The sequence below is a fragment of the Pleurodeles waltl genome, chromosome 3_1 (genome assembly GCF_031143425.1).
Source record: "Pleurodeles waltl isolate 20211129_DDA chromosome 3_1, aPleWal1.hap1.20221129, whole genome shotgun sequence".
NCBI classification, from domain to species: domain Eukaryota; kingdom Metazoa; phylum Chordata; class Amphibia; order Caudata; family Salamandridae; genus Pleurodeles; species Pleurodeles waltl.
The window spans coordinates 1,796,231,921-1,796,304,009 of record NC_090440.1 but is presented as its reverse complement, the minus strand read 5'-3'; the positions used below and the strand labels follow the sequence as shown (position 1 = coordinate 1,796,304,009).

General features: G+C 45.2%; 1 protein-coding gene across 1 annotated transcript; it reads left to right on the top strand.

The window, feature by feature from the left end:
- The first annotated feature begins 21,405 nt into the window (after positions 1 to 21,405).
- Positions 21,406 to 59,289, top strand: TOMM20 (translocase of outer mitochondrial membrane 20). Its single transcript, XM_069225868.1, has 5 exons — positions 21,406 to 21,601; positions 29,980 to 30,026; positions 36,671 to 36,752; positions 48,685 to 48,827; positions 58,937 to 59,289. Exons 1-5 carry the CDS (start codon positions 21,475 to 21,477, stop codon positions 58,979 to 58,981), a joined length of 444 nt encoding a protein of 147 aa, XP_069081969.1. The 5' UTR covers positions 21,406 to 21,474; the 3' UTR covers positions 58,982 to 59,289.
- The last annotated feature ends 12,800 nt before the right edge of the window (positions 59,290 to 72,089 follow it).

Genomic DNA, 72,089 nt, shown 5'->3' with positions numbered 1-72,089 from the left:
ATTTCTGTGGCAGAAAGTTCTGGAATCTGAGAGGAGCTACAAATTTCCTTCCACCCAGCGTTCCCCCAAGTCTCCCGATAAAAATGATACCTCACTTGCGTGGGTAGGCCTAGCGCCGGCGACAGGAAACACCCCAAAGCGCAACGTGGACACATCCTAAATTTTGGGAAAAAACAGAGGTGTTTTTTGCGAAGTGCCTACCTGTAGATTTTGGCCTCTAGCTCAGCCGGCACCAAGGGAAACCTACCAAACCTGTGCATTTCTGAAAACTAGAGACCTAGGGGAATCCAAGGAGGGGTGACTTGCGGGGCTCGGACCAGGTTCTGTTACCCAGAATCCTTTGCAAATCTCAAAATTTGGCTAAAAAAACACATGTCCCTCACATTTCTGTGGCAGAAAGTTCTGGAATCTGAGAGGAGCTACAAATTTCCTTCCACCCAGCGTTCCCCCAAGTCTCCCGATAAAAACGATACCTCACTTGCGTGGGTAGGCCTAGCGCCGGCGACAGGAAACACCCCAAAGCGCAACATGGACACATCCTAAATTTTGGAAAAAAACAGAGGTGTTTTTTGCGAAGTGCCTACCTGTAGATTTTGGCCTCTAGCTCAGCCGGCACCTAGGGAAACCTACCAAACCTGTGCATTTCTGAAAACTAGAGACCTAGGGGAATCCAAGGAGGGGTGACTTGCGGTGCTCGGACCAGGTTCTGTTACCCAGAATCCTTTGCAAACCTCAAAATTTGGCTAAAAAAACACATGTCCCTCACATTTCTGTGGCAGAAAGTTCTGGAATCTGAGAGGAGCTACAAATTTCCTTCCACCCAGCGTTCCCCCAAGTCTCCCGATAAAAATGATACCTCACTTGCGTGGGTAGGTCTAGCGCCGGCGACAGGAAACACCCCAAAGCGCAACGTGGACACATCCTAAATTTTGGAAAAAAACAGAGGTGTTTTTTTGCGAAGTGCCTACCTGTAGATTTTGGCCTCTAGCTCAGCCGGCACCTAGGGAAGCCTACCAAACCTGTGCATTTCTGAAAACTAGAGACCTAGGGGAATCCAAGGAGGGGTGACTTGCGGGGCTCGGACCAGGTTCTGTTACCCAGAATCCTTTGCAAACCTCAAAATGTGGCTAAAAATACACATGTTACTCACATTTCTGTGGCAGAAAGTTCTGGAATCTGAGAGGAGCCACAAATTTCCTTCTACCCAGCGTTCCCCCAAGTCTCCCGATAAAAATGATACCTCACTTGTGTGGGTAGGACTAGCGCCCACGAAAGGAAAGGGCCCAAAACACAACGTGGACACATCACATTTTTTTATAAAAAGCAGTGCCTACCTGTGGATTTTGGCCTCTAGCTCAGCCGGCACCTAGGGAAACCTACCAAACCTGTGCATTTCTGAAAACTAGAGATCTAGGGGAATCCAAGGAGGGGTGACTTGCGGGGCTCGGACCAGGTTCTGTTACCCAGAATCCTTTGCAAACCTCAAAATGTGGCTAAAAATACACATGTTACTCACATTTCTGTGGCAGAAAGTTCTGGAATCTGAGAGGAGCCACAAATTTCCTTCCACCCAGCGTTCCCCCAAGTCTCCCGATAAAAATGATACCTCACTTGCTTGGGTAGGTCTAGCGCCGGCGACAGGAAACACCCCAAAGTGCAACGTGGACACATCCTAAATTTGGGAAAAAAACAGAGGTGTTTTTTTGCGAAGTGCCTACCTGTAGATTTTGGCCTCTAGCTCAGCCGGCACCTAGGGAAACCTACCAAACCTGTGCATTTCTGAAAACTAGAGACCTAGGGGAATCCAAGGAGGGGTGACTTGCGGGGCTCGGACCAGGTTCTGTTACCCAGAATCCTTTGCAAACCTCAAAATTTGGCTAAAAAAACACATGTCCCTCACATTTCTGTGGCAGAAAGTTCTGGAATCTGAGAGGAGCTACAAATTTCCTTCCACCCAGCGTTCCCCCAAGTCTCCCGATAAAAATGATACCTCACTTGCGTGGGTAGGCCTAGCGCCGGCGACAGGAAACACCCCAAAGCGCAACGTGGACACATCCTAAATTTTGGAAAAAAACAGAGGTGTTTTTTGCGAAGTGCCTACCTGTAGATTTTGGCCTCTAGCTCAGCCGGCACCTAGGGAAACCTACCAAACCTGTGCATTTCTGAAAACTAGAGACCTAGGGGAATCCAAGGAGGGGTGACTTGCGGGGCTCGGACCAGGTTCTGTTACCCAGAATCCTTTGCAAACCTCAAAATTTGGCTAAAAAAACACATGTCCCTCACATTTCTGTGGCAGAAAGTTCTGGAATCTGAGAGGAGCTACAAATTTCCTTCCAAACAGCGTTCCCCAAAGTCTCCCGATAAAAATGATACCTCACTTGCGTGGGTAGGCCTAGCGCCGGCGACAGGAAACACCCCAAAGCGCAACGTGGACACATTCTAAATTTTGGGAAAAAACAGAGGTGTTTTTTGCGAAGTGCCTACCTGTAGATTTTGGCCTCTAGCTCAGCCGGCACCAAGGGAAACCTACCAAACCTGTGCATTTCTGAAAACTAGAGACCTAGGGGAATCCAAGGAGGGGTGACTTGCGGGGCTCGGACCAGGTTCTGTTACCCAGAATCCTTTGCAAATCTCAAAATTTGGCTAAAAAAACACATGTCCCTCACATTTCTGTGGCAGAAAGTTCTGGAATCTGAGAGGAGCTACAAATTTCCTTCCACCCAGCGTTCCCCCAAGTCTCCCGATAAAAACGATACCTCACTTGCGTGGGTAGGCCTAGCGCCGGCGACAGGAAACACCCCAAAGCGCAACATGGACACATCCTAAATTTTGGAAAAAAACAGAGGTGTTTTTTGCGAAGTGCCTACCTGTAGATTTTGGCCTCTAGCTCAGCCGGCACCTAGGGAAACCTACCAAACCTGTGCATTTCTGAAAACTAGAGACCTAGGGGAATCCAAGGAGGGGTGACTTGCGGTGCTCGGACCAGGTTCTGTTACCCAGAATCCTTTGCAAACCTCAAAATTGGGCTAAAAAAACACATGTCCCTCACATTTCTGTGGCAGAAAGTTCTGGAATCTGAGAGGAGCTACAAATTTCCTTCCACCCAGCGTTCCCCCAAGTCTCCCGATAAAAATGATACCTCACTTGCGTGGGTAGGTCTAGCGCCGGCGACAGGAAACACCCCAAAGCGCAACGTGGACACATCCTAAATTTTGGAAAAAAACAGAGGTGTTTTTTTGCGAAGTGCCTACCTGTAGATTTTGACCTCTAGCTCAGCCGGCACCTAGGGAAGCCTACCAAACCTGTGCATTTCTGAAAACTAGAGACCTAGGGGAATCCAAGGAGGGGTGACTTGCGGGGCTCGGACCAGGTTCTGTTACCCAGAATCCTTTGCAAACCTCAAAATTTGGCTAAAAAAACACATGTCCCTCACATTTCTGTGGCAGAAAGTTCTGGAATCTGAGAGGAGCTACAAATTTCCTTCCACCCAGCGTTCCCCCAAGTCTCCCGATAAAAATGATACCTCACTTGCGTGGGTAGGCCTAGCGCCGGCGACAGGAAACACCCCAAAGCGCAACGTGGACACATCCTAAATTTTGGGAAAAAACAGAGGTGTTTTTTGCGAAGTGCCTACCTGTAGATTTTGGCCTCTAGCTCAGCCGGCACCAAGGGAAACCTACCAAACCTGTGCATTTCTGAAAACTAGAGACCTAGGGGAATCCAAGGAGGGGTGACTTGCGGGGCTCGGACCAGGTTCTGTTACCCAGAATCCTTTGCAAATCTCAAAATTTGGCTAAAAAAACACATGTCCCTCACATTTCTGTGGCAGAAAGTTCTGGAATCTGAGAGGAGCTACAAATTTCCTTCCACCCAGCGTTCCCCCAAGTCTCCCGATAAAAACGATACCTCACTTGCGTGGGTAGGCCTAGCGCCGGCGACAGGAAACACCCCAAAGCGCAACATGGACACATCCTAAATTTTGGAAAAAAACAGAGGTGTTTTTTGCGAAGTGCCTACCTGTAGATTTTGGCCTCTAGCTCAGCCGGCACCTAGGGAAACCTACCAAACCTGTGCATTTCTGAAAACTAGAGACCTAGGGGAATCCAAGGAGGGGTGACTTGCGGTGCTCGGACCAGGTTCTGTTACCCAGAATCCTTTGCAAACCTCAAAATTTGGCTAAAAAAACACATGTCCCTCACATTTCTGTGGCAGAAAGTTCTGGAATCTGAGAGGAGCTACAAATTTCCTTCCACCCAGCGTTCCCCCAAGTCTCCCGATAAAAATGATACCTCACTTGCGTGGGTAGGTCTAGCGCCGGCGACAGGAAACACCCCAAAGCGCAACGTGGACACATCCTAAATTTTGGAAAAAAACAGAGGTGTTTTTTTGCGAAGTGCCTACCTGTAGATTTTGGCCTCTAGCTCAGCCGGCACCTAGGGAAGCCTACCAAACCTGTGCATTTCTGAAAACTAGAGACCTAGGGGAATCCAAGGAGGGGTGACTTGCGGGGCTCGGACCAGGTTCTGTTACCCAGAATCCTTTGCAAACCTCAAAATGTGGCTAAAAATACACATGTTACTCACATTTCTGTGGCAGAAAGTTCTGGAATCTGAGAGGAGCCACAAATTTCCTTCTACCCAGCGTTCCCCCAAGTCTCCCGATAAAAATGATACCTCACTTGTGTGGGTAGGACTAGCGCCCACGAAAGGAAAGGGCCCAAAACACAACGTGGACACATCACATTTTTTTATAAAAAGCAGTGCCTACCTGTGGATTTTGGCCTCTAGCTCAGCCGGCACCTAGGGAAACCTACCAAACCTGTGCATTTCTGAAAACTAGAGATCTAGGGGAATCCAAGGAGGGGTGACTTGCGGGGCTCGGACCAGGTTCTGTTACCCAGAATCCTTTGCAAACCTCAAAATGTGGCTAAAAATACACATGTTACTCACATTTCTGTGGCAGAAAGTTCTGGAATCTGAGAGGAGCCACAAATTTCCTTCCACCCAGCGTTCCCCCAAGTCTCCCGATAAAAATGATACCTCACTTGCTTGGGTAGGTCTAGCGCCGGCGACAGGAAACACCCCAAAGTGCAACGTGGACACATCCTAAATCTGGGAAAAAAACAGAGGTGTTTTTTTGCGAAGTGCCTACCTGTAGATTTTGGCCTCTAGCTCAGCCGGCACCTAGGGAAACCTACCAAACCTGTGCATTTCTGAAAACTAGAGACCTAGGGGAATCCAAGGAGGGGTGACTTGCGGGGCTCGGACCAGGTTCTGTTACCCAGAATCCTTTGCAAACCTCAAAATTTGGCTAAAAAAACACATGTCCCTCACATTTCTGTGGCAGAAAGTTCTGGAATCTGAGAGGAGCTACAAATTTCCTTCCACCCAGCGTTCCCCCAAGTCTCCCGATAAAAATGATACCTCACTTGCGTGGGTAGGCCTAGCGCCGGCGACAGGAAACACCCCAAAGCGCAACGTGGACACATCCTAAATTTTGGAAAAAAACAGAGGTGTTTTTTGCGAAGTGCCTACCTGTAGATTTTGGCCTCTAGCTCAGCCGGCACCTAGGGAAACCTACCAAACCTGTGCATTTCTGAAAACTAGAGACCTAGGGGAATCCAAGGAGGGGTGACTTGCGGGGCTCGGACCAGGTTCTGTTACCCAGAATCCTTTGCAAACCTCAAAATTTGGCTAAAAAAACACATGTCCCTCACATTTCTGTGGCAGAAAGTTCTGGAATCTGAGAGGAGCTACAAATTTCCTTCCAAACAGCGTTCCCCAAAGTCTCCCGATAAAAATGATACCTCACTTGCGTGGGTAGGCCTAGCGCCGGCGACAGGAAACACCCCAAAGCGCAACGTGGACACATCCTAAATTTTGGAAAAAAACAGAGGTGTTTTTTGCGAAGTGCCTACCTGTAGATTTTGGCCTCTAGCTCAGCCGGCACCTAGGGAAACCTACCAAACCTGTGCATTTCTGAAAACTAGAGACCTAGGGGAATCCAAGGAGGGGTGACTTGCGGGGCTCGGACCAGGTTCTGTTACCCAGAATCCTTTGCAAACCTCAAAATGTGGCTAAAAAAACACATGTCCCTCACATTTCTGTGGCAGAAAGTTCTGGAATCTGAGAGGAGCTACAAATTTCCTTCCACCCAGCGTTCCCCCAAGTCTCCCGATAAAAATGATACCTCACTTGCATGGGTAGGCCTAGCGCCGGCGACAGGAAACACCCCAAAGCGCAACGTGGACACATCCTAAATTTTGGAAAAAAACAGAGGTGTTTTTTGCGAAGTGCCTACCTGTAGATTTTGGCCTCTAGCTCAGCCGGCACCTAGGGAAACCTACCAAACCTGTGCATTTCTGAAAACTAGAGACCTAGGGGAATCCAAGGAGGGGTGACTTGCGGGGCTCGGACCAGGTTCTGTTACCCAGAATCCTTTGCAAACCTCAAAATTTGGCTAAAAAAACACATGTCCCTCACATTTCTGTGGCAGAAAGTTCTGGAATCTGAGAGGAGCTACAAATTTCCTTCCACCCAGCGTTCCCCCAAGTCTCCCGATAAAAATGATACCTCACTTGCATGGGTAGGCCTAGCGCCGGCGACAGGAAACACCCCAAAGCGCAACGTTGACACATCCTAAATTTTGGAAAAAAACAGAGGTGTTTTTTGCGAAGTGCCTACCTGTAGATTTTGGCCTCTAGCTCAGCCGGCACCTAGGGAAACCTACCAAACCTGTGCATTTCTGAAAACTAGAGACCTAGGGGAATCCAAGGAGGGGTGACTTGCGGGGCTCGGACCAGGTTCTGTTACCCAGAATCCTTTGCAAACCTCAACATTTGGCTAAAAAAACACATGTCCCTCACATTTCTGTGGCAGAAAGTTCTGGAATCTGAGAGGAGCTACAAATTTCCTTCCACCCAGCGTTCCCCCAAGTCTCCCGATAAAAATGATACCTCACTTGCGTGGGTAGGCCTAGCGCCGGCGACAGGAAACACCCCAAAGCGCAACGTGGACACATCCTAAATTTTGGAAAAAAACAGAGGTGTTTTTTGCGAAGTGCCTACCTGTAGATTTTGGCCTCTAGCTCAGCCGGCACCTAGGGAAACCTACCAAACCTGTGCATTTCTGAAAACTAGAGACCTAGGGGAATCCAAGGAGGGGTGACTTGCGGGGCTCGGACCAGGTTCTGTTACCCAGAATCCTTTGCAAACCTCAAAATTTGGCTAAAAAAACACATGTCCCTCACATTTCTGTGGCAGAAAGTTCTGGAATCGGAGAGGAGCTACAAATTTCCTTCCACCCAGCGTTCCCCCAAGTCTCCCGATAAAAACGATACCTCACTTGCGTGGGTAGGCCTAGCGCCGGCGACAGGAAACACCCCAAAGCGCAACATGGACACATCCTAAATTTTGGAAAAAAACAGAGGTGTTTTTTGCGAAGTGCCTACCTGTAGATTTTGGCCTCTAGCTCAGCCGGCACCTAGGGAAACCTACCAAACCTGTGCATTTCTGAAAACTAGAGACCTAGGGGAATCCAAGGAGGGGTGACTTGCGGTGCTCGGACCAGGTTCTGTTACCCAGAATCCTTTGCAAACCTCAAAATTGGGCTAAAAAAACACATGTCCCTCACATTTCTGTGGCAGAAAGTTCTGGAATCTGAGAGGAGCTACAAATTTCCTTCCACCCAGCGTTCCCCCAAGTCTCCCGATAAAAATGATACCTCACTTGCGTGGGTAGGTCTAGCGCCGGCGACAGGAAACACCCCAAAGCGCAACGTGGACACATCCTAAATTTTGGAAAAAAACAGAGGTGTTTTTTTGCGAAGTGCCTACCTGTAGATTTTGACCTCTAGCTCAGCCGGCACCTAGGGAAGCCTACCAAACCTGTGCATTTCTGAAAACTAGAGACCTAGGGGAATCCAAGGAGGGGTGACTTGCGGGGCTCGGACCAGGTTCTGTTACCCAGAATCCTTTGCAAACCTCAAAATGTGGCTAAAAATACACATGTTACTCACATTTCTGTGGCAGAAAGTTCTGGAATCTGAGAGGAGCCACAAATTTCCTTCTACCCAGCGTTCCCCCAAGTCTCCCGATAAAAATGATACCTCACTTGTGTGGGTAGGACTAGCGCCCACGAAAGGAAAGGGCCCAAAACACAACGTGGACACATCACATTTTTTTATAAAAAGCAGTGCCTACCTGTGGATTTTGGCCTCTAGCTCAGCCGGCACCTAGGGAAACCTACCAAACCTGTGCATTTCTGAAAACTAGAGATCTAGGGGAATCCAAGGAGGGGTGACTTGCGGGGCTCGGACCAGGTTCTGTTACCCAGAATCCTTTGCAAACCTCAAAATGTGGCTAAAAATACACATGTTACTCACATTTCTGTGGCAGAAAGTTCTGGAATCTGAGAGGAGCCACAAATTTCCTTCCACCCAGCGTTCCCCCAAGTCTCCCGATAAAAATGATACCTCACTTGCGTGGGTAGGTCTAGCGCCGGCGACAGGAAACACCCCAAAGCGCAACGTGGACACATCCTAAATTTGGGAAAAAAACAGAGGTGTTTTTTTGCGAAGTGCCTACCTGTAGATTTTGGCCTCTAGCTCAGCCGGCACCTAGGGAAACCTACCAAACCTGTGCATTTCTGAAAACTAGAGACCTAGGGGAATCCAAGGAGGGGTGACTTGCGGGGCTCGGACCAGGTTCTGTTACCCAGAATCCTTTGCAAACCTCAAAATTTGGCTAAAAAAACACATGTCCCTCACATTTCTGTGGCAGAAAGTTCTGGAATCTGAGAGGAGCTACAAATTTCCTTCCACCCAGCGTTCCCCCAAGTCTCCCGATAAAAATGATACCTCACTTGCGTGGGTAGGCCTAGCGCCGGCGACAGGAAACACCCCAAAGCGCAACGTGGACACATCCTAAATTTTGGAAAAAAACAGAGGTGTTTTTTGCGAAGTGCCTACCTGTAGATTTTGGCCTCTAGCTCAGCCGGCACCTAGGGAAACCTACCAAACCTGTGCATTTCTGAAAACTAGAGACCTAGGGGAATCCAAGGAGGGGTGACTTGCGGGGCTCGGACCAGGTTCTGTTACCCAGAATCCTTTGCAAACCTCAAATTTTGGCTAAAAAAACACATGTCCCTCACATTTCTGTGGCAGAAAGTTCTGGAATCTGAGAGGAGCTACAAATTTCCTTCCAAACAGCGTTCCCCAAAGTCTCCCGATAAAAATGATACCTCACTTGCGTGGGTAGGCCTAGCGCCGGCGACAGGAAACACCCCAAAGCGCAACGTGGACACATCCTAAATTTTGGAAAAAAAACAGAGGTGTTTTTTGCGAAGTGCCTACCTGTAGATTTTGGCCTCTAGCTCAGCCGGCACCTAGGGAAACCTACCAAACCTGTGCATTTCTGAAAACTAGAGACCTAGGGGAATCCAAGGAGGGGTGACTTGCGGGGCTCGGACCAGGTTCTGTTACCCAGAATCCTTTGCAAACCTCAAAATGTGGCTAAAAAAACACATGTCCCTCACATTTCTGTGGCAGAAAGTTCTGGAATCTGAGAGGAGCTACAAATTTCCTTCCACCCAGCGTTCCCCCAAGTCTCCCGATAAAAATGATACCTCACTTGCATGGGTAGGCCTAGCGCCGGCGACAGGAAACACCCCAAAGCGCAACGTGGACACATCCTAAATTTTGGAAAAAAACAGAGGTGTTTTTTGCGAAGTGCCTACCTGTAGATTTTGGCCTCTAGCTCAGCCGGCACCTAGGGAAACCTACCAAACCTGTGCATTTCTGAAAACTAGAGACCTAGGGGAATCCAAGGAGGGGTGACTTGCGGGGCTCGGACCAGGTTCTGTTACCCAGAATCCTTTGAAAACCTCAAAATTTGGCTAAAAAAACACATGTCCCTCACATTTCTGTGGCAGAAAGTTCTGGAATCTGAGAGGAGCTACAAATTTCCTTCCACCCAGCGTTCCCCCAAGTCTCCCGATAAAAATGATACCTCACTTGCATGGGTAGGCCTAGCGCCGGCGACAGGAAACACCCCAAAGCGCAACGTTGACACATCCTAAATTTTGGAAAAAAACAGAGGTGTTTTTTGCGAAGTGCCTACCTGTAGATTTTGGCCTCTAGCTCAGCCGGCACCTAGGGAAACCTACCAAACCTGTGCATTTCTGAAAACTAGAGACCTAGGGGAATCCAAGGAGGGGTGACTTGCGGGGCTCGGACCAGGTTCTGTTACCCAGAATCCTTTGCAAACCTCAACATTTGGCTAAAAAAACACATGTCCCTCACATTTCTGTGGCAGAAAGTTCTGGAATCTGAGAGGAGCTACAAATTTCCTTCCACCCAGCGTTCCCCCAAGTCTCCCGATAAAAATGATACCTCACTTGCGTGGGTAGGCCTAGCGCCGGCGACAGGAAACACCCCAAAGCGCAACGTGGACACATCCTAAATTTTGGAAAAAAACAGAGGTGTTTTTTGCGAAGTGCCTACCTGTAGATTTTGGCCTCTAGCTCAGCCGGCACCTAGGGAAACCTACCAAACCTGTGCATTTCTGAAAACTAGAGACCTAGGGGAATCCAAGGAGGGGTGACTTGCGGGGCTCGGACCAGGTTCTGTTACCCAGAATCCTTTGCAAACCTCAAAATTTGGCTAAAAAAACACATGTCCCTCACATTTCTGTGGCAGAAAGTTCTGGAATCTGAGAGGAGCTACAAATTTCCTTCCACCCAGCGTTCCCCCAAGTCTCCCGATAAAAACGATACCTCACTTGCGTGGGTAGGCCTAGCGCCGGCGACAGGAAACACCCCAAAGCGCAACATGGACACATCCTAAATTTTGGAAAAAAACAGAGGTGTTTTTTGCGAAGTGCCTACCTGTAGATTTTGGCCTCTAGTTCAGCCGGCACCTAGGGAAACCTACCACACCTGTGCATTTCTGAAAACTAGAGACCTAGGGGAATCCAAGGAGGGGTGACTTGCGGTGCTCGGACCAGGTTCTGTTACCCAGAATCCTTTGCAAACCTCAAAATTGGGCTAAAAAAACACATGTCCCTCACATTTCTGTGGCAGAAAGTTCTGGAATCTGAGAGGAGCTACAAATTTCCTTCCACCCAGCGTTCCCCCAAGTCTCCCGATAAAAATGATACCTCACTTGCGTGGGTAGGTCTAGCGCCGGCGACAGGAAACACCCCAAAGCGCAACGTGGACACATCCTAAATTTAGGAAAAAAACAGAGGTGTTTTTTTGCAAAGTGCCTACCTGTAGATTTTGGCCTCTAGCTCAGCCGGCACCTAGGGAAACCTACCAAACCTGTGCATTTCTGAAAACTATTGACCTAGGGGAATCCAAGGAGGGGTGACTTGCGGGGCTCGGACCAGGTTCTGTTACCCAGAATCCTTTGCAAACCTCAAAATGTGGCTAAAAATACACATGTTACTCACATTTCTGTGGCAGAAAGTTCTGGAATCTGAGAGGAGCCACAAATTTCCTTCTACCCAGCGTTCCCCCAAGTCTCCCGATAAAAATGATACCTCACTTGTGTGGGTAGGACTAGCGCCCACGAAAGGAAAGGGCCCAAAACACAACGTGGACACATCACATTTTTTTATAAAAAGCAGTGCCTACCTGTGGATTTTGGCCTGTAGCTCAGCCGACACCTGAGGAAACCTAGCAAACCAGTGCATTTTTGAAAACTAGAAACTCAGGGGAATCCAAGATGGGGTGACTTGCGGGGCTCTGACCAGGTTATGTTACCCAGAATCCTTTGCAAACATCAAAATTTGGCCCAAAAAACACTTTTTCCTCTCATTTCGGTGACAGAAAGTTCTGGAATCTGAGAGGAGCCACAAATTTCCTTCCACCCAGCGTTCCCCTAAGTCTCTCGATAAAAATGGTACGTCACTTCTGTGGGTAGGCCTAGCGCCCACAAAAGGAAATGGCCCAAAACACAACGTGGACACAACATATTTTTTCACAGAAAACAGAGGTGTTTTTTGCAAGGTGCCTACCTGTGGTGTTTGGCCTGTAGCTCAGCCGGCCCCAGGGGGGGGGGGGCAGAAATGCCCTAAAATAAATTTGCCCCCCCAACCCCCACCCTCCCCCGCCGGGAGCGACCCTTGCCTACGGGGTCGCTCCCCCTGCGTGACATTGGCACCAAAAAACAAATCCCGGTGCCTAGTGGTTTCTGCCCCCTTGGGGGCAGATTGACCTAAACTCTGCCAATCTGCCCCCAGGGGGGCAGAAATGGTCTAAATACAATTTGCCCTCCTAGGGAGCGACCCTTGCCTGATGGGTCACTCCCCATCTCTAAAAAAACAAACAAACAAAAAAAAAAAAACACAAAACAAAATTTGCCCTGGTGCCTAGAGGTTTCTGACCCCCCCGGGGGCAGATCGCCCTAATAATAGGCCGATCTGCCCCCAGGGGGGGCAGAAATGACCTAAAATTAATTTCTCTCCCCCCAACCTCCACCCCCCCCCGGGAGCGACCCTTGCCTACGGGGTCGCTCCCCCTGCGTGACATTGGCACTAAAAAACAAATCCCCGGTGCCTAGTGGTTTCTGCCCCCTTGGGGGCAGGTTGACCTAAACTCAGCCAATCTGCCCCCAGTGGGGCAGAAATGGTCTAAATACAATTTGCCCCCCCCCAGGGGAGCGACCCTTGCCTGATGAGACGCTCCCCATCTCTAAAAAAAGAAACAACAAAAAAAAAAAAAACACAAAAAAAAATTGCCCTGGCGTCTAGAGGGTTCTGCCCCCCCTGGGGGCAGTTCGGCCTAATAATAGGCCGATCTGTCCCCCGGGGGGGCAGAAATGGCCTAAAATAAATTTGCCCCCCCCAACCCCCACCCCCCCCCCCGGGATCGACCCTTGCCTACGGGGTCGCTCCCCCTGCGTGACATTGGCGCCAAAAAACAAATCTCCGGTGCCTAGTGGTTTCTGCCCCCTTGGGGGCAGATTGAGCTAAAATCGGCCAATCTGCCCCCAGGGGGGCAGAAATGGTCTAAATACAATTTGTCCCCAGGGGAGCGACCCTTGCCTGATGGGTCGCTCCCCATCTCTAAAAAAAAGAAACAACAAAAAAAAAAACACACAAAAAAAATTTGCCCTGGCGCCTAGAGGTTTCTTCCCCCCCTGGGGGCAGATCGGCCTAATAATAGGCCGATCTGCCCCCAGGGGGGGCAGAAATGGCCTAAAATAAATTGCCCTCCCCCCCAGGGAGCGACCCTTGCCTAAGGGGTCGCTCCCTTTGCGTGAAATTCACGCAAAGAAAAAACTCCCTGGTGTCTAGTGGTTTCTACCCCCCTTGGGGGCAGATTGGCCTCATCAAAATAGGCCAATCTGCACCCAAGGGGGGCAGAAATGGGCAAAATATAATTTTCCCCCAAGGGGAGCGACCCTTGCCTAAGGGGTCGCTCCCCACCAAAAAAAAAAAAAATGAAACAAAAAAAAATTAAAAAAAAATTAAATGGTCCCTGGTGCCTAGAGGTTTCTGCCCCCAGGGGGGGCAGAAAAGGCCTTTTCAAAAAAATGCCCCCCCTGGGAGCGACCCTTGCCCAAGGGGTCGCTCCCTTTTGTCAATTTCAATAAAAAAAAAAAAAATCCCTGGTGTCTAGTGGGGTTTCAAAAGCCGGATTGCAAGCAATCCGGCTTTTGAAACCCTCGGAGGGACTTCAAAGGGAAGGAAATACTTTTCCTTCCCTCTGAAGCCCCTCCGGGCCTCCCATCGATTGAAAGAGAATCCAGCGCGACGAGGGAGGCCCCTGTGACACATCAGCGCGCGCGCGCGCGCTGACGTCACAGGGGGGGTGGGGAGGGTCGGGGGTGGAAGGGGAAGGTCTTCCCCTTCCATCCCCGACTTGTGGGGGGAGGGGGGGTACACGGGGGGCGCGCTAGCGCGCCCCCAAGTTCCCCTGTGCCATGGACGAGATGATCTCGTCCAAGGCAGAGGGGAACTGTAGCCTTGGACGAGATCATCTCGTCCAAGGCACAGAAGCGGTTAAATGACTGCATTTACCATGATGCCTTGGGGCTATTTTCCACTTGAATGCAAGGCAGTGTGCTCCCTTTTTCTTTTTGGACACAACACACTTAGTGGCCGATCTGTGAAAAGTGAAAGCAAGAAACTTGGACTAATTGTGTCTTCCCAGTTTAACCAAATTGTGTGATTCTAGCAAAATATTTTATTTTGCTGATCCTCCTTTTGTTGTATTATCGCATGGGTACTCACAAAAATTTTCACAGGGGCCAAAAAGTTTGGTCTGTGATGTGACCGAGGGCAGCACTGATGCCAGCAGTGGCTGTCGGGCAGGGGGTGTTTACTGGTAAGGCTGATGTAGGAGAAGTGAAGCATATACACCTAGTAGCTGAATTGCACAAGGAGGGACCAGAAAACCTGGAATGAATCTCGGCTTCCACACTTTACCAAATTGTGTGATCTTATGCAATTGTTTTATTTAAATTTCCCTCCTATTTCTTCATTATCATATATAAGAATACCTAGAAATACATGATTGCAGGACAGGTGCTGTATAAAACCTTTTCTTGTGTTTCATTTAAACAAGTATAGTGTTGTTCGTGTATTATAAGAACACGGGCCACCCAAAGAGTGCGCGTAAAAACTGACTTGCACTTATCTCACTACTGTCATTGTTCTCAGGGTAGGGGGGAAAAAGAATGTTTCTAAATTTACGTTTGAAAACTAGCATTATTAAAAAATATTTCTCAATGCGCAGATGCAGTCTAATGTATTAAGGTGGAATGTTATGTATGTTGATGAAATACACTTTTTGAATTCTGAAGAGACTTTATCATATTTTTACACTTTTGCTGCACCATGGCTTGAAAGAATAAGGTGTTTCTAAAGTTAAGCAGTGCAGGACTCCCTAGTTAATCCCTTTTTTTGCCATCAATTAGCCCCTAAATAAAAGCTAGCCTGTTTATTTATCATCTTTTTAATGTTTAGTGCGGAGTCGAGTAAATAGCAGGCCAGTGCTGCTACTGAACTGGGGACTCACATGATTGTCATAACGTTTCTTCTTAACAAAATTGGCGACGAGCGTATGAGCGACCCCGACGAAGAACCCACACGTCCAGCAAGCACATTTCTTCACAGCTTGAGGCAGGATTTCAAGGAAGTTGTATGACTCGATATTTTCCTGCCGTTTTCAACAGGACTTTGTGATTGCTGTAGCGGTAGGATTAATACCTTGTTTATCGGTTGTTATTGTGCCAAGCAAACCAGACTGAAAACGTCTACGCAACGCATCTCGCGCTTTGTAATTGTCTGATGTTGTCCAGCAAACAAGTCTCTCGTGCTCGTGCGCAAGGCCTGTGCACGTTTGATTTTTTTTGGTTATTTCGTCATTTTCAAACAGGGTTTGCAGTTGCTTAGCGACCTAGGCTGGATAAATAAATATTTTCTGCTTTCCAAGAAAATATTTGTTGTAAAGTTTGTTTCATCATAATTTTTGGTCATGGCTTCTGGAAATGCATGGAATCTTAGTGCTCCTGAGCCATTCTTGCCAAAAGATGGAGAAGCTACTTTAAGATGGGAGGAATGGCGAGAATATTTTGTAAATTACATTTCTACATTTGAAGATGAAGAAGAACTTACTCCAGAAAAGAAGAAGAAAATTATTTTACACTGTTTAGGTGCAAAGGGTCTGAAAATGTACAACAGTATTAACAAAAAAATCAGAGCACCTGACCAAGGAGATGTTTTTAGTCATGCTCTTGAAGATCTTACGGAGTATTTTAGACCTGCTGTGTGCGTAGCTGTTGACCGATTTAAATTTTATCATAGGAAGCAGCAATTTGAGGAATCTGTTGATGATTACGTTGCTGCACTCAAGAATTTGGCATTGTCGTGCAAGTTTGGTAATCTTCATGACGAACTCATTAGAGACCAAATTATAATGCAAACTGCCAATCCACATATCCAAGAGAAACTTTGGTCTAGAGGGGAAGCACCTTTACGAGAGGTTATTGACATGGTCAAAAGCGCTGAACTCACTGGAAGATGCGCAAAGGCTGTTCTGCGCAGTGAGGAAAAATCATTTTCGAAGTTGGAAGACAATGCTACTATTGCCATGGTCAAGAAAAACAATTAATTATCGTCTAAGAGAGTCCATTCGTATCAAGGGGAGAAAGAGAATTCATTCCTGAAAGACAAAAGATCTTGTTTCAGATGTGGCAGCAAATTTAATCTGGCAAATGATAGGAAATGTCCGGCTCGGAATCAGAAGTGCTCAAACTGTGGTGTTTTGGGACATTTTGCTAAAGTGTGTCGCAGAAGAAAATTTGGTGGGGGTGACGCGAGTGTTAAATGTGTGAGAGAATGTGACAGCGGTTCATCGGAGGAGTCTGATTCTAATTTATGCATTCTTAGGGGGTCATTCCGACCCTGGCGGTCCAAGACCGCCAGGGCCGGGGCCCACGGAAGCACCGCCAACAGGCTGGCGGTGCTTCAATGCCCATTCGCCGCGGTCAGAAAAGGGAATCCGGCGGTTTCCCGCCGGATTTCCCCTGAGTGGGCTGAATCTCCATGGCGGCACTGCAAGCAGCGCCGCCATGGAGATTCCGACCCCCTTCCCGCCATCCTGTTCCTGGCGGTTTTCACCGCCAGGAACAGGATGGCGGGAACGGGTGTCGTGGGGCCCCTGGGGGCCCCGGCACTGCCCATGCCACTGGCATGGGCAGTGCAGGGGCCCCCTGACAGGGCCCCAAACAGATAGAAAATCGCGATGGGTGCAACTGCACCCGTCGCACCCCTGCAACTCCGCCGGCTCCATTCGGAGCCGGCTTCATTGTTGCAGGGCCTTTCCCGCTGGGCAGGCGGGCGCTCCTTTGCCGGGCGCCCGCCGGCCCAGCGGGAAAGCCAGAATGGCCTCCGCGGTCTTTTGACCGCGGAGCGGCCAAATGGCGGTTTCGCCGCCCGCCAATGTCGGAATGAGGGCCTTAATGTTGATGATAAGGTACAGAATGTCAAAAACAACATTAGTAGACACTTATGCCATGTCACGATTGCTGGCATTGATATTTCGGTTGTTGCGGATTCTGGTTCTCCCTACACTATTCTTAATGAGGAAATTTGGCAACAATATTTTGAACCCGTCTTAGATAATTGCTTTGAAAAAACAGATATTTCTCCAAAAACTTTCACGGGTGAACCCATTAGAATTGTGGGTTACAGAAATTTGCTAATTGAATTTAAACGCAAACAAGCGCACTGCAAGGTATATGTAGCGGTTTCTGGTCCGTCTGTACTGGGTTGGAAGGACCAAGGAAAGCTGGGTATTATTTTGAACCCCAGTAGTAGTACACCTGTGTCTATTGTACAACATACTGAAGATTTCTCAGGAATTATTGCAAAAAAATTCCCCAATGTCTTTTCTGGCCAAATTGGAAAACTAAAGGGTTTCCAACATAAAATACAAATGAAAGCTAATACCACACCTTGTATTCACAAAGTCAGAAACATACCTGTTTCTGTGAGGGACCAGGTAGAAGAAGAACTTAAAAAACTTCAGTCAGACGGCATTAGTGAACCCGTGGAATCCGCAGAATGGGTCGCACCTTTAGTCATAGTTAAAAAAAAAAAAGGCACATTGAGACTATGTGTGGATCTCAGAGATCTTAACAAGAGTATTTTAGTTGATCAATTTCCTTTGCCAAAAATAAACTAAATGTTAGCTCGCACTAAAGGTATTAGATGGTTTCCTAGTATTGATCTTAAAGCTGCTTACCATCAGGTGCCTTTACATGCAGATAGTAGAAGTTTAACAACTTTTGTGACACCTTTTGGTTGTTACAGATTTAAAAGAGTACCTTTTGGGTTGGCTTCTGCAGCAGCTATGTTTCAGAGGTTAATGCACAAGGTATTATCGGACATAAAGGATGTACTGATTTTTCAGGACGACATCTTGATAATGGGGAAGGACAGAAATGAACATGATCATAATCTAGATAATGTTTTGCATAGACTGCGCACACACGGTTTGACAGCAGAAATTGATAAATGCAGATTTGCATTTAACAAAATTAATTATTTAGGTCATGAAATTTCAGATGCTGGTATTAAACCCAAATTGGAATTAGTTAATGCTGTCAAAAATGCCCCAAGACCTCAATCTAAAGATGATTTGCGAGCTTTCTTAGGATTGGCCAAATTTTACGCCAAATTTGTACACAATTTCTCAGAAAAAACATATGTTCTGCGTCAACTTCTTAAAACTAATATTAAGTTTGTTTGGAGCGAGGCATGTGATGAAGCATGTGAGGTAATAAAGAATGATGTGGCTAATGCCCCACCACTTCATGGTTTTGACCCCATGTTGCAAACTGTTGTCACAATGGATGCCAGTTCTAAAGGCATAGGTGCAACGTTATCCCAGATCGATGAAAAGGGAGTTGAATGGACCATAGCTTTTGCCTCGCGTTCAATTACACCGACTGAGGAAAGGTATTCTGTGATCGAACGTGAGACACTTGCATGTGTTTGGGGTTTGGAACATTTCAGACAGTTCATTTGGGGTTTTCATGTTTTGTTAAGATGTGACCACAAACCGCTCACTAAAGTGTTGACAACAAAAGGGTTAATTTCAGCATCACCACGTATAGCTCGTTTGTCTGGTAGACTTTTAGATTTCAATTACAGTGTACAATATGTTCCGGGAGTCAAAAATGTGGTGGCAGATTTTTTAAGCAGAATGCCTTTACCTGCTGTGAGTGATGAGGATACTGATATTGAAAATTTTACAGTAGCCACTGTGTTAGCTGATTGTCCAGGTATTACCAAAGAGGACTGGGAACAAGCTCAAGATGACATCTTTGGTGTAGTTAGCAGATATATCAAGAATGGATGGCCTAATAAACATTTGTTAGATCATAGTATGGGTGTGTTTTGGGAACTGAGACATGAACTCTCTCTGGAAGGTGGTCTAATTTTTAGGAATGGCAGGGTAATTCCCCCCACATCTATAAGAAATAGGATTATTGATATATGTCACGAAGGACATCTTGGCATTGGTAAAACCAAATACAAAATTAAGTGTACTTATTGGTGGCCAGGTTTGGACTCAGACATTAAATGGAAAGTTAGAGATTGTTATGCATGTAATTCGTCTGACAAGACTCAGGTAACATTAAGACCACCTCTCCATCCTATTCCGTGTCCAGATGGACCTTGGGAAAGGATAGGCATAGATATTGCACGGCCAATAATGTACGATGATAAACAAAAATATTTTATTGTTTTGGTTGACCATTTTTCAAAATGGCCAGAGGTTGAGATTGCTTATAGGGCTGATGTGGATTCAGTTGTACACTTCCTGGACAAGGTGTTTCTGAAAGAGGGTTTACCTAAGTGTATTGTAAGCGACAATGGACCTCAATTTATGTCTAGCATTTTCAAAGATTTTGTACAGGGAAAAGGTATTGTACATAATACTACGCCTTTATATCATCCGGCAGGGAACAGTGCTGTGGAGAGATTCAATCGGGTGATCAAGGGCGTCATCCAAATGGCAAATTACAACAATTTGGATTGGAGATGTGAATTAATGCGGAATTTATGGTCATACAGAACGACATCTTGTGTTTCTACAGGGTATTCTCCCTTTGTGTTGATGAGAGGGAGAATTCCCACAGGGAAAGATAATGTGGGTTGGAGTTCTGGGGATAAAAAGGCTGATTGGACACTTAAACAAGTTAAACACAACATTAAAAGTTCCCAAGTGCAAAGTAAAATGTACTATGACGCAAAACACAAATGTAAAGAACAAGTCATAAAAGTTAGTGATGTGGTGAGAGTTAAGAAACCAGGTTTCATAAAAAAAAGGTAATAATCGATTTTCAGATCCCCTTAACGTAGATAGGATTTTTTGTAATTCAGCATTATTAAGTGGTGGTAAGGTTTGGCACATGTCATCATTGTCCATGTGTAGGAATGTTAATTCTGGGTTGGTTGGGAAGGAAGGAAAAGTTATCAGCCCAGAACGCAAGGAATGCAAATTTGACTGGTTAGATGATTGGAAGTATACGCCTTCCTATGATACTGATTATAACTCAAATGTATAGCCTAATGTACCTACTGTTAACAATCATTTTGGTGTGCCTGCAAGGAAAACAAGCAGGTGTGGTCGTTTAGTCAGGACACCAAGCAAATTTCAGGATTATGGGGGTTATTCTAACTTTGGAGGAGTGTTAATCCGTCCCAAAAGTGACGGTAAAGTGACGGATATACCACCAGCCGTATTACGAGTTCCATAGGATATAATGGACTCGTAATACGGCTGGTGGTAAATCCGTCACTTTTCCGTCACTTTTGGGACGGATTAACACCTCCTCCAAAGTTAGAATAACCCCCTATGTCTGTTTTGCGTAATGCTACGAATGTGAATTTATTATTCTTTGAGGGTAAAATTGTTTTTGTTTTTGGAATTGATTTTTTATTTTCTCCTTATTGTTGTATTTTCTGTTTGTTAGGGGGAAGATGTGTTGCGATGCTCGCGCACAGTGTGTGTTTACACTAGGCTCGAGCATCGCCAGGCAACGGGAGTTCGAAGGGAGGTTGAAGACGGGGACGGTTAATGTGAAAGACGCGCTTCGGATGTCCTGTTATTGGGGTCGCGTTAACATTACGAATAAAAGCTTGTCAATCACATGATTGTCATAACGTTTCTTCTTAACAACAAAAACCTAGCCTTGCCAAGCTTCCCAGTTCCATGCGTGAAGTGCTTCTCCGAAGTTTTTCTTTGAAATTTGGGACTTGTCTTGATTATTCAATTATAAATTAAAGCTACAAGCTCGAGAATCCAAACGAAAAAAACCTGTACTAGATAGGGAAGGCAGCTATGAAAACCTATTGTGTTTGATTTAACAGGCTGTAATGTTGCATCTAGCTTTTTAAGCACCTGTGCCATCCTCAAGGTTCACATGATGACTGTATTGTCTGCTAGTTCATTAAAGGCGCTGTTGCCAATGTGATGTATCATTGTCAATGCTTCCAATTGGTAACAAAAAACACCGAGAAGACTTCATTATATTATTATAATATATATGATGTTTGTTGTATTATGCACATGGTAATTTTTTCATGTCCAGCTTGTGCATAGGTCCTAATTGACAGACCAGACCGTTGGCTTGGCTCTCATTGTTAATTTATTGGCTCTCCCATCTAAAACCTTGCACGTCTCCTAGCCTCGCTAAGCACAACCACTTTAAACGCAACGTCCCAGCACCCCTCAAAAAAACATACTTAACCAGCCTACCAATCACTGACTTCTTGCATGGGAAGACACGGGAACACACGGGAACTAAAGTAGCGCGCATGCGTCATCGGATACTTCTGTCGCGCTATGTGACGCATTGCTGTAGAGTCGCTCTTTCAATGACACGCTTTGAAGGTTTGTAGGTCAGCGGAGGTTTGGCCGTTCCTTCCGCCTGCGCGCTTCTCGGAGTCGCAGCAATGATGGCGGCTGGGAGGACGAGCGCTATCGCTGCAGGCGTGTGCGGGGCTCTGCTGCTCGGTTATTGCATTTACTTTGACAGGAAAAGGCGCAGCGACCCCGGCTTCAAACACCGACTGCGGGAACGTGAGTATTTCTGGCACTATCGTAGAGGGAAGGCGGGAGTCTCTCCTACAGTCACAGATTGCTTCGCAACCTCAGTGTGCACAGTACAGCTTGTAGATTGTGAACTTTCCGTCTCAACGGCGTATGGACCAGACGGCGTTGCAAACCGTACATCTCGCCACCCGAGAGCGAAAGAAATTGACCCCCACCTACTTATTGGTCTAGAGGCCTTATGTATCCCCAACACCGTTACTGGGATACTTGTCTTTCGTATCCCACAAATAACTTGACTTAAAGAGCACGGTCAGCGTTGGTGCCTAACTGCACGTGATGGGACAAAGCTCCCGACTAGGTTATCTATATTAGTAGTCCGTTATTTTCTCGTCAGCTCTGTTAGCGACCACTCTTATATGCTGTCATTAATGAGATACAGTAGAAGAGTTCCCATCAGTTTACATACAGGAGAGTGGCTATTAAAGTGCCCTAAATACAGAGAGATTGTGTGCTACATAATATTTCCCAGACAGCCAAATTAATAAAGCTCAGCCCTGAAGGATTTTGTAAAGGGCGAAACACGCGGCAGATTAATTATAGCCAATGTGAAGTACATACAGTGCATACACAAGCAAAATGTAAAAAAAATCGCGAGATAAGTGACTGTGAAGGCTATTATGCGCCCAGCCGAAAGGATCGATGCTGCAATGTATATCAAAATCAAATCAAATCATTAACATTTATAAAGCGCGCTACTCACCCGTGTGGGTCTCAAGGCGCTAGGGGAAAGGGGGGGGGGGGGTTACTGCTGCTCGAAAAGCCAGGTTTTTAGGAGTCTCCGGAATGCGGAGTGGTCCTGGGTGGTCCTGAGGCTGGTGGGGAGGGAGTTCCAGGTCTTGGCTGCCAGGAAGGAGAAAGACCTCCCACCCGCCGTGGAGCGGTGGATGTGAGGGACGGCAGCGAGCGCGAGGCCAGAGGAACTGAGGAGGCGGGTGGGGACGTAGAAGCTGAGGCGTTGGTTGAGGTATTCCGGTCCCTTGTTGTGGAGGGCTTTGTGTGTGTGGGTGAGAAGTCGAAAGGTGATCCTTTTGCTTACTGGGAGCCAATGCAGGTGTCTCAGGTGTGCGGAGATGTGGCTGTTGCGGGGTACGTCGAGGATGAGGCGGGCCGAGGCGTTTTGAATGCATTGCAGGCGATTTTGGAGTTTGGCGGTGGTCCCAGCGTAGAGGGTGTTGCCGTAGTCCAGGCGGCTCGTGACGAGGGCGTGGGTCATGGTTTTTCTAGTGTCGGCGGGGATCCAGCGGAAGATCTTGCGGCGGAGGGTGAGGAAGCAGGCGGAGGACACAGCGTTGACTTGCTTGGTCATGGTGAGAAGGGGGTCCAAGATGAAGCCGAGGTTGCGGGCGTGGTCTGTGGGGGTCGGTGCGGTGCCGAGGGCCACCAGGAGTCGTCCCAGGCGGACGGGGTGTTGCCGAGGATGAGGACTTCCGTTTTGTCAGAGTTCAGCTTTAGGCTGAGCCTCATCCAATCTGCGACGTCCTTCATCCCCTCTTGTAGGTTGGTCTTGGCGCTGGCGGGGTCTTTGGTGAGGGAGAGTATAAGTTGTCGGCATAGGAGGTGATGATGATGTGCTTGCGTACGATGTTGGCAAGGGGGCTCATGTAGACATTGAAGAGTGTCGGGCTGAGCGATGAGCCTTGAGGTACGCCGCAGATGATCTCGGTGGGGTCTGAGCGAAACGGTGGGAGGTAAACTCTTTGGGAACGGTTTGAGAGGAAGGAGGCGATCCAGTCCAGGGCCTGGCCTTGGATCCCGGTGGAGCGGAGGCGGGTGATTAGGGTGCAGTGACAGACGGTGTCGAAGGCAGCCGAGAGGTCGAGGAGGATGAGGGCGACTGTTTCACCGTTGTCCATCAGGGTTCTGATGTCGTTTGTGACTGAGATGAGGGCGGTTTCCATGCTGTGGTTGGTTCGGAATCCGGTTTGTGAAGGGTCGAGCAGGTTGTTGTTTTCCAGGAAGGTGGTCAGCTGTTTGTTGACGGTCTTCTCTATTACCTTGGCTGGGAAAGCCAGGAGAGAGATGGGGCGGAAGTTTTTCAGGTCGCTCGGGTCAGCCGTAGGTTTCTTTAGGAGGGCGTTGACTTCGGCGTGTTTCCAGCATTCGGGGAAGGTAGCAGAAGAAAAAGAAGAGTTGATGACGGCCTTGAGGTGCGGGGCGATGATGCCGTCGGCTTTATTAAAGATGAAGTGAGGGCAGGGGTCCGAAGGGGCGCCAGAGTGGATAGAGTTCATGATGGATTTGGTTTCTTCAGTGTTGATGTGGGTCCAGTTGTTGAGGGTGAAGGCCGGGGGTGCGGGTTCGGTGATGTTTGGTTGGGTCTGGTGTCCGAAGCTGTCATGGAGGTCGCTGATCTTGCGATGGAAGAAGGTGGCGAGAGATTCGCACAAATCCTGTGAGGGCGTGACGGCGCTGGGGTTGGAGAAATAACTAATTGTAAACAGGACAAAGTAATGAGATGCACACTTATAGAAGCCTTCATATCTCATGAGTCCTATGTACATTTACATGTTGAAACGTTTTTCCAGAATTATGGGATACTTGTAAAATATCGTTCACAGAGAGAACGTTGACATGTCCTTATGGATGTATGTGGTGCTGTGGAAAGGTGCAGCAGTTGGTTTTCTAGCTGATTGACTTGTTTAAATTGGTGATAAGTTTACACAGTCGAAAAATTACTATAGCATACGAGCGTGTTTCGTTAGTTGAATAGTTATAGGACCTCTCCCACTGGTTATATCCAAGACCTCCCCCTTAGGCGCCCAAACCCCATGGGTAAATTTGAGACGGCAGTTATCTTGTTAACTAAGCATTATATATTCAGGGGATTAGTGAGACCACGGTGCATACTATTTGTTCATATGTACATTATTGGTTATTAATTAGCATGCAATGAGCATTACCTGGAGCTGTCTGTTTGTAAATACTTGGCATTAATATATAAGGATCACACTGCATTTATATTGGGTATTAATTGATACTGATTCTTGTGCTAATGAGACAGGTGTTATGAGTACTATCTCTTTGTAGAAGTTAGGCAATAGTGATTTGTAGAGTCTACTTTAAGTTAGGGAAAGCTAAAAAGTGCAGTATCCAGCATGCGTTGCTACGTTAGAAGAGTGGCTTATAATGGTAATCAGCTGATTTTCTAGCCTCTCCAAGTGATAGCAGTTGTTTCCACTTTATTTGGATGTTCCCATGGAGGGATTCCAACCGGTAGGGTGTGGTGGAGAAATGTCATAGTTAATGTGGGCTGTGACTAGGCTGCCACTTTTCTAACTGATAAGGAACGGTATGCTCGGCCCACTTCTGGTAGCCTTGCATGAGTACTAAGAACACTTGAGAAACTTGCCTGAGGTTTTACATGGAGCAAGCCGCTCAATAATGCAGTTTAATAAATTGAAGGTTCTTACAATGTTGAATTTAAAAGCTTAAAAATGTTTAAAGGATATGGAAATTAAACTTAAAAAAATATCCTGTAAGGAATATTGTGAATGTACTATTCTTCAAAACATAAGTTATACTATTCTTCAAAACATAAGTTACCTTGTTCTTGCAAAAAGGCCAGATGGACGGAGTGCTGAACAGTGCAAACATTCACCCCCAGTCACAGATCTGGGTTTAATCCATTGGTTTTTGTGCCATATACAAATGAGTCTTGACCCTGCTTCCCATGGAAACAGTACAGGCCAGGTACTCCCTGGACTGGAAACAAGCATCCTGGGTCCAGTTTCAGATTATCACCCCTCATCAGCCAGGCCAGCTTAAATCCAGTGGCACAGTGAGCACGGGACCCACAACTCTGCATACCTTTACCGCTTAGGGTGACACAAGCAAAAAGAATAGGTGATGGACAGAATGCTGGACAGTGCAAATGTAACTGGTGATGAGTATTTGATTTGTTATGCATTCCATCAGTTATTTTTGCATGTGTCGCCTTAAGTGGGATGAGTATGCCCAGACGTGGGTCCCATGCTCACTGTGCCACAGGATTCAGGCTAGTCTGTCTGAAGATGGTGATACCCCAAAACCAGTCCCAGGATGCTTGTTTCTGGTTCAGGGAAGGCCTGTACTAGCAGTTTGGGTTGGGCTGGTCTCATGGGAAGCAGGGTCAAAACTGATTTGCATGTGGCAGGGTACAAACTGGAAAGGCATGGTGAACAAAAAACTGATGTATTAAACCTAGATCTGTGACTGAGGGTGAACGTTTGAATTGTTTTGTACTGTGTCCATCTATTCTTTTTGCATATGTCACTGATATTGCGGTCATGCAGCCTGACATAAGTTGGCGGTTGAACTTTTCATAGATTTGGCTTTTGAACTTTTAACACATTTTCAGAGGAAAGGTGGTCTATTGGTTACATAAAGAGTATTTTTTAGTCACCAGGCTTTAGTGGAATGGAAAATCCCTGAAAGCATAACAGACTTTTTTCTATCCATGAAGATTGCCTTTATTGGATAAGTGCTGCAGTGTCCACTGGGTCATGGAATGTCACTAGATTTTTAAGTGTTTCACATAGAAACAGTGACTTTTCTGCAAATAGAGAAAAATCAGTAATGCCAGTTTTGCCTAGTGTCAATTATTCTGGTTCTATAGTACTGGTTCCAATAAACCTTGTGCCCGTTTGAGCAACTGTGGGGCAGGAAGAACAGCCTAAAAAAAAAAAAAAAAAGGCATGCTCCCAACATCTTTCAGTAGTTCTCCAGACATCTTCAAGTACTTTTGGAGACAAATGAGAATAGTTCTTGGCCACAGAAGGCTTAATTTATTTCTTCTGCCTTTCATCTTAACATTCAGGACCACAGGAAAAAATAATATGGTAATATGGTACAGAAGACCAGTGCCCACTATTTTATGGAGTCTCTTAAGGTGGCTTTTTTCATTAGTCCTGATACAAAATTCAGATATAGAATCAGGGATATTTATAATGGTACTACCTCCCGCACAGTTCCATTTCTTCTCTTTTTACAGGCTTGAACCCGAAAGTCAGTGCAGGGGTGTGGAATTTTCTAAAATATTTACTTGTCCATTGATCAGGTTGCTTCAGAAATCTACTTGTCCTGTTAAAAAAAAAAAAAAAAAAGAAAAGAAATATCCACTTGTCCCATTGTTGCAACATAGTGCGGCAATAAGTTATTGGCAGCAATCTCATTATATAAAAGCACAGATAATAGCCTCTCTGATTTTGCCAGGGGTCCTACTATAGTAAGGTTTACATTCTAGCAATTCCCACATTTTGACAACTTTTCACTGATGTATTTACTGGGGCCAGAGGTAGCACTAAGCAATAGTTCCATAGTTGGATAGTGCTCTGGAGTGTGTGCCAACCTATTCACTTTCAGGTTTTAGGGGATTTCTCCAGCTCTTCTCCAATCTTGTCATAAACTGAGACAGGCTGGAAATTCCCTCTCTCAAGGGGAGAATTAAAATTTCTTTCAGAAGTAAGAAAATGAGCAAATCTACACATGCATATTTGATTGTGCTAAAATGCAGTTTACAAATATTTTCTAAAAGTACAGTTTCCTGGCCTTCATCTGTAGATTCAATAAAGCTGTAAATCTGCACTAATGCAAAGGCATATACCATGGATGCACTTTTGTGACTTTCTTTTAAACTTCAGGCTCCTAATTCGACCTTGCGTTAGCCAAGACCTTTTTGTTTCAACTAAAATTCTGTGCTCATCTTTAGGCTGGCTTCACTGTGAGCGACAGCATTTTGCTCTTTCACAAGGAGCATATCTGCACACAAAGTATTTGTGTTCAGTATAAGGGCCTAATGTGGCAATGTGTTCTTTTTGAGACTAAAACGTATTGTTTTTTGCCAATTTATTTTATAATGGCGAGAGTCTGCTGACTCCACAACAATTACATTTTACAAAAACCATGTGAAAACATGACACATTGACAAACTCAGGCAGGTCACCAATGTCATACCTATTGGATTTGCCAAGGATTGTTTGTTTTCATGTTTTCCCATAATAATTTTGAAACTGGTCACAATGATTTTTCTATTATGAATATTTTGGGAAATGGTAGCATGCATCAACACATTTCAATAGATGATGCTTCAAAGAAATGGTAACTAAAATTTCACAGCAGTTTAGCAAAAGGGTTTAAACAAAAAAACATCCTAATTGTATTTTTTATGGGGAGTGAGGGGTGCGGGGGGGAACTCATCACTCTTGCTTTCATCACTCTTATGCAAATATTAGCATCCTAGAGAGCTTTCTAGAAGCATTATACATAGACTTATATTGTTAAACTTTGCAAACGTGTGTACACCTTTTATACTGGGACCACTGTCAGTCCGAGCTCACATTACCTTAATGCTCTCACTCTTAATAATAAAGACTTTGCATTAATGACCCACAAATACAAGTTTGAACAGCATAAGCATATGGGCACAAATATTACCTGAGTTGCAGCCAATGCCCTTTCTTGATCCAAAATGTGGAAGTGTAAACTGGCAGCCAAAGGGTTTGTGCTGCAGGGAGTTGGACCTTCTCGTCTCAAGGACCAACTAAACATGAAAACATGTCCTTGACCTCAAACAATGTCTTTGGAGTATGGCTGTAGGAATTCCACACCCCTGTCAGTGGGTGTAAAATTGGCTTTTAAAGAGGACAGGCTATCGTAGCATAAGCAGGTGTCTTTAAACAAATTCTTGTTTATCCTTTGTCTCCTACCACTATTTTTCCACCACTGTCACTTCTTCCCAGGCCCTGCAAGACTTGCCTCACTGTTAATAAGTTTTTGAAGACCAAATCTTATCTTGTAGAGAGGTGAAGAAATTGTTGTAGTGTCTGTGCTCTGCTTCAGAAGCTGTGCCCCCCCACCACCCATTTCTTCTGGTCAGTAATTTACCACCAAGGCACTACAATCACTTTACATAGTCTGCAGAGAGTAATGACAAAGGCTACGAGTGCATGCAGTAATCTAAGGACGATGGTGGTACCGCAGACCTATATTTCCCCCCCCCCCCCCCCCCCCCCCTTCCAGGCCACCTCTCTTGGCAAGTGGTTATCTTAGTAAGGCTCACCTGATCATCTTAATTAGAGACTGTAATGTATCTAGAATTTCTATTGAGCCTTTAATCATCCGTGGCTGGTTAAATATAAACACTTAAACATCTCCTAAAGTGTTAGACCTGTCAGCATTAGGGTGGTCTACCTCTAAACATTTTGCCTCCCATCCTCCTTTCTGCTGGACCTATTTTTGTTGGCCTTAGGATTCTGGATTAACCACACAGATTAATTGATATCAGTTTTCAGATTTGAGTTTTGACCCAAATCCCACTTACACCACCCCCATCCCTCCCCCTTAATTCAATTGTAACAGACCTGATACACTTTAGGAGCATAGCACTCAAATGCTCTGTTGGCTGCCTCTTTAACATGCAAAGGCCACTTGGGGAAACTCCTGGTTAAGGTGGAAAAATTCATGGTCCATAGAAACATCGCCTAGCACACTTCTAACCAGACAAAATGAGCCCTGTGCTCTACAGCCAGCTTACAGTATAGTGACCATAAATATTTGACCAGTCACAGACTGCTGAGTGGCCTGTTAAGTTTTTCAGGCCATTGCCATAAGTGACTGCATTGGGAGTGAATGGGGCTCCAATTTTAGACCCCTGCCCACAGAAGAGGTTAAAAACAGTTGCATCTTGGAATGGCCTACACATCAGTTGAATTGAGAACCTCATTTAAAAGCTTCTGTCAAGATGTGAGTATTGATTCCAGTACAGATTTACTTGGCCCTTTTACTTCATCTCCTAGGGACTTGGTCTTTGTAGCCACAGAAGGCTTGGCTAGGGCATGCTTATTTAGTCTCTCTGAATTCCAGTGGTGTTTGACGATTATTATTATTTTTATAAAAATTAAGACGGGGGGGATAACACATGGCCACAAAACTACAAGGGATGGGGGCGCAACCACTCAGTGGAGCCTTATTGAGTCCAAGGTCGATGAATGAATATCTGTGATATATGGAAGGGGAGGCATCGTTTTGCATTATGCCTCTAAATGAAAATGACTAGGAAGTTCCTGTTTTCAAGTTGAGGCGTTTTGTAGATGTCTTGTTAGTGAATCAAAGTGATTTATTCATCCTTGGCGTTACTGAACAAGAAATGATTCCTGTTGAGTATCAGTATTTTTGGGCTACTTTCTATGGCCATTATCCTAAATCGGATAGTGTACTTAACGGTGAAAGAAAATGGGTCAGTCTATTTCCTTATCAATTGCAGGTGTGCAATTAGTAGGCTTATTTAATCTTCTTATTTACTGGATCCGATATTTTACATAAAAATAAACTTCTGGTATTCTCACATGTATATATACTTTTGTTTATAGGCAGAAGAAGGCAAAAGCTCGACAAAGAGAGAGAAGGGTTGTCCAAGGTAAGATAATTCTTCCTGTTAATGAGAAAACATAACTTGGTGTACTTTGTTTTCGAAGAGGGAGTTAATGTATGCACTTTGATTTGCAGCACGTTTTGTAATGTGACTTACCTCTTACTTAATCATAGCTCACATAACTGAGCGGATAATATCTACACGATACTGGCATGCCCTTTTGGGTGCCAGTGAGCCACTTTTGTGCAACTGTGCAGTCGCATAGTGATTGGTCATCAAAAGCAGTAGTCACAGTATCTCTTTGCAAGGACATCACTAGCCTCATAGAGAGGTTTTGGAGAGTCTGTAGCTCTGTTTAGCTTTGTGCTGTGCCACCCAATCAGATGCTTGATTGGGGACAAGCAATTTGAACGTTCTTATGACCACTGTGTGGGTTTGTCAGTGCTTGGGGCAATATTTAGACCTCCCAGGATATTCCAACGTGGATTAGTACGTTTTGTGAAAAATCCGATATTTGCAACACCATCTTATTACCACTCACAATAACTTCCAACACTGAAGGGTAGTTATTTCCCCTCAGTATGTTTTTGTTTGTTTTTGTTTTTGTTACCTCTTCGCTGCCAGGCCTTTTCCCCCTCAGGTGCTAGGCATTTTTTTGGGTATTTTGGCAGTTCGCGCTTAGGCCCTCATAACTTTTTGTCTACATAAGCAACCAATGCCAAACCTTTGTTTTTCCAAAATGGGCACAGGATAAGGTGTTGAGAAGCAGTGGTTATTTGCACATCTCTGAATTCCGGGGTGCCCACACTAGCATGTGGATTACAGGGCATTTCTCAAATAGGCGTCTTGATTTATTATTATTTTTTTTTTACACACGGTCTTACATTTGGAAGAAAAAAATGTAGAGAAAGACAAGGGGCGATAACACTTGTTTTGCTATTCTGTGTTCCCCCAAGTCACCTGATAAAAAAAAAAAAAATGGTACCTCACTTGCGTGGGTAGGCCTAATGCTCGCGACAGGTAACGCAGTATGGACACCTCACATTTTTACATTGAAATCTGACGTGTTTTTTGCAAAGTGCCTAGCTGTGGATTTTGGCCTCTAGCTCACCGGCACCTAGAGAAACCTAGCAAACCTGCACATTTTTGAAAACTAAACACCTAGGGGAATCAAAGATAGGGTGACTTGTGGGGCTCTCACCAGGTTCTGTTACCCAGAATCCCTTGCAAACCTCAACATTTGGCCAAAAAAACACTTTCCTCTCATTTCGGTGACTGAAAGTTTTGAAATCTGAGAGATGCCACAAATTTCCTTCCACCCAGCGTTCCCCCAAGTCTCCCGATTAAAAATGGTACCTCACTTGTGTGGGTAGGCCTAGCGCCCGCTAAAGGAAAGGCAGTTTGGGGGAAAAAAAACATTTTTAGGCTGACAAGTGCAGCAGAATTTTTTGATAAACAGTTTTTATTGTTTTAAAAGGGGGAGGGAAGGTACAAAGCAGAAGACACATGCGCCATATTGAGTTCCATCTTCAGCTCCTCATCAGTATTAACAATCGATGACACTGCGGACAATAAAGTAGACAACAGATCGGGTCATGTTACAGCATGGGTACTCGCAAACATTTTCCCAGGGGCCAAAACGTTTGGTCTGTGACATGCCTTGGGGCCGCATTGATGCCAGGGCGGTGGCGGTCGGATAGGTGGATTGGTGGCAAGGTAGGTGTAGGGGAAGCAAAGGATATACATCTAGTGGCTGAAATAAACAATTGGGAACCAGAAAACCTGGAATTAATCCCGGCTTACCCACTTTTCCAAATTGTGTGATCCTCGGCAATTGTTTAGTGGTCACTTTCCCTCCTTTTTCTGCATTATCACATTTAAGATGACTTCGAAATACATGACTTATGGTGTGCGCTGCACAAAACCTGCTTCTATGTTTGATTTAATAAACTATAATGTTTATGTATGATAGGAACCCAGGCCACCCATAAAGTGCACATACCAAGTGTCCTGTTATACATGGAGGAACCCAGTATAACGGGCCCGAGAAGTCTCTGCCTCCTACGGCACTATGAACAAGCATCAGGCTCAGGATGAACTCCGCCAAATCAATTCTTATCCCACTGGCTGGTTCACAAGACAGCTTTGACTGGCAAGACAATACCCCTACGCAGGCTCAGCTTTAAATACCTGGGCATCCCTTCTACCTGAAATGACTTGGGCCAAAAACTTAGCTCCGTTACTAGCACGCGTCAAAACAGACCTTCAGAGATGGCATACCCTACCGCTAAATGTGATGGGTCGAGTGGCCCTATATAAGATGATAATCTTGCCAAGGCTCCTATTCACATTTCAGAACTTTCCCCTCCCAATCCCGCACTTCTGGTTCAGAAATCTCGGAAGCGTCACGGGACTGTTCCTCTGGAGGGGTGCCAGGCACCGAGTAGCGACACAACATTGCCGAAGAGGTGTATATGACGGGGACCTGGGTGCCTCGGACCCCGACCTGTACTATTTAGCCACCCAGTTGATTGTGATCCACGATTGGTTCACCGGGGGATGGAATGACCCGGCTTACCGGATAGTGTTGGGAAGCCTGGGCTTCCAACGTATTCTTGATATGCTATACGGAACACCACTTCCACGAGACATGGAAGAAATAACTAGGGTGTTTTTTTTGGGCGTGGCGCACCGCATTACGGTACCATTGGAACGCCGTTGTCACCCTTCAGACCCCGCTGTGGAGAGGGAGATGGTTAAGCGCCCCTGCAGCACTGGAAGGATTCGCAGAATGGGCCCTGCTGGGCATTTCCTTGGTGGGAGACGAATGGAAAGGGGAAACTATGAAATCATTTCAAGACTTGCAGATAGATTTTCAGCTAAATCGGACAATTCTTCAGATACCTCCAACTGAGACACTCCTTGAGGGTACACTTGCCCACCGCGGGCCCCATGCCAGAATTTAATCCACTTGAGGCCAAACTGCTCATGGGGAACCTGGAAGGGAAAGTTATCTCTCAAATCTATAAAACGCTAATTAACAACGCCCCCGGTAATTTAAGCTCAATCGGGACCAGATGGGAGTCATGGGCTGGGGCCTTGGAGGAGGCGGAGTGGAGGGAGGCCTTGATGGCACCCAATGTACTGGCGGTGTTGGCTAGACTTTGCGTAGTGCAATTCTATTATTTATACGGACCGCATCTGACGCCGTCCAGACTGCACAGGGCGGGACTCTGCCCCTCTGCCAAGTGCCCACGATGCCCGAACAAGCCGGCAAACTTTTTCCACATGGTATGGACCTGCCAAGTGATACAGAAATACTGGGACTGAGCGATCCAGGAACTGGGAAGGGCCCTGGGACAAGCGGTACAGAAATCCACGAAATTAGCCCTACTACGGGTAATGGGGGGGAGGCGGGGGGTAGAAACACGTGCAAGGTGCGCCCTGTCTGCCACAGCCTTGTTAGTCGCCAAAAGAGACATTGCTGCTGCCTGGAACTCTGCCAAAGGCCCGTCACTCCGGAAATGGAAGAGGGGTGTTGATTGGTGTGCAAATCAAGAAAAATTGGTATATAAGTCCAGGGGCTGCTCACGGAAATTTGAGAAAATATGGGGACGATGGTTAGATTTACTGACATTGAATAGAAGAAAACACGGAAATGAATACTGTAACACAGGGATACTCAAAGTACGGCCCGCGGGCCTCATGTGGCCCCTCTGACCTTTACATGCGGCCCCTGGGGCAACAGGACCACTGGCAGCTGTTTGCTCGACTCCCCACTAACAAAAATATTAAATACACAATCATTTATTTCAAACTTAATTGGTGCTATAGAAAGGAAGTAACTAGGGACTTCTGCACTTAAATTTAGAAACGCCTTCATTTTTAAAGGCATCTTGCAGCATAAGTGTAAAAACTAAGACAGTCTCTTCAAAATTAAGTGTATTTAGTTAAAATAAATTGTACTAAGGCGAAAAGGTTCTGTATGTTATCAGTGCATTGAGATGCATTCCTTTTAAAGTGATAGTATTCAAACAAATTTGGAAACATTAATTATTTCCCTTACCCTGAGAACACCATCATCAGTAAATTAAAGAGGCAAGTCACTTCTTGAAAAAGCGTTGGCATACGCACCTAGGAGCGAAACACGTGTTGGCTGACCCTCCGTTTCCTCTACAGAATCTATTCCTGCTTTAGTCCAATAGGAAGCTAATTGTTTTCTGAAAATAAAGAAACCATAATCCTGATTGGAGCAACAAAGGCTCTCTCGTCATTTTGTACACAAATCTCACAGAACCTATGGTATAGACTCTAAAAAAACGTATTCAAGTGGGATGTTACCTCCTTCTCACCCGTGTATTCCCTGGAGGATTTGGGCCCACATCCTCTGGTCAAGCTCCCACACCAATAATGTAGGCATTCTACACAGGAAGTTTGTATCTTTGGACCCTCTCATCCCCTGGAGTACCTCTTGGTTGTTTGAGTTTAGGCAGCTCCTTCTATCGACATGAGACATCCCGACCTTTGAACACTTGTGCAAGCTAGCGTTGTGCTTCACAAAGCTGTATGTTTAAATCTTCGTGTTTAAATTTTTAAACCAGACAATTAGACCAAATGGAATTCCCCCCCATAAACATTCAAATGTCCTTGTCTTTTATAGTGCATACTTTTTTTTTTCAATTAAGAAAACGCAGTGTGAGTATGTGTGTGTGTGTGTGTGTATGTGTGTATATGTATATGTGTATGTATATATATATATATATATAATTTTTTTTATTTATTTTTTATTCACAGCAGGTGACGGCAATTTAAAACAAATTTCTGTACCTCCTGTAAACATTGGTAGAGAAGGCTGTGTAAAGAAATCATTTTTATTATCTCATCCCTCTAACCCAGAGGTCTCCAAACTTTTTAATGCCGCGCCCCCCCCCCAGTTGAGAAATAAAAATCATTGGGCCCCCCCCCTCAGAATTTTTCACAATTCTTTTATAAACATGGCAATGTTTAAATATGTCTAAACCTATTTAAACATTGCAGTTAAGTACTGTTACCTTTTTAAAACTGCAATAACATGCTTCTGCTTAAAACAAAGGCCTGTTATCTGTATAATATTTATTTTGGCCAGAGTCTGGGGCCCCCCCTGGAATCACTTGAGGCCCTCCTAGGGGGGCCCGCCCCCCAGTTTGAAGACCTCTGCTCTAACCCCACTAGCTCTGCATCAGAGAAGCATTTTTCAACCACAACACCCCTTCACCTGACCCAAATACATTTACACGGGTAACCCCACCATCGCCAGGTACTTTGAGGCTAGATTCTTATTCCTACCCTGATCTAATGGTATCACTAATGCACTTTGTACACCACACTGATGCTTCTCTCTCCTTTTTTTTTTTTTCTTCTTTCGGCCACATGATTTCCATAAGAATTATTTTATTTTTATTTTTGCATAACGCAGAGCATTTTATGCTAATCTAGTCTCTCCTGAAGTGCCAAAGGCTGGAGATGAAAAAGAAGAACCTCGATAGGACTGAAGGGAGGGATCAAGATTGTGAGCATCTTGGTAACTTGAAATTTAACAGAGACCTGGCAAGGATACCGCAAGAGGAAGAATGGGGAAGGGCTTGGAATCGAGCAAAAACTGATTTGGTGGTGATAATGCAAGATGAGCAAAGATGTTCCTGATGGACAAGGTGCATAGGCTCTTGACTCCCTTCATCCCTCATTGTTTACAATTAGTCTTTAAAGTAGCCCCTTCCTAGTGGATGCATTAACCTGCATGACCAAAGTTAGGTGTGCAGGGCTGTCAGTATAGGCCCACCACCTTCGTTTCCAAGACACTTGGGCCTCTAGGAGAGCGCAAGCATAATGGTTCTGGAATGGATGCTTTCACAGTGAGCTCTCCCGCAGCACCCATCAACTCATGTACTTGTGCTCTTAGCTAGGCGGGGACCATAGTTTGTTTTATCGATGTGCAACAAGTATAGCATGTATACCAGTTTGTTTTTCTACTGGAATTATGGTGCAGCAGCTATCACCCCGATTGGTGCTACCTATGCCTTATGACAAGCCAGCTTGCAGCAGTGTAGTGGGAATGCCTGCAGTACAGTAAATTGTATTTGAATGATCTGCTTAATTGCCCCTGTTCCACTGCCGTATACCGACCAACTCGGGAAATCTTTCAGCCCAGTCCATTTCAATGTAGGCTTGAAGCATGTTGCTCTCGCCGTTAGATAAAAAAAATAAAATGTCTCTTTTCGACTGTCCTGGTATTACCCTGCCCCATCTCTCCCCCAGTAACAGCCTTTGTCACTTCGAGTCCCTGCTGTGTTGGGGCTAAAGCGCTCAGATTTGAATGCTTAACTGCCACACCACCAGCTGAGAAGATTGCAGCAGAGCCTCATTTGTTGGGTTTCACTCAGATTAAGAGTTACTGGAGTTACTGGAGTTTCTGGGGACAGGACTTCCTCCAACCACTGAGCAATTCGGACCCTAAAAGAAATGCGAAGGACAAATTGGATGGAGCTTCTTTCGAGAGTGAGTACCCCTTTGTGCACCTGTGAATCACTTAAGCATGAGTCTTGAGACGAACCGATTTCATTTTTGATAATATCACGTTGCTTTAATCATAATTCTATGCTAATCTTGCATGTTAACAATTTCAGTGATTTATTGTTTTGGTTTTATTAAAGCTTCCTGATCTTAAGGATGCAGAGGCCGTTCAGAAGTTCTTTCTTGAGGAAATACAGCTTGGAGAAGAACTGCTAGCACAAGGTTGTAGTTTTCAAAATGTAGCAACATAGATTCTATTCTTTGCTCTTTTGAATTGTCCTATTAGCCTATAGACTGCCCTGCCCTTTTTACTTATATATATATTTTTTTTTACACTGCTCATTAATTGGTAAGCGAGTGATGCAGAGAATTTGATTTACACAATTTCTCAAATGAAGTATTGTATGAATACATTTCAGGAATTCTGAGTTGGCTGAGATAAAAACACTGTTTTATATTGGTAACACGAGTACAGAACGGCAATATTTCAGTTGTAAAACGGTTTACTCTGCCTAATTTGCAATTCCTGTTCCCGTATGTACTGTATAGCACACATGTACTACTGGCCACAGGTATGCTGCCTTCTTGACACTTTGTACCTGATCTTGTATATAACTGCCGTCATGCACTTCTTCTTCCTCCCTGCTTTATTTTTATCCACCAGCATATACCTAGAAATCGTACTTTCTCAGGCTTGTATGCACCCCGAAGCACAATGCTACCCCCTTTTTCAGGAAATGCTCTTGCTTTCACTTTTTTACTTTTATTTTTAAAAGCTTTGTTATCGACTAAATATCTTTTGTGTCACGGTAAACATGTTGCTGCCCTTTTCTGGCTGCTGCTTATGTCGTCGTATGTCTTGCAATAGCCATGAGATTTCTTGGAGATGGTGAGCAATTCTGTGAATGGTGCGCAGGATATGGAAGATGGCCTCCTGTGTAAGGGGCGCCCAGCACATCATTCTCACACTATATACATTTCATCCTTCATCAGACTGACGTAATTGATTGGTCATAAAGTTCAAACAACAGTTATGACTACATCCCAGCGTCCCGATGCCTTCCTTGTCTGATTGGATGGTCAAGCTCTTATCTCTTCAATCCACCATTGAAGGTGCAGTTGTCATAGTGTTATTTCGTCTCAGTGGCATCAGTGTTTGTATTTGTTGGACCACCCCACCCCCCCCTTTTTTTTTTTTTTTGCAGGGTTATCCCTAAACGTTTTGCCCTCTTCCTCGTATTTTCATTGGCTTTAGGACTCTGGGCACTTTACCACTGCTAACCAGTGGTAAGGTTTATATGCTCTCTGTCTAAAATGTGTTTGTGATTGGTTTCTCCATTATTGGCATATTTGATTTACTAGTAAGTCCCTAGTACAGTGCACGGTGTGTGCCCAGGGCCTGTAAGTTAAATGCTACTAGTGGGCCTGCAGCACTGATTCTGCCACCCACATGAGTAGCCTTCTAAGTATGGCTTAGGCCTGCCAGTGCACCATCTGTGAGTGTAGTTTTAAAATGTCATTTCGACCTAGCAAGTGCACCCACTTGCCAGGCCTGAACCTTCCCTTTTATTACTTGTAAGTCACCCCTAAGGTAGGCCTAAGGCAGCCTATCGGCCGGGTGCAGTTTAAAAAAAAAAAAGGTAGGCCCCAGCTATTGTGTTTTACATGTCCCGATAGTGAAACACTGCCAAATTTGATTTTCACAATTGCCAGACCTATCCTTCCCATAGGGTAACATGGGGATTGCCTTGACATATTGTAGGAAGTTGGCTCTGTATGCACTATTTCAAAGTAAGGAATAGTATGCACAGAGTCCAAGGGTTCCCCTTAGAGGCAAGATAGTGGCAAAAAGAGATAATACTAATGCTCTATTTTGTGGTAGTGTGGTCGAGCAGTGGGCTTATCAAAGGAGTAGTGTTAATCATTTGTTGTACACACACAAGCAATAAATGAGGAACACACACTCAGAGACAATTCCAGGCCGATAGGTTTTTGTATAGAAAAATATATTTTCTTAGTTTATTTTAAGAACCACAGGTTCAAGATTTACATGTAATACTTCAAATGAAAGGTATTGCAGATAGGTACTTTAGGAACTTTGAATTAGCAAAATAGCATATACAGTTTTCACATAAATGACATATAGCTATTTTAAAACTAGACACAGTGCAATTTTCAACAGTTCCTGGGGGGAGTAAGAATTTGTTAGTTTTTGCAGGTAAGTAAACCACCTACGGGGTTCAAGTTTGGGTCCAAGGTAGCCCACCGTTGGGGGGTCAGAGCAACCCCAAAGTTACCACACCAGCAGCTCAGGGCCGGTCAGGTGCAGAGGTCAAAGTGGTGCCCAAAACGCATAGGCTTCAATGGAGAAGGGGGTGCCCCAGTTCCAGTCTGCCAGCAGGTAAGTACCTGCGTCTTCGGAGGGCAGACCAGGGGGGTTTTGTAGGGCACCGGGGGGGGAACACAAGTCCACACAGAAAGTACACACTCAGCAGCACGGGGGCGGCCGGGTGCAGTGTGCAAACACACGTCAGGTTTTCAATAGGTTTCAATGGGAGACCAAGGGGTCTCTTCAGCGATGCGGGGGGGGGGGGCTCCTCGGGGTAACCACCACCTGGGCAAGGGAGAGGGCCTCCTGGGGGTCACTCCTGCACTGGAGTTCGGATCCTTCAGGTCCTGGGGGCTGCGGGTGCAGAGTCTTTACCAGGCGTCGAATCTTAGAAGCAGGCAGTCGCGGTCAGGGGGAGCCTCTGGATTCCCTCTGCAGGCGTCGCTGTGGGGGCTCAGGGGGGGCAACTCTGGCTACTCACGGTCTCGCAGTCGCCGGGGAGTCCTCCCTGAAGTGTGTGTTCTCCACAAGTCGAGCCGGGGGCGTCGGGTGCAGAGTGTCAAGTCTCACGCTTCCGGCGGGAAACGCAAGTTGTTGCAAAGTTGATTCTTTGTTTCAAAGTTGTAGTCTTTGATGAACAGAACCGCTGTCCTCTGGAGTTCGTGGTCCTTCTAGATGCAGGGCAGTCCTCTGAGGCTTCAGAGGTCGCTGGTCCCTGGGGAGAGCATCGCTGGAGCAGTGTCTTTAGAAGTGGGGAGACAGGCCGGTAGAGCTGGGGCCAAAGCAGTTGGTGTCTCCGTCTTCTCTGCAGGGTTTTTCAGCTCAGCAGTCCTCTTCTTCTTAGGTTGCAGGAATCTGAGTTCCTAGGTTCTCGGGAGCCCTTAAATACTAAATTTAAGGGCGTGTTTAGGTCTGGGGGGTTAGTAGCCAATGGCTACTATCCCTGAGGGTGGGTACACCCTCTTTGTGCCTCCTCGCGAGGGGAGGGGGGCACATTCCTATCCCTATTGGGGGAATCGTCCATCTACAAGATGGAGGATTTCTAAAAGTAAGTCACCTCGGCTCAGGACACCTTAGGGGCAGTCCTGACTGGCCAGTGACTCCTCCTTGTTTTTCTCATTATCTCCTCCGGCCTTGCTGCCAAAAGTGGGGCCGTGGCCGGAGGGGGCGGGCAACTCCACTAGCTGGAGTACCCTGGGGTGCTGTAACAAAGGGGTTGAGCCTTTGAGGCTCACCGCCAGGTGTTACAGTTCCTGCAGGGGGAGGTGTGAAGCACCTCCACCCAGTACAGGCTTTACTAGCCACAGAGTGACAAAGGCACTCTCGCCATGTGGCCAGCAACATGTCTGGTGTGTGGCAGGCTGCTAAAACTAGTCAGCCTACACGGATAGTCGGTTAAAGTTTCAGGGGGCACCTCTAAGGTGCCCTCTGGGGTGTATGTTACAATAAAATATACACTGGCATCAGTGTGCATTTATTGTGCTGAGAAGTTTGATACCAAACTTCACAGTTTTCAGTGTAGCCATTATGGTGCTGTGGAGTTCGTGCATGACAGACTCCCAGACCATATACTATTTGGCTACCCTGCACTTACAATGTCTAAGGTTTTGCTTAGACACTGTAGGGGCACAGTGCTCATGCACTTGTCCCCTCACCTATGGTATAGTGCACCCTGTCTTAGGGCTGTACGGCCTGCTAGAGGGGTGACTCATCTATACTGCATAGGCAGTGTGAGGTTGGCATGGCACCCTGAGGGGAGTGCCATGTCGACTTAGTCGTTTTGTCCTCACTAGCACACACAAGCTGGCAAGCAGTGTGTCTGTGCTGAGTGAGGGGTCCCCAGGGTGGCATAAGATATGCGGCAGCCCTTAGACCTTCCCTGGCATCAGGGCCCTTGGTACCAGTTACAAGGGACTTCCCTGGATGCCAGGGTGTGCCAATTGGGGAAACAAAAGTACAGGTTAGGGAAAGAACACTGGTGCTGGGTCCTGTTTAGCAGGCCTCAGCACACTTTCAAATCAAAACTTAGCGTCAGCAAAGGCAAAAAGTCAGGGGGTAACCATGCCAAGGAGGCATTTCCTTACACATATGTTTTAAGTTGAATTTCCCCTTGTGAGCAGATATAGATTCAGAGAGAGATTCACAATTTAAAAATACATCTTTTGTGAAGTTGTTTTTTAAAATGTAAGTTTGAAAATGCCTCTTTGAGAAAGTAGCGAACACAACAGATAATGGACGGAAAGCAGAACAAATCAAACATTCACCCCCAGTCACAGATCTGGGTTTAATCCATCAGGTGTGTTTGGTTTTTTTTTTTTTTTTTTTTTTTGCCTGCCATTGCATTCCAGTTTGGACCAAGCTATATGCATTTAGTCTTGACCCTGTTCCCCATGGGAACAGTCCAGCCCGAACTACCAGGCCAGGTCCTTCTTGGACCAGAAACGAGCATCCTGGGACCGGTTTCAGGGTATCACAATTTATCAGCCAGACTAGCTTGAATTTGGTGGCAGAGCAAGCATGGGACCCACGCCTGGGCATACCCTTCTCACTTGGGACGACAAATAAAAAAAAAACACAGATGATAGACTGAATTGATTAAACCCAGATCTGTGAATGTTTGATTGGTTCCGCATTCTGTTAATCATTTTTGTTTGTTGGCTTTTGTCACCGTAAGTGTGCCTGGTATGCCCAGACGAGGATCCCGGGGCTCACTGTGCCACTGGATTCCAGCTAGCCTGGCTGATGAAAGGGGATACCCAGAAACCGGTCCCAGGATGCTTGTTTCCGGTCCAGGGAGGACCTGGCCTAGCATCATATGAGTGGAAGTATATAACAACATATAGGCCCACCTCAGACTGGAATATCCGCCCTCAAGTTGAACACATCAAAAAAAGCAGCAAATCTCTGAGCAAAATAATGCAAACAATTCGTTATGCAAATATTTGGCGGACCCCAGGCCAGTTATACAGGCAGCTCAACTTCTTGAGTCACCTATGCTTAGGGCCACTGAGCAGAGTGAACCCATCACTCTAGAACAAACAAAAAGATGGAGAAAAAAAACCTGCCAGAAAGGCAAGAAGAAATCTTGCCAGTTAGCGAAGGATGATGCGTATACTAACAAACTGTATCCCATATTTGAAGCCAAGTAGAGACCTAACCGCAAATACCGCACCAATTTTATCTAGTGATAACAAATTTGAGGAACACTAAGACCCAGAGATAAAGCAGACATACCCGGACTCACTGGACTCATCACAAGTTTCACTTGGAAGGGCAGACACTGCAGATGGCAGGTGATATCACTTTAAAACAATCCGGTTTGGAACTGAGCTTGCAGGCGGTGAACAGGACATATTCTAACTTACTAGACTCATCTCGGGTAATAGCCAGAAGGACAGATACAGTTCAGAACCGGTGTTGAACCACTTCAAAGCAACTCTGCTCAGAACATCAGGATGGGATGATGAGTAAGGATTTTGGAAAACACACGTTATCCCCGGAAGAAGACTGGATCGTGCCCCTTGCTACAAAAGAGAAATCAAGACAGGAGTTGAGTTCAGTAGTTGAAAATGTACCTCTAACAACAAATAAAGGTAGTGCCAATAGGAACAAATGCACCGAAGGCCAAATTCCTGCAGCCCGTACTGTCGCACTTTCCTGAACCCCCCCCAGAGGACAGTCTTCATGATGTCGCCCAAAGAAGATCTATTCCAAAGAACTCCTTTCTAAGTGACAAGATCATAGCAAAAATTAAAACCCAAAGAATAGAGGGAACAAACAACGCTATGTACCCACAAAACATTGACTTGAGTGTGTCACAGTATTTTCCAGCCTCAACTATGCCCTCCCGTGAATTGGAGAGTGATAGTCATCAAGTCGTTTTAACGCCTCAGTACTCTTCACGAGGCCAGCAGGACATCCTCAGGAGAGGCAACATGACGATGCTTGCTGTTAGATGCAAATTGAAACACATGAAATCATCAGACTTATCAGTCAAATTCTCAGCCAACAATTATCATAATCAGCTGGAGCATACCCTTACTACATGGCGAACAGAGAGCATATCGCTCTCACCAATAGCCCAGCAGTTTGAAGCATTGGGTATAACACGCTTGAAACCTATAAAACCATGCTACCCCACACATATTGGTCCGAAGACGAAGTATTGAACCAAGGCTTTCCTCTGTGTATTTGATCCAACAAAGCGCCCATTGCCCAACTGGAACAAGCACGCAATTAAAAACTAAACAGCTACTGGATGGGAACCAAGACCAATGGCACTGGCTTGCATCAACTATAAAAGCTCCAAAAAAGTGAGTGAAGGACTCCCAACACAAGCAAACACCAGGAAAGTACATTTTGTATCGTCTTGGAACATCGCAGCAGCGAAATGCAAACTCTGTGGTGGTGTACCCCCAGCAAACTGGGGGAAATGAGATTTATCACACTTCAAGAGACTTAGCTGATTAACCGAGTACAGATGGTTGGCTAATTCTTCCATCCAAAAGCGGGCCTTGCTGTATAGTATCAACAGACCAAATGTCACCACTGAGCAACTAATCTATCTCCGCTTCCAATTTACAAGTAGTAAAGTTTAGCATGCAACGCAAACTGTTGACAAGAACGGTAATACCATTTAATGTTTCTGGGCACCCTAACACATAGTCTACACTTTTTCAAAAACGAATCTCTGAGATAATGGAAATAAGGTTTACAAATCCTACCCGGAAAATACTTGTGGCGGGTGATGTCGTGTGTGTGTGTGTGTGTTTTTTTTTCTTCTTATGCAAATCTATACAACCCGGATGAAGATGAGCACTAGGCAGCAGAAAACGCAGTTTGGGCAGTTCAGTTTTAGGCTGGTCACCCAGGAAAACATCCTGACTCCCAACGGTAAAAACGCCTTGGAACATCTGCGCTCGGTAGAACCCAGGATGACAATTACCCCCAGGTTTACCCACTTTGGTGTGACTACAAGATCAGTAAAGCAAAGGCTACACTAGAGCCTAGCATTGCATCTAATACCACCTTGATAGAAGCATGGATATCCTTCTCAATAAGGCTGCTATTATGTGGGACTGTTCTAAATCCCACTAGGAGTGAATTGGTCAAGCGTACGGATCACCTAACTATGAAGTCCTTAACCTTGCGAAATGAGTTAAACGGATAGTTAGAAATGCTAGAAAGCCCAAGGCATGAAATCGCAATTGGGAAAGAATAAAACACTTGAGGGGGTGATACAAAAAACAACTGTGGGAAGATTGGAAAACAATCTCTGAGTTTTGGACCAAACTACTGTGTAGTTTTATGGGAAACAGTAAATGGCACCAATAGATACGCATGAGTAATAAATTGCTCAAGCATGCAGGAGAATACTTGAGTAGTCTATTTGATCAAGACGTTCACCGGGCGCCTGCGAACCAGGAACAAGAAAATAGTAGTGACCTGCTGGATACATCCAATCGACGTAGCATCCCAGATTGTTCCCCTGCTCCAGTCAGTCAGTATTGCACAGTAACGAAAGTGATAAGGACCGGGCGAGCAGCTGGGGCTCTGGGTCCAAATGGCATCTCGCAGAAAATCTACAAGCTTGACACACCCGCTCACCCCACCCAATATTGGACAAACCAGTTATCAGCATTCTATTACAAGGTGAAAGGAACGGGTTTAATCCCAGGTAGCTGCAGAGGGTCCATAATAAACCCGATCTTCTAGGGTGGTGACCAGAGTAATCAGGCCAACAACAGGCTGATTACTGTTATAGATTCAAAAGCCAATATTATGCAGTGCTAATTCTTGAGGGCCTAGTTCAATGGTCAATCATCAATAACAGTCACCATCAATCAGACGGGATTCCAGAAAGGATTCAGAACTTCTACAAATATCCTAGCTATGACCGCAATTGCAGCCAAATGTAAGCGCTTAAAGAAAAAGCTCCATCTGTGCCTGAAGTATTTTAAAGTGGCTTTTGATCGTGTGGACCAAGACCTTCTGTGGGGCACCTATACAGAATACTGCGTGCCATCGAGCAGCTACACACGCATTTGATTCAAGTTAAACTGACCATCTTTTCCAAGACACAATGAGAATTTCATCTGAAGTGGGCCTCAAACAAGGGCATGTTTTAGTTCCACATTTGTTAAACTTGTTTATGGCTGATTTGTCCCCAAGGCTTGATCACATAAACTCCCAACCACCATGACTGGGTCCGTTAATCTTGACTCACCTCTTACACGGATGATATTGTCCTACTCAGCCAAACCAGAGTGGGACTGCAGCAGTCAATCATAGAATTAGCAGAATATGCCAAGGCCAATAAATTAGAACTACAAATGACAAAAACAAAAATGGCACTATAAAATCGACCTGGACCTCCACTCAAGGTCAGGCTGGGAGACGAGATCTTACAGGAAGCTAGCAGTTATAAATAATTGGGATTGTAAATAGACGATACATTAAACCTCCAATTACACAAGCTGTATCTCCTGAGGAAATGAAATACACTGATTCATGCTTTCTGTGCTCGCGCTAAGAAGCTGGATGGTCCCTCTTTCAAAACACTTATGGCAGTTATTGCGCCTCAGTTACTACCAGTTGTGGCTTATGCAAGTGCTGTCATGCACGGTTAAGATACATCGACCCTGGACGAATTGCAACAGAATGCCTCACCAGCACAAGTATGCTTGGAATTTGGACTAATGCAACAAACCATTGGGAAATGCTATGCCACTATTAAAACATGGTACAAAATACGATCAAACCAACGTATCCCGCTTTATGTCTTGTGGCAGTCATTGGAAGATGACCCTTGCCCTGTCTACACGAAATTCCTCTGGTCCGCATTGAAATAAACACAATGGACCTTTGGAACTTGTCTTTGCCTTACCCTGCTTTTTTGCCACACAGTAAATAAAGTTGTAAACATGCTCTCATCCATAAATTTCAAACTGACAAAAGGCAAGCATGCCTATATGATAATACGGTCATACTGCAGCCCCAAGCCGGCAGCATATTTAACAACGACCTACTCTGTCTATTTAAAAAGAAAGCTGCTGGCTCTTCGATTTGGTGCTGTGCTGTCCTTGGCTGACCAACCATCATGGAAACACATTCGCCCAAAGTCGTGTAGGGTATGTGGCGCTGTAAAGGAAGACCTTATCCACCTGGTTTGCATATGCCCATTTTTAAAGAATGTTTGTACATTATTACTGAAATATTTTTAACCACAGGGGCATCAGAACCTACAGAACGGCCATAATAGAAGACCTTAAACCTTCTGACCCTCAGATTTGTAAATTCATGAAATTCCTGGTTATGTATGAAAACTTTACTTAAATGAAACATCTTATTTCCGGATATAGTTTTTCACCTAGGGTTCTCGCACTAATTCCTACTCTCAGGTTTAGGTAGATTTATAGACTCGTTAGCTCTATGGCACCTTATAGGTGATAACTATTAGCGGTATAAACGTTCCCAATGATAAATATCATTTATCTGACTTTCAGCCTAATTGGAAATTGATTAAATGTATCACTATATGAGGGAATAACCTTGCCATTTATGATGGTAAATGATGTGCTGAAACACTATCAGCTGTGCAGGCAGACTCAGTCAAATTTATTTGCTTTTATGAAACTATTAGTAAGTAGGTGCTTTATTTTTAAGATTTTGTGGCTTCCGTGTTTTGCGTATTTGGTGATACTGTGATGGGTTTTATTAACGTAAAACAAACATTTCTTATCCCTGAACTAAGCACTTTGATTTCCAATTCCCTCAAAGCGTGCCACATTGATCTCCAATGATAACAGAATGCGGACATTGTTTGTTTTTACCCAGTGTCTCGGGAGTACGTCTAACCTACCATTTGGGCGCATTTAAATGAACTTGGTTATCAGAAGGCCGGTCGAATTCGCTAACAAGCCAAGTGCCTACCATGTTGTTGTGCAAAGGTAGTTTGTGCATAGTCTAGGGCAGTGCTTCCCAAACTCTTTAGTTTTCAGAACAAACTTTCGCATCTTGTGCCAGCGAACGGTCATGTGAAGAGCATATTTTTCTTTTAAATGGCCTGTAAATGTGCAAACTCTTTCTGATAAAACTGTAATCCTCCCCTCCCCCACCCCCCACCTTACCTCCCCCCGCCCCCCCCCCTCCAGGTAAAGTGTCTTGATTTGTTTTAGATCCTGTTAAAATCTGTTTCCAGCGCACTTCGGGATTACCAAAAACGTGCTTCATTTTTTCTTCCTAACTTCTGAATGTGTACAGTTCATTTATAGGTATTTACGTTTTGTTTTGTTTAAAAAAAATGACACCCTACAGCCTTTCTCTTAACACTTGGTACACTAGTAAGATTGTCACAACTGACTATATGTTTTTCTTTCTCTGACTGCAAAGATGTTGTAAACGACAGTCTGTCTCCATGTTTATATTTAAAAAAAAAAAAATGGATCAGAAGACATCGCCTGACACGCGACCCTTATCTTTGAAGCGCAGCAAATGTGTCCAGATGAATACAAAATTTAAATGCATCTTTGTTTACTTCTTTGACTTTCGACCCCAAAATCTGCCTGGGACCCACAGTTTGGGGAACCACTGGTTTAGTGCCTTTGTCACCATGGTTTGGTTATTAATCACTAACACTGCTTGACTTTCAAACAATTTTCTCTATTGGTTCTTTGATTTCGTCTGAGTTTTCTGCTATACATTGTGCTTGTTGACACGTTCGGAAAGGCTGTTGGCCACTTGTTAGAGGACTGTGGGTTGGCTGTTTTATGTTGATTTTTCCTAACTCATAAGCCTCTCAGATTCACAGTCTGGTATTCTCATCTTGGGTAGTGCCCCGTCAGGTGGTCTGTAGTTGAGATTATGTGGAAATGCACAGAAGCGAAATTGTCAGTTTGTCAGCATGGTTTGCATCCAAAAATCCGTGTGGCAATTTTTTTTCCTTTCCTTTGAAATGATGGGTATATGGGGTCTTCCACTACTATTATTATTAGTATTAGTAGTATATTTGCCCACTTCGAGTGTTCAGTTGTTCTTGTGGTAAAAGCGATCTTTTAGAGGCGCATAAATGTCACTCATTTCCTCTGCTTCATAATTTTTTTTTTTTTTTTTTAATCTGTTACCTGCGCTAGACATGAGATACTGTCACTGCCCTTAAAGTTTGCCCAGGTGTGCTTCTCCACCAACAAAACAGTACGTTTTCGACGCTGCTTTTTTTTTTTGGTCTGGCTTGATAGTGGAGTTGTTGCTAGACAATTATGTGAGAATACCGGGAGAGAGATTTTGGCTCTGCCCACATGTTGGGAGCCAGGAGTAAACGTTTTTGTTGGAACGTTGTGTGCTTCCACAAAAAAAAGTGCTTCCTCTCCCCACAGGTGATCATTTTGTTTTTGTTTTTCCAAATGCCTGAGGTTGAACTTTCAAGGGCACCAAGGCTCTATTAAATTCTTAGATAACTAGAAAATGTATGGTGTTTTTCTCGCGCAGCAGCACAGATGGGAGGAGGCAGTTATTAAGTACATGGATTTTTAGGTCTGGTATGTCAGTCCTACTGTCCCCTGACCCTTTAACCTACGCCAACAGTATTCTCCAGTTATTTGCTTTTACACGGGTACATATGAATTCACTTGCTGTGTGCTTGTAATAATTCACGTTACCTTACAAGTCTTTTAAGGCCTGACCTTTTGTCATCACCAGTACTTGTTAAATGTTTGAGTGGATGAGTTGTCGAGTGGGTTCTTTTTTTATTTTATTTTTTCTTCAAGGTTTTTGGTACTGATTGTTTTGTTATAGCTCAATCTAATAATTTTATCTTTATTTCTGCAGGGGACTATGAAAAAGGTGTGGATCACTTAACTAATGCCATAGCCGTTTGTGGGCAGCCTCAGCAGTTACTGCAAGTTCTGCAACAGACTCTTCCACCACCAGTATTCCAAATGCTATTGACTAAACTACCAACGATCAGTCAGGTATCTATCTGTCTACTTTTCTGTAGCTGGAAAATACTTAATTGCTGCATCTTCAGTGTTTGAATATGTGCAGAAATGTGTGTTATTTCCCAGCACAGTAAACTATATTTAATTTAATTGAATGTATAATAAAATAATTTTATTGGTGAAATATAACCAAATGATTAGAGGTATACACATTCTTTAAGATCAGGGGTCTTCAAACTGTGGGTACGACTCTGGGGGAGGGATTTTTCCAGGGGAATATGGGGGGTGAGGGGAGGAGGAGGAGGAGGAGGAGGAGGCGGAGGGAGGGGGAGAGGAGGAGGATGGAGGGCACCAGGCTCTGGCCAAAAGAAGCATTTTGCTAAGGTCGGGGCTTTGTTTTAGGCTGGGGAAAAAAAAAAAAGAAAGAGGAACAGTAAACCGCTCTGTAGTCTAACATCAATAACATGTTTTATCTTTTATATCGAAGCTGGAAATGGGTGTTACAAGGGAAGGGACTTCAAATACTCCTCAACCCTCCTTCGTCCCAAAACTCTAATAATCACACTGTAAATACTTCTACACATTAGGAAGGCCTGCCTGCCAAAATAGAATGTTTAGCATCTTGTATTTGATTGCAGTTAAGTTCTGTTACTGTTTTAAAATGCAATGTTTAAATATGTGTGGACATATTTAAATGTCGATGATTTAGTAGAATAATTGTGCAAAATTTGGAGGGCCCCCGGTGTGGTGTGTGTATTTATTATTTTTGTTTTTATTTTTTTTTGTTACTGGGTGAGCGTGGCATTAACATTTTGAAGTCCACTGTTCTAGATCTTGAAGGCATTGTGGGGAAAATTATGATCTGGCACTCTGATTGTTTCACCTTGCTGGATATAAGCAGTGCAGCCCCCCCCCCCGTTGCACCCAGAACAGCCTTTCCATGCCGGTGAAACTGCCATGGGAAGGCTGGTGGTAAGGAGTTGTAATCTGCCAGGCGGCACTGAGTTCAGCACAACCCTGGCTGAGTACAACTCAGACTGCCGTCACCACATCGGGAACCATGTTCCCAGTGGGGAAGGTGGTCCTGTAAGTCCCTAGTAAAGTGCACAATATATGCCCAGGGCCTGTAAATTAAATGCCACTAGTGGGCCTGCAGCACTGATTGTGTAACCCACATAAGTAGCCCCTTAACTATGTCTGAGGCCTGCCACTGCAAGGCCCGAGTGTGTGGTTTCACTGTCACTTCGACTTGGCATTTAAAAGAACTTGCCAAGCCTGAAACTCCTCTTTTATTCCACTGGCCACTTCTAAGATAGCCCCCTGCTCTGTGGGCTGCCGGGGGCCTATGTAAGTAAAAGGCAGGACATGTACTAAGTTGTTTTTCACTACTGTGAAGCCTCTCCGCTCATAGGCCAACAGTAGAAATTCTCTTATATACATTTAAGTGTTAATTTCTGATCTGAAAGTAGTGGCATTGTCATGTTCGGTATGGTTGGAACGGCAGTGAGAAATCCTGCTTACTGGTGAAGTTGAATTTAACATTACTACTTCAGAAACACCACTTTAGAAAGTAAAAAGAACAGATGACTGACTGAATGCTGAACATTGCAAACATTTACCCCCAGTTACAAAGATCTGGGTTTCATCCATTGTTTTTATTTTTTAACCCACCACGCCACCCCAGTTTGGACTCTGCCACATGCATATCAGTCTTGACCCAGTTCCCAGTGGGAACAGTCCAGCCGTAACTGCAAGGCCAGGTCCTCCCTGGACCAGAAACAAGCATTCTGGGACCGGTTTCAAGGTATCGCCCTAAATTGGCCAGACTAGCTTGAATCCAGTGGTGCAGTGAACACTGGACCCATGTCAACACTGATCATATGGCTGGGTCCACACTGGGGTGGCGTTGTGAGCAAAGGAATTGATGGATTAAACCCAAATTTGGAACTGAGGCTGAATGATTGGTTCTGCATTGCGTCCATCAATTGTGTCTTTTTTTTCTCTTTTAGAAAGTAGGCATTTCTCTGAACTTACTGCTCTCTGTGCCTTACAGATTGTCTCCAGTCCATGACATATCTGTGTTGGTTGACAGCGCCCCTGGTGTAATCCACCCAGAAAGCCATAAACACGGGACACTCAACTGCATCTGTGTACTGATGGCTCTTCCTGGGCAGGAAAGGTGAAGGGGCTCTTTTACACTTCAAAGGCTAGTGACCTGACCTCACACAAATAATTAAGAGGACGTACCTCTAGTTTAATGGGGATTCACCTCTTTGTAGCCTTGTCATCTTCTCTGCACAAGGATTCATGTTATTGCAGATTACTGTATGAAGACACTAATGGAACAATCGCATTGCCAAAATCGCAGAAACACAATGTCACTGGAGACATTAGCTTGTGCTCCTTTACACAGCTGTAATGTAGGAGTTGCACTATATATCTACCCAACGAGGGAGCACATGATTAGCCAGTAGAAAGTAATCTAGTTGAGTAGACCTTTTGTGCAAAACTGTAGCTTCTCCTTAGATAAATAAGCGGGTAAGGATGCACTCTGGCACCAATGCTTTTTTCACAGAAATTAAATCTCAGTTGGGAGCACTTCCAAATATAAACAAAGCAGGTGCCTCAGTTGAAGCTCTGCCTCTATAAAGTACAAATCATCCTAACTTTTTGCTCTTGGGCAAGGCAAATCAAGTGGGTTTTGTGTGCAGTTCCACAATGAAAAGTATCTGAAATCCTTGATGGGGGGGTGAATGCATTGCTGCTCTGTCAGAGCGCTGTATGTCCTGTAGTGAATGTGATGAGTGGGCTTTTTCTTGTCATCTCCTGTTGAGAACAGAGCACATCGGTCTCCCTTCAGCTACTACGAGTATGCAAAATGACAAAGTCCTGTCCATTTGACCGAAGGTCCATGGTGACGTGTGGTTAGAATCCTATTGTGGGGGTGGGGGACTGGCGGTTGGCTGCAGCGATTAATATTACTTAACGTTAAAAAAAAAAAAAAAAAAAAAATCTTAGAAATTCACTTGGAAAAAAACAAAGGTTACAGGGACATTACACTTGGGCTCTAAAGTTACAATCAAAACCATAGAAAATCAGCTGTTATAGAAATTTCAAGTAACTAACTTGTGCCCTAAGATATTTACAACTTGTATTCACGCCATGCACAGCTAATCAAGTTAAATTGTTGATGGCCTCTTCAATTTCATCATTGATATTGTTCGCGCACGATTTGCAGTAAAATAATTGATGAGAAATCTGCATGGCAGGGGCGTGAGTTAGTTACCTTGGGGCACGATTTATTTATTTAAACACAACTAGAACTGCTGAATTTCTATGGTTTTGTGTGTGTAAATTGAGTACCTAGCTATAACGTCCCTATGACCTTTTTGTTTTTAATATAATTAAAAAAAAAACATAGAAATTCACTTAACCCCTTCGCTGCCAGGCCTTTTCCCCCTCCTGTGCCGAGCCTTTTTTTGGCTATTTGGAGCAGTTCGCGCTTAGGCCCTCATAACTTTTTGTTCACATAAGCTACCCACGCCAAATTTGCGTCCTTTTTTTCCAACATCCTAGGGATTCTAGAGGTACCCAGACTTTGTGGGTTCCCCAGAAGGAGGCCAAGAAATTAGCCAAAATACAGTGAAAAATTCGTGGTTTTTTTTTAAAAATTGGAAAAAGGGGCTGCAGAAGAAGGCTTGTGGTTTTTTCCCTGAAAAGGGCATCAACAAAGGGTTTGCGGTGCTAAAATCACCAGCTTCCCAGCTTTCAGGAACAGGCAGACTTGAATCAGAAAACCCAATTTTTCAACACAAGTTTGGCATTTTTCTGGGACATATCCCATTTTTACGATTTTTTTGTGCTTTCATCCTCCTTCCAGTCAGTGACAGAAATGGGCATGAAACCAACGCTGGATCCCAGAAACCGCAACATTTCTGAAAAGTAGACAAAATTCTGAATTCAGCAAGGGGTAATTTGTGTAGATCCTACAAGGGTTTCCTACAGAAAATAACTGAAAAATATTGAAATTGAGGTGAAAAAAACATCAATTTTTCTCTATGTTTTACTCTGTAACTTTTTCCTGCAATGTCAGATTTTCGAAAGCAATATACCGTTACGTCTGCTGGACTCTTCTGGTTGCGGGGATATATAGGGCTTGTAGGTTCATCAAGAACTCTAGGTACCCAGAGCCAATAAATGACCTGCACCCTGCAGTGGGTTTTCATTCTATACCGGGTATACAGCAATTCATTTGCTGAAATATAAAGAGTAAAAAATAGCTATCAAGAAAACCTTTGTATTTCCAAAATGGGCACAAGATAAGGTGTTGAGAAGCAGTGGTTATTTGCACATCTCTGAATTCCGGGGTGCCCATACTAGCATGTGAATTACAGGGCATTTCTCAAATAGACATCTTTTTTACACACTGTCTTACATTTGGAAGGAAAAAAAGTAGAGAAAGACAAGGGGCAATAACACTTGTTTTGCTATTCTGTGTTCCCCCAAGTCTCCCGATAAAAATGATACCTCTCATGTGTGGGTAGGCCTAGCGCCCACAACAGGATATGCCCCAAAACACAACGTGGACACATCTCAGAAAACAGAGCTGTTTTTTTGCGAAGTGCCTACCTGTAGATTTTGGCCTCTAGCTCAGCCGGCACCTAGGGAAACCTACCAAACCTGTGCATTTTTGAAAACTAGAGACCTAGGGGAATCCAAGATGGGGTGACTTGTGGGGCACTGACCAGGTTCTGTTACCCAGAATCCTTTGCAAACCTCAATTTTTGGCTAAAAAAACGCATTTTCCTCACATTTCGGTGACAGAAAGTTCTGGAATCTGAGAGGAGCCACAAATTTCCGTCCACCCAGTGTTCCCCCAAGTCTCCCGATAAAAATGATACCTCACTTGTGTGGGTAGGCCAGGTGCCTGCAACAGAATAAGGCCCAAAACTTGTAGAGATAGAGGGGATAGCTCAGCTAGTTTATAATGACATATTCTTTTATACATCTTTAGACTGACTCTGCTTTGGGGACCCACATAAGTGAGGTGTCATTTTACTTGGGAGACTGAGGGGAACACTGGGGAGTAGGAATTTTGTGCTGGAGTGGTGATCCTATGAAGAAAAGTCAGGAAAATATGCTTTTTTTAAGCAAATTTTGAGGTTTACAGAGGAGTCTGGGTAAGACAATGTTGGGGGATCCACGCAAGCCACACCTCCCTGGACTCCTTGGGGTGTCTAGTTTTGAAAAATGTCTGGGTTTGGTAGGTTTCCCTAGATGAAGGCCGCACCCAGGACCAAAAACATAGGTGACCTCCCCCCCCAAACACGGGTAGTTTTGTAATATATCGTTTTGATGTGTCCACATACGTCCGTGATGTGCCAAACACTAAAATTTTGAAAAGAAACGCACTTAGGTTATGTGAAAAAGACCCCTCACCCACCAACCAAGTTGGTGGCATGCTTAATCATCGGGGTCACACCTGAGGCACCTAGCGTGTCACAGGTGTGCTGCGACGCCTGATTACAGCGGAGCAGGTTTTGTCATTTTTACCACACATACTGGTTGGATTTGGCACGAGGGTGAGTGATGGTTCAGTGGATCAAATTTTACTAACAAGAGCTTTCACAAAAATGAAATGCACTGTTAATAACTGAAAGGCAAAAAACTGAACCAATGACTCACAGCTCGTGAGCTGTAAAGCCGCGACAAGGCACCAACCGCTTTACAGTCCATTCATACATGACACACACAAGACCATTCACACCGCCAGCCACGGGCCCAGCACATTACAACACTCACATCGACAGACCGCGCCACTCAAGGGCCCATCACTTACATACGCCCACATGCCTGATACAACAATCACACCAGCTGATGGGAGTGTGTGGACTGGTGTTTGGCTGGCAGTGTTGCAGTAGCAAACAGCAAGTCAATATGTACACTCTCAGCCAAGCCCCACTCCACACACAATGGCATCTTCTTTTTTTTTTTTTTTTTTTTTTTTTAACAGAGGAACCCTTAACTAAGTAGAAAGAATCACAAAACTACAAACACAAAAGCTCTAACTAAGTACATGACAGAAATGCTAACCATGAAACTGAACACATGAAAATAAAAAGCAGACATGAGTTTACACTCATGGTTGTTCCCAGAAATTCTTCTGGGTGTGGTAATTCTTAAAACAACTACCCACACACAGCCCAGACTTTGAAGGACAATCTGGGCAGTACATTTGAGTCTCCCTCCGGATACCTCTTCGAAAACACACTCTACATTTCTTAGCTGGAAAGTCTTTTTTGGGTGTGGGAGGAATGTGCTCAGCAAAGTGGCGATCTTTCAATCTAGCCACATCCTCCACCACTGCATCTCTAGGAACTCTGGCCTGTTCCACCACAATAAGGCTCTCTATCACTGACTCCTGAAATTTCAGAAATGTCATCTTTGACTCTGGAGACCTATCCCTAAACACAATAAAAGCATTGAAGGTTGCTAAGTGGAAGAGGTGAATTGCTAACTTCTTATACCAAACATAGGACTTACGAATAGCAGTAGAAGGTTCCAACCTCTGGTCAACTCTATCTACACCTCCCATGTGCTTATTATAATCTAAAATGCACACAGGTTTGCGCACTTCAGCAACCTGGCCCCAAACAGTCACGGGGGAAGTACTCTCATCATAGATGGTACTTAGCATGTAGACATCCCTCTTGTCTGTGAATTTCAAAGCTAGCAGCTCCTCATTCCGCAAGGCACAGTTCTGTCCCCTCAAGTTTTTTACAGACAAGCTCCCTTGGATAGCCTTTCCGGTTAGAACGGATTGTGCCACAAGCAACTGTGTCCACTCTAAACAATTCCTTGAACAACTGCACTCCAGTGTAGAAGTTATCTACATACAAATGGTGACCTTTGTTGAACAGTCGTCTACCAAGATCCCACACAATTTTCTCAGTAACTCCAAAAGTGGGAGGACAACCAGGGGGGTCAATATTGGAATCCCTACCAGTGTAGACACGGAAACTATACACATATCCTGTCCTACTTTGAGACAGCATATACAATTTAATTCCATATCGTGCCCTTTTGCTAGGAATGTACTGCCTAAAAACCAAACAACCCTTGAAGAGGACCAAAGACTCGTCCACACTTATCTCTTTGCCTGGAACATAGACCTCCGAAAACCGATCTACAAAATGGACAGGCCTAATCTTAAAAAGACGGTCAGAATCTGGGTGATCTTGTGGCAAGGCTAATGCATTGTCAACAAAATGCAGCATCCTAAGAAGAAGCAAATACCGATTACGACTCATGGTTGGAGGAAATATAGCTGTTGCCATCAAGGGACTAGTAGACCAATAAGAAGCCAGTGACGGCTTCCTTATCAACCCCATCAAAAGAGTCAAACCCAAAAACCTTTTCATCTCCTCCAAATTTGTGGGAATCCACTGGGCAGCTCTAGAGTGTGGCCTAAGTCTAGCAGCGTTGTCCCTCAAATGCTGCTCCGCATACAGATTAGTCTGCTCAACAATCTCTTCCAAAAAAATATCATCCATGAATAACTCAAAGAAATTGATAGGCAAAAAGTTCTCTGTATTGGCGTTACACCCCTGGAGACCAGTAAAGGCAGGCAAATCTGGCTGCTCCATGTTTGGGGCAACCCAGACATCAGGTCTTATAACGGGAAACCTTTCAGCCCCAGTTTGCTGCACTATTGGCACATAAGTGTCCTCCTCTAAAACAGGCCCTTCATCTACAGTGCCACAGTGTGGCTTCATCATCAGAAGATTCCCCTCCAACAGAAACATCACTGCCAGAATCTGACTTCCTCTTCTGCCTCTTGCAGAGTCTGTCTCATAATCATGATCAGACTGACTCAAAAAGCATTCCAACCACCCGCTGAGCGGTCGTCCTGCGGCTAGCCATGATCTCTCCTACTAAAATTAACTGGACAAATTCACCACCAACAACCAGCACTGTGTAAGACAAGTAACAAAGTGTAGCTTTGTTAGTAAGAGTTATCAACTCAAACTATACCGCTCACTTGCCTGAAAAAGCTTGATTCACCAGCAACTACTCTGCACAGACACAGCAATCACCAATGATATCCCACTAAAAAGAAAGAAAAAAAGGCAAATCAGAAATAGGACAAAACAAATATCATTGTGCACAAATCTAAGGACAATTTCACACACAATCCTGCATTTAGTACACCCCCTACAAACATGTCATTCATGCATGGCAACAATACTCCTTTGGAGTAAATTGTTTTTACTTACCTAAAACATGCAACTGTGCAAACTGCAGGTCAACCACCGCCAAAACCGCAAGGAGCCACAGCAAATAAAGCAAAAGCTTTGAACTGGAACAAAAAGGAGGAAAACATTTTTTATCACAAATGCAAATACTTCATCAGTTGACAAACGCCCCACCATCAAACATTTAGAAATTGGTGCCTAAGTGGATTCTGCCATAGGGGCAGATGGGCCTACTAAAAAAATAGGCCTGTCTGCCCCAAGGAGGCCAGAAAATACCTTTAGTAGTGTGTCCCCATGGAGAGCGACCCTTGCCAAAGGGGACAGCCCTCAAACAAAAAAAAAAACACACACAACACTATCCCTGGTGCCTAAGTGGCTTCTGCCCCCCTTGGGGGCAGGTGGGCCTAATAAAATAGGCCCATCTGCCCCCAGGGGGGGCAGAAATGGCCAATCAGGTCAATGCCCCCCTTGGGGGGGCGCCCTGTGACCAAGGGGACGCCCCCCCCCCCCACAAAAATAAACAAATTAAAAAAATCCCTGGCGTTCTAGTGGTTTCTGCCAGATCAGCCTAAAAATAGGCTGATCTGTCTCCAAGGGGTGCAGAAATGGCCCTAAAAGACATGCCCCCCAAAGGGGAGTGACCCTTGCCCAAGGAGCCGCCCCCCCATCCACTACACACACAATCCCTGGTGCCTAAGTGGCTTCTGCCCCCCTTGGGGGCAGATGGACCTAAAAAAAAAATAGGCCGATCTGCCCCCAAGGGGGGCAGAAAAGGCTAACAATTCTATGCCCCCCCCCCCCCCACATAAATACACAAATAAATGAAAATGGCCGTAACTAATTGCCCCCACAAGGGGAGCGACCCTTGCCCAAGGGGCCACTCCCCGCAAGTCAAAATCACTACAGAAATAAAAAAAATCCCTGGTGTCTAGTAGGCATTCCTGCTGCCCGATCGCAATGCGATTGGGCAGCAGGAATGCTCAGAGACACCGGGGGAAAGGAAAGGAAAAGCCTTTCCTTTCCCCCGGTGCCTCTTTGGCCCAAAACCCCCCAACCCACCGGGAAGAGGAACTCGCCTCTTCTTCTCTCGCCGCACAGGAAGCAAATGGCTTCCTGTGCGGCGAGAACCCCATAATGAAGTCAGCGCGCAATCGCGCGCTGACGTAATTATGAGGGGGTGGAAGGGGAAGGGCTTCCCCTTCCATCCCTGACTTTGGGGAGCTGGGGGGGAAGCACACAGAGGGAGCGAGAGCGCTCCCTCTGGGCTGTGTGCCGAGGACGTAATGGTTACGTCCTCTGCACAGCAGCACTGTGCCGCAGGACGTAACCATTACGTCTGCGGCACAGAACGGGTTAAAGGAAAAAAGTTTACAAGGGCCTCATAATGGTACTCCAAAAATTACCAACAGTTAAGTAGCAAATAACTTCATCATCATAGCCTCTCTTGATATAGCCCACTTCTTTGAAAACATGTGACCACACTTATCAAGAGTTTTAGGGAACATAGCACTTCTGCTTGACCATTGTGGAGTTCTCATAGGCTTGATCCACTGATCGAGAACCATAAGTGTAGGAAAGAAACCATTTATAGAAACACTTTAGCATGGATGTCTGTGTGGTGTATTTTCAGCTTTGGATGGACTTTTTGGTTGCTCAATAATTCTTTTTGTACGATCTGTCATTAAAGTAATTCTAACAGATGCATAGCAGCAACATAAGTCTTGAAATGTGAGGATGAGCAACTTGTCCTGTTGTCACAGGTTTGAAAGAATTGCTTTAAATGTTTATCTCCTATCCATTTTGCATGGCTCTCAAGTACATGAGACTTTCTATATGTCGATTCTGTTTTCTTACATTAATATATATTTTTTTTCCACCCCCCCCCAGAGAATTGTTACTGCACAGAGTTTATCAGAAGACGATGTTGAATGAGAAGAGACTATGACATTCTGATGTTCTTGGATGAGAAATTGCACAGATAAAATGGGTGGTGTGATGTAAAATCCACCATGGCACCTAATGGACTGTATAGTGCATTTAAAACATTTTAGATGGGAGAGGTTGGATTTTTATTTATTGACTTTTGATAAAACCTTTATTTTATATTTGCATCCAGTAAGTTACATAGAAAGGGTCATCTGATTACTTTGCTGTTCACTGTACAGTTGAAATGCGCAACTTATGGAATCAAAATTACTGCAGTCTGAAAGGAAAAGGCAATAAAATGTAATCTCCCTTTATTGTGTGATTGTCATTGATCATAGTCTTATCCACATTTATTTTAATTGATTGATCAAGTTTGTGTTCTTACTATGTATATGTGGCCTGAATCCCAGTGTTAAAGATGGTTATTTTTGTGCAATTCATCATAAATCATCTGGCCCAGCACCAGGTCATCACATCGCCACTTTATTTACTCTGGTAATACTATCTCAGCAAGGACTAGCTGATGTCCCACGGATTACACATTGTCTCCTACGCTGACTACACACAGCCCTTCTCCCTCAGATGACACCTCCACATGCTCCAACTTCCAAAACACCATGATCGACATCGCCACCTCGATGAAGATCAACTGCCTCAAACTAAACTCTGCCAAAACGGAGATCCTCATCTTTGGAAACAAGTCAACTTCCTAGAATGACTTATAGTGGCTAACCACCCTTGGCCCCCTTCCCACACCATCCAGCCACATGTGCAAACTCGATCATCTTTGACTCCCAACTCAGCATGAAGCAACAGATGAACGCTAACTACTCCGCCTACTTCTACACCATACGCATGCTCTGCAAGATTTTCCATTGGATACCCTTCTTCACCAGGAAAACAGTCACCCAGGCCCTCCTCTCTAGCTGCTTCAACTACGGAAACGCACTGTATGCCGAAACCACCAAGCAGCCACTGACCACCTCCAGAACACCGCGGCAAGACTCCTCCTTAACCTCCCCAGAAGAACAAGTACACCCCCCCCCCCCCCCAAAAAAAAACAAGTCCCCTCTCTACAAGAACCTCCTAATCAGTTGATTGTGACATAAATAGTCCTTTATGATCAATATAACTGTCTTCTGTGTATTTTTGCCGAAATTGAAATTAATAACAACTGCCATGGATAATGGGCTCAACAAAAAGTAATGCAAAATACCTGACAGAGCCGGATATTTATCACCCCAAGAAGAATTTGACACACAGTTCCATGGTAAATGTATCTGAATTTTCACTGTTATATTTTAGGTATGACTAAATACATCTTTAAGCAGGGGGTTTGTGAGAGGTGGGTAGGGGTGATGGGTGTTAGAGAAGGGTGAGAAGTGAACATGGATAGATGTGGTCTGGCGAGAGGAAGCACTACAGGATCCCCTCCCTATGCTACTGTAGGAGTGGGTTAAGCATGGGCTAGGTTGCACTTGTCTTCTGTTCAAAAAGCCTGGTAACCCTTGAAGCAGACCCCATTGCTGAAGAAATAGCTGGTCCATCTCTGCCTGTGGAGATTTGTAGACAATAACCTTATTAGCAGCCCACTTATTTTGTATTGTATTGTTATTGTAATAGTATGTTAGATGGCATCTGTCGCTGTAGATACGCATGTTTTGCAATAGCTCGCCATCTGGTGTTGGGCCGGAGTGTTACAAGTTGTTTTTCTTCGAAGAAGTCTTTCGAGTCACGGGACCGAGTGACTCCTCCTTTTGTCTCCATTGCGCATGGGCGTCGACTCCATCTTCGATTGTTTTTTTTCCGCCATCGGGTTCGGACGTGTTCCTGTCGCTCCGAGTTTCGGAACGGAAAATTAGCTAATTTCGGAAGATTTTCGTCTGTATTGTTGCGTTCGGGATCGGCGTACTTAGATTCCACACCGCATCGAAGAGCTCCGGTGCCCTTCGGGGTAGTTTTTCGATCCCCCGTCGGGGCCTGGTCGGCCCGACCGCGTGCTGAAGAACGCCGATGGAACGGACCCCGTTCCGTTTCTGCCCCAAATGCCACAATAAATACCCCTATACAGACCAACACTTGGTCTGTAACCTGTGCCTGTCACCTGAGCACAGTGAAGACACCTGTGAGGCCTGTCGTGCGTTCCGGTCCCGAAAGACACTCCGAGACCGTCGAGCCAGAAGACTGCAGATGGCGTCCGCGCCGACAGCCCACCGAGAGTTCGAGGAGCAGGAAGAGGAAGGTACCTTCTCGATCCAAGAATCGGACCCCGAAGGATTCGACGATACACAAACCGTGAGTAAGACGTCGAAAACCACACAGAGAAAGATTTACAAGGCCCAGGGGACGCCACTGCCATCCGGCCATGGCCCCGCCCATAAATTCGGTGACCGACCGTCGGCACCGAAAAAGGCCCAAACAGTGCCGAGGTCGTCCGACTCCGGTCGAGACACCGGCACGCAGCCTTCTCGGGACCGAGAAAGTGCTGGAGACAAGCCTCGACACCGAGATGCCAGTGTGGACACGGCTCGACGCCGAGACAGCGGCACCGAAGAAGATCGACGCCGAGAGGTTTCGGCCCCGAAAAATAAAAAAGTCACCTCGGAGCCGAAAAAACACGCAGACAGGGTTTCGATGCCGAAACAAACTGCAAGCGACCCAGCTTCAGGCTCTTATACAGAAGAGCACTCGCTAACCTCCCAAATGCAAAAGCATAGGTTTGAGGAAGAGCTACAAGCAACTGATGTGGACCATACGCAAAAGCGTATCTTCATACAGCAGGGGACAGGAAAAATAAGCACCCTTCCCCCCATTAGGAGAAAGAGAAGGTTGGAGTTCCAGACTGAACAGACACCACAACCAAAAGTGGTGAAAAGAGTTACCCCACCACCCTCTTCTCACCAGCACGAACTCCATCACACTCCCCAGCTCACACCACCATAAGCCAGGGTGACCAAGATCAAGACGCATGGGACCTATACGACGCCCCAGTGTCAGATAACAGTCCGGAGGCATACCCTACGAAGCCATCTCCACCAGAAGACAGCACCGCGTATTCTCAAGTGGTGGCTAGAGCAGCACAATTTCACAACGTAAGCCTCCACTCAGAACAGGTCTAGGATGATTTTTTATTCAACACACTCTCCTCCACCCACAGCTCATACCAAAGCCTGCCTATGCTCCCTGGTATGCTCCGGCACGCGAAAGAAATCTTTAAGGAGCCGGTCAAAAGTAGGGCAATCACACCAAGGGTGGAAAAAAAGTATAAGGCGCCTCCTACAGACCCGGTTTTCATCACTACACAGCTGCCACCAGACTCTGTCGTTGTAGGAGCAGCTAGGAAAAGGGCCAACTCTCACACATCTGGAGATGCACCACCCCCAGATAAAGAAAGCCGCAAGTTCGATGCAGCTGGTAAAAGAGTCGCAGCACAAGCTGCAAACCAGTGGCGCATCGCGAACTCCCAGGCACTACTTGCGCGCTATGACAGAGCCCACTGGGACGAGATGCAACATCTCATTGAACATCTGCCCAAGGACTTACAAAATAGGGCAAAACAAGTGGTTGAGGAGGGACAGACCATTTCCAACAACCAGATCCGCTCCTCCGTGGACGCTGCAGATACAGCTGCACGGACAATTAATACATCTGTAACTATCAGAAGGCATGCATGGCTCCGAACGTCTGGATTTAAACCAGAGATTCAACAAGCAGTTCTCAATATGCCTTTTAATGAAAAAGAACTGTTCGGTCCAGAAGTGGACACAGCGATTGAGAAACTCAAAAAAGATACGGACACTGCCAAAGCCATGGGCGCACTCTACTCCCCGCAGAGCAGAGGGAATTACAGCACATTCCGTAAAACGCCCTTTCGAGGGGGGTTTCGGGGTCAGAGCACACAAGCCAGCACCTCACAAGCAACACCGTCCAGTTACCAGGGACAGTATAGAGGAGGTTTTCGGGGACAATATAGAGGAGGGCAATTCCCTAGACATAGAGGAAGATTTCAGAGCCCCAAAACCCCTACTACTAAACAGTGACTCACATGTCACTCACCCCCTCCACACAACACCAGTGGGGGGAAGAATAAGTCATTATTACAAAGCATGGGAGGAAATCACTACAGACACTTGGGTTCTAGCAATTATCCAACATGGTTATTGCATAGAATTTCTACAATTCCCTCCAAACATACCACCAAAAGCACAAAATTTGACAACACACCATTCCAATCTCCTGGAGATAGAAGTGCAGGCACTATTGCAAAAGAATGCAATCGAATTAGTGCCAAACACACAAATAAACACAGGAGTTTACTCACTGTACTTTCTGATACCAAAGAAGGACAAAACGCTGAGACCAATCCTAGACCTCAGAGTAGTGAACACTTTCATCAAATCAGACCACTTTCACATGGTCACACTACAAGAAGTATTGCCATTGCTAAAACTACACGACTACATGGCAACTTTAGACCTCAAGGATGCTTATTTCCATATACCAATACACCCATCGCACAGGAAATACCTAAGGTTTGTATTCAAAGGAATACATTACCAATTCAAGGTACTGCCTTTCGGATTAACAACCGCACCAAGAGTCTTTACCAAATGCCTAGCGGTAGTCGCTGCACACATAAGAAGGCAGCAAATACATGTGTTCCCATATCTAGACAACTGGCTAATCAAGGCCCATTCGTTAATAGAGTGCTCAAATCACACAAATCATATCATACAAACCCTCTTCAAACTAGGGTTCACCGTCAATTTCACAAAATCCAAAATTCTGCCGCGCAAGGTACAACAATACCTGGGAGCCATAATAGACACATCAAAAGGAGTAGCCACTCCAAGTCCACAAAGAATTCGAAATTTCAACACCATCATACAACGCATGTATCCAACACAAAGGATACACGCAAAGATGGTACTACAACTCCTAGGCATGATGTCTTCATGCATAGCCATTGTCCCAAACGCAAGACTGCACATGAGGCCCTTACAACAGTGCCTAGCATCACAATGGTCACAAGCACAGGGTCACCTTCTAGATCTGGTGTTAATAGACCGCCAAACTTACCTCTCGCTTCTATGGTGGAACAACATAAATTTAAACAAAGGGCGGCCTTTCCAAGACCCAGTGCCACAATACGTAATAACAACAGATGCTTCCATGACAGGGTGGGGAGCACACCTCGATCAACACAGCATACAAGGACAATGGAACGTACATCAAACAAAACTGCATATAAATCACCTAGAACTTCTAGCAGTTTTTCAAGCACTAAAAGCTTTCCAACCAATAATAGTTCACAAATACATTCTCGTCAAAACAGACAACATGACAACAATGTATTATCTAAACAAGCAGGGGGGGGACGCACTCCACGCAGTTAAGCCTGCTAGCACAAAAGATTTGGCGTTGGGCAATTCACAACCAAATTCGCCTAATAGCACAATTTATACCAGGGATCCAAAATCAACTCGCAGACAATCTCTCTCGAGATCACCAACAGGTCCACGAATGGGAAATTCACCCCCAAATTCTGAACACTTATTTCAAACTCTGGGGAACACCTCAGATAGACTTGTTTGCGACAAGGGAGAACGCAAAATGCCAAAACTTCGCATCCAGATACCCACACGAACAATCCCAAGGCAATGCCCTATGGATGAACTGGTCAGGGATATTTGCTTACGCTTTTCCTCCTCTCCCTCTCCTTCCTTACCTGGTAAACAAACTCAGTCAAAGCAAACTCAAACTCATATTGATAGCACCAACTTGGGCAAGGCAACCCTGGTACACAACGCTGCTAGACCTATCAGTAGTACCCTGCATCAAATTGCCCAACAGGCCAGATCTGTTGACACAGCACAACCAAAAGATCAGACACCCAGATCCAGCATCGCTGAATCTAGCAATCTGGCTCCTGAAATCCTAGAATTCGGGCACTTACAACTTACCCAAGAATGTATGGAAGTCATAAAACAAGCCAGAAGGCCATCCACCAGGCACTGCTATGCAAGTAAATGGAAGAGGTTTGTTTGCTACTGCCATATTAATCAAATACAACCATTACACACAACTCCAGAACATGTAGTGGGTTACTTGCTTCACTTACAAAAATCTAACCTGGCTTTCTCTTCCATTAAAATACACCTTGCAGCAATATCTGCATACCTGCAGACTACCTATTCAACTTCCCTATATAAGATACCAGTCATTAAAGCATTCATGGAGGGCCTTAGGAGAATTATACCACCAAGAACACCACCTGTTCCTTCATGGAACCTAAATGTTGTCCTAACTAGACTTATGGGTCCACCTTTTGAACCCATGCACTCCTGCGACATACAGTTCCTAACCTGGAAGGTGGCATTTCTCATCGCCATTACTTCACTAAGAAGAGTAAGCGAGATTCAGGCGTTTACAATACAGGAACCTTTTATACAACTACACAAGAATAAGGTCGTCCTAAGGACCAATCCTAAATTTTTGCCAAAGGTTATTTCACCGTTCCATCTAAATCAAACAGTGGAACTTCCAGTGTCCTTTCCACAGCCAGATACCGTAGCTGAAAGGGCACTACATACATTAGATGTCAAAAGAGCATTGATGTATTACATTGACAGAACAAAAAACATCAGAAAGACTAAACAACTATTTATTGCATTTCAAAAACCTCATGCAGGAAACCCAATATCAAAACAAGGTATAGCCAGATGGATAGTTAAATGCATCCAAATCTGCTACCTTAAAGCTAAACGACAGCTGCCCATTACACCAAGGGCACACTCAACCAGAAAGAAAGGTGCTACCATGGCCTTTCTAGGAAACATCCCAATGCAAGAAATATGTAAGGCAGCCACATGGTCTACGCCTCACACATTCACCAAGCACTACTGTGTAGACGTGTTATCCGCACAACAAGCCACAGTAGGTCAAGCCGTATTAAGAACATTATTTCAGACTACTTCCACTCCTACCGGCTGATCCACCGCTTTTGGGGAGATAACTGCTTACTAGTCTATGCAAAACATGCGTATCTACAGCGACAGATGCCATCGAACTGAAAATGTCACTTACCCAGTGTACATCTGTTCGTGGCATCAGTCGCAGTAGATTCGCATGTGCCCACCCGCCTCCCCGGGAGCCTGTAGCAGTTTGGAAGTTACCTTCAATTATTTATATATGTATCATCTCACCCTTAAATAGGTGCATACTTAGTCACTCCATTGCATGGGCACTATTACTACAATTCAACTCCTACCTCACCCTCTGCGGGGAAAAACAATCGAAGATGGAGTCGACGCCCATGCGCAATGGAGACAAAAGGAGGAGTCACTCGGTCCCGTGACTCGAAAGACTTCTTCGAAGAAAAACAACTTGTAACACTCCGGCCCAACACCAGATGGCGAGCTATTGCAAAACATGTGAATCTACTGCGACTGATGCCACGAACAGATGTACACTGGGTAAGTGACATTTTCATTATATAGCGCTTACTACCCCTGACAAGGCGTCGAAGCGCTTTTCGGCGAGAAGCACGCTACTCCGGAACCCAAAAGGAATTGGTGGTGGATTAGTATAGGGAAATATGAGTACAGTTTTAGTATTATACGTTAATTTGAGGCGTGGATATGTGAGTTTTAGTTGGATTGACTGGAGTAATGGAAGGGTGGAGGAGGGAAGAATCCAGAAGTGTTACTTGGGAGTTTATGGTAATAGGATTTAGGCTTGGGGTGAGTAAAGGGAGGGATGGAGGAGGGAAGAGTCTGTGGAAAGTGTTAGGGAGATCATAGTAGCAGGGTAAGATAAATGAGGGAGAATTTAGTAGGGTTGTTTGGGAGATCATGGTAGTAAAGTGAGTTGGGTGAGTTAGATGTGGCAGTGGAGGGAAGAGCTTAGGCAGGGTTTTTTTTTTAGGAGATGAAAGTAGTAGAATGGATTTCGGATGAGTCGGAGTTGATAGACATGACATGGTGATGGGTAGACAAAGTGTGATAAAATGAGAGCACGGATTCATAAGTATCAATTATAACAACTTATCTAGGAGTTATGTAATGACCTATGAACATGTTAAGCATAGACTAACGTGTGTGTGTGTGTGTGTGTGTATATATATGTATATATATATATATATATATATATATATATATATAAACCATGAGTAAATATACATTAAACAGGTTTAAAGAGTATGTGTGTGGTTTATTGTTATGACATAGTAGCTGTTGTATATAGTAAAAACAGTTAACATTAATCTGAAGTGGTCTTCTAAATATAGGCCAAGGAACAATTTTTCTGTTAATTTTGGCAAGAAGAGGTAACAAGTCATCAATTTAGATAAATCATTGGATTAGTACAGCTATATTTTCAGGTTGTGCGCTGTCTGGTTATGCGTACCTGGTTTTTTTTCAGACTTGGGCCTACTAGAGGCTTTGCTTCCTCTTGGGCTGAATGGGAAGAAGCCTCAATTGCAAATATCTGAGTATTGATGAAGGTGTGGATCCTTAATCCTCTTTTGTCTTTCTATGTCAATTTTCTTCTCAGCAGAAGTAATGGTATAATATGTACTAGATGTGTGCATTACTTCTGAAGTGTAGTGAGTCTTCTATGTTCATGGTTGGAATAGGTAGAAAGTATACATCTTGGGTACATCTTCAAGAACATAAGAATATGGAATGTGAAAGGTGGTGAGGGGGTTATGGCTTGATTACTTTATTAATGTGATGCTCCCTTCTTTGTCCCAATACTTAGGTGCTCACCCTACCCTCCCAGAAGTACAATTGTTAAGAAAAAAAACTAGGAGCTAGGTAAACAGTATACAGTAGGGGCACAGGAGCTGTTTAATATTTCCATAGAGTGAGGGAAAGCTCAAACAAAGATGCTGATCTGAAGGGATGAGACCTATATAAAAGCAATTACTGGGACGAGGAAGGGACAACTTGAGTTATGATTACCAGTAAGATATCAGGTAGATAAAACTATCACTTGAATCTAATAAAATCTGTCCAGCACATCTTACAATACTATGTGAAATTAGTCTGGGAATGGAATAGCGCATGTACTGACCTGGCGTTCTCTACAACGTCCTTCCTTGGTTGCTGAAGGTATTCCCTCCGCCGGCTCTGAAGATCAGGATCCCTCTGGGAGGAGAGTGAGGCTTGCGACTCCCAGGTGCTTCTGTGGGCTGAGACTGTGGTGACTCCTAAAGCTCTGCAGTCTTTCCCCTCTTTCCTTCCTCAAGACTTCAATAGACTTCAAATGCTCAAGTAATGAAAGCAACAGGCTGGGCAAGACCATAGTCCTTGGTGTTGGGCAGGACTGCTCTTATCCCATGTTCAGAGGCATCTATCTGCACAATGAACTGTCAAGAATAATCTAGAGCTTTAAGAACTGGTGCTGAGCACATTGCTTCTTTCAGGGTGTCAAAGGCCTTTTGGCAGTGGAGTCCAGTTTACCTTTTTTGGCATCTTCTTTGAGGTCAGTTCAGTGAGGGGTGTCACAATGGATCCATATCCCTTCACAAAACTTCCTGTAATCCCCAGTCAGGCCGAGGAATGCCCAGACTTGAATCTGTGTTTTTTTTTTTATAATGATTCCCAGTTCAGAATCATCTGGATCTTGGGTTGTAAAGGTTGCACTTGGCCTTCACCTACAAGTTAACCTACGTATACAGTTGTGGCCTGCCCTATCTGGCATTTCGTTGCCTTGCTACAGAGGCCTGCTGATTGCAAGGCCTGCAAAACCTTCCCCAAGTGGAACAGGGGATCCTGCCAGGTGGAGCTAAAGACCTCAATATCCTCTAGATATGCTGCACTAAACTCTAAGCCAGCAAGGACTTGATTGACCAACCTTTGGAAGGTGGCAGGGGCAGTCTTTAATCCAAACAGCATCACAGTAAGCTCATAATGCCCATCAGGTGTAGAGAATGTTGTCTGTTCGATGACGTGTAGCTGCAGATTCACATGCTGTGCATACTCCTGCCATTTAGTGTTGGGCTCGGAGTGTTACAAGTTGTTTTTCTTCGAAGAAGTGTTTTCGAGTCACGGGATCGAGTGGTGACTCCTCTTCGGCTCCATTGCGCATGGGCATCGACTCCATGTTAGATTGTTTTCTTTCAGCCATCGGGTTCGGACGTGTTTCTTTTCGCTCCGGTAGTTTGAGTTGGAAAAGTTCTTAACTCTCTAATTCGTCGGTATTGTTTAGATCGCGTATCATCTCTCATCGACACTTCGGAACCGTTGGATCCAACTTCTTTACTCGCCATTCGGGGCACCCGCGCCCAACTCGGGCCTGGTCGGGCCGACCGCGTGGAAGCCTCATGGACCGGACCCCATTTCGCTTCTGTCCTCGGTGCCACGCCAAGTTCCCATATACAGACCAACATCTCGTCTGTAATCTGTCTATCTCCAGACCATCTAGAGGATACTTGTGAGGCCTGCAGATCCTTCCACTCGAAGAAGACTCTGCGAGACAGAAGAGCGCAAAGGTTGGAAATGGCGTCGAGAAGCACCAAACGTCTCGATGTGGAGGAAGAAGAGATTATGCACACCGCAGTCTCTGACCGGGGGGTCCGATTCCGAGCAGGAGTCCGAGGAGGACAGACTGGTCACGGCAGGACAACACGTGAGTACGCCTGCCCAATTCATGCCCCAACATAAGGCCTCGGGAACGCCACTGCCAGAAGGCCATGGCTCGACCCGCAAAAAGACCTCCATTGACCAAGTAACCACTTCGGCACCGAGGCCTTCAGACTCGAGCCGAAGCACAAGCTCTGAAACGGGCAAACACCGACCCATCAAGTTGAAGCCTCGAAGATCGCTCTCGGAGCCGAGGCCGACATCTACTTCCGGCCTTTCGATCCCGAGAAAAGCGGCTTCGGAGACGAAAAGACCCAGCTACACAGAGGACCATGGACTTTCGAAACAACTTAAAGAAAGCCACAGATTTTCAGAGGAACTCACACAAATGGAGGACATTGATGAAAGGCAGGCCAGAATTCATAGTCATAAAGATACTGCACCTCCTCTGAAGACTAAAAGGAAGCTAGCCTTTCAAGGACAATTGGACACTGATCAGCCACCAGCTAAAGTGCCAACGCCTAAGCAAAAATCTCCACCTCCACAATTTTCACCTCATCAGTCTCCTCCTCATCCTCCTCGCCTGATTGTCTCTCCACCTACTACTCCTACACATGCAGTCTCCTGTACACTCTGCAGATTCACAACACAACAATGTCAACCCATGGGATCTCTATGATCAAGATCCCATTTCCAATTACAGCCCAGACTGCTATCCTTCCAAACCATCACCACCAGTAGATAGCACTGGATACACAAGTTCTGGCTAGGGCGGCATCATACCACAATGTCGCCATGCACACCGAGCCTTTTGAGTATGATTTTTTTTCCTCCACTCAAACTACTTATCTGTCCCTTCCCATGCTTCCAGGCATGTTAAAACCCACACCAAATTTTTCAAGAGCCAGTCAAGGCCAGGATCATCACTCCCAGAGTGGGGGGGGAAAAAATATAAACCACCTCCCTCTGACCCGGCATTCATTACTCAACAACTGCCTCCTGATTCTGTAGTTGTGAGTGCGGCAAGGAAAAGGGCCAACTCCCAGTCATCTGGTGATGCACCACCACCAGACAAGGAGAGTGGGGAAATTCGATGCTGCTGGCAAAAGAGTAGCATCGCAAGCAGCCAATCAATGGAGAATAGCCAACTCCCAAGCACTACTGGCTAGGTATGATAGGGCCCACTGGAACAAGATGAAAGATATCATCCAGCATCTCCCCAAAGATCAACAGAAGAGGCAATAGCAAATAGTTGAGGAAGGGCAGGCTATTACTAACAACCAGATTAGGTCAGCCCTAGACTCAGCAGGCACAGCAGCTAGGATAATCAATACTGCTGTTACTATTAGGAGACACGCATGGCTTTGGTCGTCCGGGTTTAAACCTGAAAACCAGCAGGCTGCCCTTAATATGCCATTCAATGAGAAACAGCTTTTTGGCCCTGAAGTTGATACGGCCATTAAAAAGCTGAAGAAAGACTCAGACACCGCTAAAGCCATGGGTGCTCTGGATACTACACAATACAGAGGTTCATTTAGAAAACCTCAATACAGGGGTGGTTTTAGAGCACTAACACCTAAGGCATCCACCTCACAATCCAAATCATCTTACCAGCCTCAATACCAACAAGGTCGGTTTTGAGGAACTTATAAAGGCCAGTTCCCCAGAGGTAGGGGAAAATATCAGCCAGCAAAACCAGCCTCACAGACAAAACAGTGACACGCTCCACATCTTCCCTCATCACACTTCACCTGTGGGAGGAAGACTGCAAACATTCCACAGAAATTAGTTACCCATTACAACAGACAATTGGATATTGTCTATTATCCGCAATGGTTACTGCATAGAATTGGCACAAATTCCCCCAGATATACCGCCAAAACCACACACTCTCCTCCCAACACATCTCCATGTTACAAAAAGAAGTGCAGTCACGATTACTCAAACAAGCCATAGAGCTTGTACCACAACATCAGATAGGAACAGGGGTTTACTCCCTGTACTTCCTTATTTCAAAAAAAGATGGAACCTTGAGACCAATACTAGATCTCGGAACTCAATCTTTACATCCTATCAGAACACTTTCACATGGTAACGCTACAAGATGTAGTACCACTGCTAAAACAAGATTTCAAGGCAACATTAGACCTCAAGGATGCGTATTTTCACATATCCATCTAGCGCACAGAAAATATCTCAGGTTTGTAATACAAGGAAAACATTACCAGTTCAAAGTGTTACCCTTCGGGATAACAGCTCCCTGAGTATTTACAAAATGCCTTGTGGTAGTTGCAGCCTACCTAAGAAGGCAACCCATCCAGGTCTTTCCATATCTCGACAATTGGCTAATAAAATCTAACAGTCATACAGTGTCAAAACCATACATATTATGTGATACAAACCCTACACACTCTAGGGTTCTCTATAAACTACCAAAAATCCCACATGCAACCAGCGCAAATTCAACAGTATTTAGGAGCCACACTAAATACGCACACAGCACTTGCAAGCCCTAGTCCACAAAGAAT

Excerpts from the sequence above, each read along its gene's own strand:
- TOMM20 (XM_069225868.1), top strand. The coding sequence starts at position 21,475 with ATGATGGCGGCTGGGAGGACGAGCGCTATCGCTGCAGGCGTGTGCGGG. Across the intron at positions 21,602-29,979 it reads CAAACACCGACTGCGGGAAC|GCAGAAGAAGGCAAAAGCTC; the intron begins GTGAGTATTTCT and ends TTTTGTTTATAG. Across the intron at positions 48,828-58,936 it reads AACTACCAACGATCAGTCAG|AGAATTGTTACTGCACAGAG; the intron begins GTATCTATCTGT and ends ACCCCCCCCCAG.